The sequence below is a fragment of the Quercus suber genome, unplaced genomic scaffold (assembly GCF_002906115.3).
Source record: "Quercus suber isolate HL8 unplaced genomic scaffold, Cork oak 2.0 scaffold_441, whole genome shotgun sequence".
In the NCBI taxonomy this organism is placed as follows: Eukaryota; Viridiplantae; Streptophyta; class Magnoliopsida; order Fagales; family Fagaceae; genus Quercus; species Quercus suber.
The window spans coordinates 410018-482106 of NW_027069892.1; the positions used below are offsets into that span (position 1 = coordinate 410018).

Genomic DNA, 72089 nt, shown 5'->3' on the forward strand with positions numbered 1-72089 from the left:
TGTGAGCCAGGCAGGGCTGATCCATAACATCTTGTCTATGATGGACCTCAAGGGGCTTTAGTTATAACATGCAGGCTTTTGGTTTGTCTGGAATTGATAACCCAGAAAGGGTTGGTTTAGTTACCTAGTTCTACTTTTTATTATATCATAATTATCATTTGTAAAGAGTTAACAAGAATTTTCAACAAATTGTTAACCAAAAAAAAAAAAAAATTTCAACAAATATATATATATATATATGATTGGTAGAATACTTTAGATCATCTTGAAATATGTGAGTTTCAGTTAGCTTAATTGGTAAAGTCATTGTCATTAAATCTCCACCTATACTAAAAACCAATTTATATCTTGATTTGATTATAAAGAGTAATGATCGGGAGTGGATGTTATAGTTAGAAACTATCTCAAAAAAAAAAAAAAAAACTTTTTGAAATATACAAAAGTGCATTATAAGAAATTGATTAACCTGTCGTTGTACATATTACAATATACAATGAAATTCTTATTTCTTAACAAAGAACTAAGAAAAATCCAACTCCAAGAAGATTTTTGTGGAAAATATAATTCTCTCCGGTTGTTAAAAATAATGGCTATTTATTAGAGAAACTGTGTTGTGGGGGGGGGGGGGGGGTGGGGCGGGTGGAAGATACTTCTTTTAAAGTGGACTCTGGCTTTACACTTTCAATAAACAAAATTGTTTATCTTGTACTACTTACAATAAATAGGGCACTCAAGAATAAGATAGAAAGATTTTTAATACTTTGCTGAAATTCACCAATCTTTTTGTGTATCTGGGCAAAAGTTAGGTAGTTTTGCAGTGGTGTTTTGGGCTCTCACAAAGAGGGGTGGGACCCATCATGAAGCCCACTCTATTTATGAGAGCCCGAAACACAGCTTTGGTACTAACTACTTTTTTTTCTTATTTTTTTATTTATTTATTTATATATCTATTGCTCACTTATCATTAAAGTAATCCTATTTTGGTTATTTTTTGTTAACTTTAAAAAAATTTCTCATTAACTAAGATTTTCAACCACATCAAACAACAACTTTACTCCCACTTGGGCCATGCGAAAAACCCACTTGACCTCAAAAAATGGTAGGTTGGGCTGTTCTGTGGGTTGAATTATATTTATGTGTGTGTATATATATAGGGATGCAAAAAAAATATGGTTATTGAAAAAGCTTAGGCATCGATTTTATTTATTTATTTATTATGTATTTTTGTTATTTGTTTTCTTTCATTTGTTATTCGAGAGAAAACAAAAAACTATTTGAAAGAATGTCAAGGACACACTAAAAGTTATATTTTATGGCCCATTTATAGAAGGTTTAATTTAATCAAATATATATTGGTAACCCGGCCAATTTGCGTATTGAAACCACCTATATTTTCAATCGATCAACCAACTATAGAGGCTGGTGGGTCAGTGATGGTTTGGAATTTTCCTAACCCACCACCACCAAGAAGAAATTGATTAAGAATTTTAACCTCAATCCGACCGTGTAAAATCTTACTCATGAGTTGTGACACACGTGTAGGATCCAAATGCATGGCTCTCACATACATAAATGACATGAAATAAGTGATCTATACATGCTAGAACGATATATTGTTTTCTTTTAATTCACTTGAGATCGTGAATTAAAATTGGACACCTAATTCTTAATATACAAAGTTTGACTCTAAACATGTTTGAAGCCTTAATTAGGCTCCAACCACTAATAAAAAAAATGACATTAGTACTTGTCATGTGCAATACCCATGACTTATTTGGTTAGTTAGATTAAATGAGTTATGTGCATTATAAATGACAGGACACGCATCATTGTCCTATTTGTAATTGAAGCCAAACCTTTTCCGTTCCTAAAGAGCATTCTATACCCAAGTCTGAACAACTAATTTTCTGGGCCTTGGATAAATCCATTCATAGTTTGGTTGCACCGACTCAGGCCCCGCACAAAATGGCCCAACATGCTTGAGGGAAAATTTACTTTACTGCTAATTCTTTGTGTTGAAGTTGCACCTATATTATGAGCATTAAAAAATAATAATAGAAATAAAATAAAATAAAAACATTAATAACTTACATAAGAAGATGGGAAACAAACTCGAGGCACAAAAAAAGGTGCATTATATTACAATCCCAAAGCAATTTTCATCAAAAATCTTCTTTTTCTCACTTTGCTTGCTTAATTGGCTACTCTTTTCCCCCCTTTTTCCATGGCTTCTTTTCTTCTTTTCAGAGAAAACAGAAAGTAAAAATAAAATTAGATTCCACATGATGAAAACGCCAAACTCAATGCATGAAATGATTGCTCAATATCCTCTCCACTTACACCCTCTGGATATTCTCGAATTCATTATTTTTTGCCCACTTATGATCTGTTTGTTTCCCTAGAATTCTGGCTGAAAAGTAAAGAAAGCAATGTTTGCTTTATCACCTAGATTGCTGAGTGCCTAATTAGTTAGTTTGTTAGTAAAGAAAAATGATTAGCCGTAGTGGTTAGTGTTTAAATTGTTGTTGGAATTGAAAGTGAGGGACACAAAGAAACAAAAAAAGAAAAAGAAAAAAAGAAAAGCACATTGAGAAGTAATTAATTCTAATTAGCCCCAATAGGTGAAAAATGAGAAATTTAAACTATTTCATAAGATCTGGTCTCATCAGCACAATTTTTTATATGGGATACTAATAAAAATTAAGGGGGTGGAAAAATTAAACAAAGAAAGAAGAAGCTTACAAAGATTATGTATGGCTATGGTATTTTAAACACAATCTATATTACGAAATACGAATACTGCAAAGCTTCAGATTCCTACAGTAGAACATTTTGGTTAAAGAAAATCATGACTCCCTTTTCTGACCATCTGTTACAAATTAACGACTCTATTAATTTTTCCTTATGGATAATTTGGTATAATTAATGATTAATTAGAAATTCTATGTAAAGGGGGCCTTGGCTCCACCTTGCCTAGGAACACTTGGAAGCAGTTATGAAAACGATGCCATATTTTAAGTTTATAGATTTCATTCGCAGTCACCTCTTTGGTTTGTTTAATTGAATAGACAATATATCATAGTACTCTAGTATTTGGTTTTAGGTTTATGGCTACATGTATTTTCATTTTTATAAATCAAAATTATTAAGAGTCTTGTAATTTAAAGATATTATTTGGTCATTATAAGAGGAGAACCATGGTTTGAATCTCCCCTCCTTATTTATTATAATAATTGAATTATATATAAAAAAAATGAATTCAAATAATTTTTTTTAATTCAAAATAAAATTAAAAATAACATAAGAGGTTCTTAATGCCTCATTATTCAAACATAAATAGGACTACAATTTTTTTTAAAAAAAAATCATAAAATTTGTCCTTAAATTAAGCTACAGCTGCCTTAATAAATTTTGAAGCCTAAGACGATATATTTTATTGTATTATATATGTGTGTGGTTACAAAATCGTTCTTTGTGTTTTTTGATATGCAAATTATTAATTAAGTTTTTGTATTTAGATTTTGTTAATATATCTTTTACAAGTTAGTAAAATTGACTATCATTAATTATTTAATAAAGGCATAACCTTTTTTTTTTTTTTTTTTTTTTTAGAATTTCAAGACTATCATTAATTATTCGATAAAGGCATAACCTTATTATTTTTTTTTTTTAGAATTTCAATTGGGTTGGATCTCTATAACTCAATACTTTGGGCACTTTTGGAGATGGGAGAAAAAAAATGCAAAACCTATATATATATATATATGTATGTATGTATGTATGTATATGATTTTCTTAAAAAAAACAAAATCAATTATCTGCATAGACTTTTAGGACTATTTTGTACAATTTTGGCGCCCCTTTGTTTAAGTTATGGAGGGCTTTGAGTTTGTGACCTTTTATAAAATTTTCGGATAGGTGGAGCCTTAAACCTGGGTCTAGAACTGACATTGTTTTAAGCAAGATGAAATAAAAGTGTAGATTTTCGTGTAAGTCCAATGTACTTGTCTATATCACTTGAATTATTGTATTGCGGTATTTGTACTATACATTAAATTGTATTATACGGTTTAGTCTTTCTGGTTAAGCTTAGAGCTGATCTCTTTATATAACCCTCAATGAATTCATTATAATGTACAATTCAATATAGTAAAGATGGAACTATTTTACTGTGAATGATCTAATAAATATATCATATAGCAGACTACTATCGGTTACGTGTTTCTTTTTTTAACTTCTCTATCTCTCTTTATTTTCAGGATTACTTCTTTACAATAGTACCTAATCTGCTAACAATATAGATAACAGCTTATGCTCAGGGTAAAGAAAAAAAAATGAAAGATGGCATTGCATATTAGTAATTTTTGGTGAGGTTTCATAGTCTTTAATTTAATTTTTTCCTAGGAAAAAATGTAGAGGAAAAGCCAAACTTGCTCATTCCAAGAATTGCTACTGAATCATGAAGTAGCTTAATTAGCTCAGCTGAACTTGAGCTCTCAACTGTACATAACATTTCTGCTAATAAATCTCAGCCAAAACAACTGGAGCCTACCAACAGTTTAAACATTAGAGACCCCAAATTTCAATTCTTCAGAATGCAATCTCTTCTTGCCACTAAGAGGGACTCCAAACAGCTTGACAGTACTGTTTGTATCCTCAGTTGAAGTCACCAAAGACTTATTACCCAAGTTGCAGCCTTTAGCCCCATGAACACCCACAACATTTTGAGCCTCACATAAAGAATCCAACTCTATGAGCTTGGGAATAGCGTGACTGTTTCTTTGGTCTAAAGGTACAGGTTTTACATGGTTTTGAATGAAGTAGATAATGTCATTGTAGAGATTCTTCATGTGAGCTAGTTCTGACAATAGCATGAAGTTTTTTCTCCTCAGTCGCTGATTATCTTCTGTGAGAGCCGTAAGGATATCGGTATTGGGTTTTGGAGATGGCAATGGAGAGTCAAACCAAGCTGCATTATCATCTGGTTGGAAAAATTGGTGTGGTTGGTCATGGTAGTACTGTTGGTGATGGTGCTGAGGGGTTTTCCTCCTGTGGATCTCGGATAATAAGTGCTTTGCACCTTTTCTGAAGTACTCGTTTGCAAATTCCCATCGGTCTGAAACAATCTTTTTAAAACCCTGAAAGTATAGCCATTAACAAGAATGAGAAGAGAGGGAAAGTTTTGTCTATATTTATATATTAGAAGTATGTAGACACCCATTGAAAAATTATGATGGAATATTCATTGAGATGGAAATGGAATGAATAATCCTCTATTACATTCTTGATATTTCATTTTATGTTTCACCAATCATAACATATTTTATATCTAATTCTTTATTCATTTATTCTATTTTAAATTTTGTTTCTTCTATGATGTGATGTACTATTGCTAATGGAATATAAAGTACAACACTAAAAGGGGGATACAAAATTTTTATTTTGAGAGATGTTTTGCATTTTGCACACTAATTAAAATCTCCACTTGGGTGATCTCATGTCTTTCCCAAAAAAAAAAAACACACTTCAATTTTTCTCTAAGGTTTCTAAAGGGTAGAACAATGGTCATAGGACTACAGTTTATAAAGTAAAGCCATCAATGATTTGACTCTCTCACTCTTGAAATTGATACTACTAGTCTTTAAACTATCCAAAGGAATATATATTGTAAATGTACTTCTGACGTTCACTTGTCATCAAAGGCTAAAGCAAGTGAGAAACACACTAGAATGTATCCAAACTGATATAAACCAACTCATCAAACACAAACAGTTCACAGAAACTGATTACAGGTATAGTTTATAGAGACAAATATAATCGATAAATAAAACTGTATGTGTGTGTTTGGTGTATAGGTATTTATACCAATTGAACTGAAAAAAAAAGAAAGGGAAAAAAGCACCATCCAGCTTACTTATCTCAATTAACGTGATTTGAAAGTCACCCATTGAAAAAGACTTTTTCATGGTGTCAAAATCAAGTGACCAGGTTAACCAGAGACTTGTGTGTGTGTGTGTGTGTGAGAGAGAGAGAGAGAGATTAGTGTCGTATTCTCACATAGGTATTAAGCTGCCTAACAAAGCTTGAAAAGTTGTTGTGCTTGAAGTAGTTTGGTAGGAGATCTCTAGCAAACTCAGGAGGCCTCCACACAACAAAGGTGGTTTCATCTTCACCCCAAGACACAATGTGATCAGTGCGAGGGTCATCAACCAGTTGGTATGTCTTTGTCAGAAATGGCGCTGGCACTGTCTTTTGAGACTCCACTGAGAACACCATCTCTTCACACCTCTCCATTGTGAAAGCCATTACCACCAGACTACTATGCTTCTTCTTCTACCACATGTCTTTACAATGACTCTTTATTCATTCACTCCAATCCCGCAACATGTTTAAAGCTCTCTCTCTCTCTCTCTCTCTCTCTCTCTCTCACATAAATAATTTTCTAACTTTAGCAAACAAAAACATATGACCATGTCACTAAAATAAAAGTTAATCCCTGTGCTCTCTGGTTTTTTACCTTTAAAAAGCAGATGGGCATGTCAGTAAACTATTTCATTTTTTTATTTCTAGAATTACTATATGTAATAAGATCCTATGAGCTATTAATTAGCCATTGATTGTTCCCTTGACTGCATTTGACAGTAGAGATGTATGTGGATGTCTGTTAAGCTTTTACATTTGTTTATTCCCCCCGCCCTCCCCTCATTTTTTCTTCTTCTTTCTAATAGTTGATCTTATATGGGCACTCCACTTTTCTGACTATGTAGTGCCCTTTAATGTATTGACAATTTCACCCCAATTGAACTACCATGAATCCTTGATGCTTGAGTAGAAAATAGATATGCTTATCACTGTCTTTTTCCTCTTCCTTAAATTAAAAAAAAAAAAAAAAATTATTTCCTCTTCCTTAAATTTAAAAAAAAAAAAAAATTAATGTTTAGAATTCAGTCTTTCTGAAAAAATTAAAATGGTTTACCAACCACTTCTTTCAAATCTAATACAAATAAGAGTTTTATACAGTAAATATTACTTTCAAAACCCGTACAATAATCTTGATGTCTTATATTTTTGCCACTATCCTTGACCAAAAATCAAGAAGGCTCTTCCCTATGTTCAAGGGGAAAAGGATTAAAATAAACGGTAGAGACTCAAATTAAAGATTTATATATATTTTTTAAATGCTTATATTTTTGTTCCAAACATAAAGAAGCCAAGTCTTGCAATTTCCTAGGATAATAATGTGAAGACATTGTTAGATTTTTATTTCTTTCTAGGAGGGACATCATTCTTATCTAGAAATGGAACTTGAAAGCTCATGATGACATAAAATTAATTAATGTGATCCATATATTTTAACACTTGATGCATATAGGCCCGCGATTTCACCAATTACACCGTCCATTTCAATATGTTGGACGCACTGACTTTCCTGCCTTTTTTTTTTTCTTTTTTAAATTTAATTAATACATTAATTAATTGTAAGGGAAAAGTTTATGTCTTTGATTTATTGCAAGTACAACATACTATAGTTTGTAATTGATTAGAATCAATGTAGGAATAGAATGGTTGTACAAGAGCTTAAGTTCCATGCCAATTTTAGATTAAAGATCCAATTAAACAAACTAAATAGGACATTCACATGCCTATATTTTGCCTATGGTAAGGAAAGCTTAATTATTAGAAGCTACGTCAACAGAAATCAAATTTTGATCATTTACCTAATTAAATAATCAGAAAAGGAATCCTAAACATTATTTCTCTAGCAAGATTGAGTCAACATTGGGATATCTTACAATGAATGCACTTATTAATTTTGAGAAATCACATGAACAAAATATATATATATATGTTTGGTGTATGCAATTTAGAAAGGTTTCTTTCTATTTGAGAGAGAGAACAAAAGATCAACATGGATTGACCTTATATGTACAATAGAAATTACTAAATTACTAAATATTTAGTATTAAACTTTGCATATTACAACAAATCCATTAAATGGTATGCATATAGTAGACTAGTCCTATGGTTACAACATGTGTTATATAATCAAATTACTTGCCCTATAGGTAGGGTTACAATTCATAGAGCATGCAAGACATATGTTAGTGATAGTGAGTGACAACAGGGAAGGAAGAATAAGAAATGCAAGACATAGTGTGTGGCCTTTTCAAGCAGGAACTCGTAGAGTCATGTAACTTGACTTGCGAACAGATCGAATCATGTGACAAGGAACCCGAACTAAGATTATATAATATACTTGAAATTGACTGAGATAATCCAATGAGCTTGGGTTGTTTGTTATAATTAACACTGTTCAATCATCTTATTAAAAAATTTTTGATTCTCATCTATTCAAGTTAACTTTTTTTTTTTTTTTTTTTGATGGGTATTCAAGTTAACTTATAGAGTTTAATTTTTGACATAGTAAATGTGTTAGTCAATATAGTTGTGCTTCCCAAACCAGGGATTAATATTAGGTGTCATTTCAATTGTATTTAATTCAATCAAGGCAAAACCCTCTAGTTAATGTAACTATGAACTTCTAAACAATGATAAATCCTAGTTAAAATGTAATTTATACCCTCTAAGTTTAGGGTTGGTTTTAAATTGGTCCATCAACTTTCAAAATTTGCAATTCACATTAAAGGATGTAAACGGTATTATAATCTAAATCTTCACAGCTTATACCACAGTATATTGCCCTCACCAATTGATCCATAAGGTTGGTTAACAGTGAGACACAAAGGCAAGCACATGAGAATTCTCTCTTTATAACCTTTCCCTTATGTCTGCATATAGTCATATAGATATATTTTACTCCTATTAAAAAAAAAAAGATATATTTTACTCAAAAAGAGGAAAAGAATATAGATGTATTTTATGTATGTTAGTTGGAACATTCCTAGCCTTCCCTCATTTCTGAGCTCTGACCTCTTTATTCATTTATTTCATAGCATTGTACACATTCCAAGGCACTCCCGTGACTTAAAGGGTCTAGGAAAGTTTTTCCTTCCTGTCACAGGGCAAAAAAAATAGTATTTTATCCTCTGGTAAAAGACTACTTTTAAAATGAAAAATCATTTTCTAATTCTCATTGCTGTCACTCTTGGCCAAAGGAGTGCGGATTTCAATTCTCAAAGCTGCCTCCCTCTATGAGAGGAAAAAAAATTGGTCTCATGCACGACCCCATTAGATTCCCTTGTTGTGGGAATGTCGCAAATGGCCCCCATGACATTAACCTTAATTAATAGGATTTTATTAATGTGTACCCTAAGGGTACACAGTAGTAAACTAATTTTGAAAAAAAATTTATAGGAAATTGAAAAAGTTTTGACAAATTTTTTAATTCCTAATAAAAATTTTTCAAAAATGAATTTATTAATATGTGTCTTTAGAGCACACATTAATCGAACCCTAAGTAATATGAGGCTCTCTCTCTCTCTCTCTCTCTCTCTCTCAGTATATTGGATACTTAGGTGGTTGTGTGTGAATCACGAATGTTTTCATTAAAAATATTAGGAGATATCAGCTAAGTCCCTTCTCTTGATATCTCTTCTTTATATATGTGAAAGTTGTTGTACCTACTATTGATTTGGGCGACTTAGGCATAATAGGTTATACACACCCCTCATACTAAAGGAGAAAATTTGAGTTTGAAATGTCTTGAATGTATAGTTTGGTATGGTACCTATTCTGATTGACGTGGCAAGATCTTGTGTTGCTAACAATACATTGTTGACAAGGTTCACATTTATTTACCATAATAGAACTGCTGAGGCAAATAGAATCCTGTGTCAATACCTTGCATAAAATTGGTCACCTGTAACACCATGTGTTTGTTTGTATGGCATGTTAAGTTTAATTGTATTTTTAAACATAAAAATCAAACAAAACCAAAGTTTGGAAGATGTGATTGCAAGTTGTTTGAAAATATATGTTAATTTTTTTAGTATTTAACTCATTCAATGACATTGCTTATAAAAATTACGTTTATCGGTATAACTTATTCATTGTATAAGTTGGTTGAGTCTGGGTTATAAATTTTTTAAAGAAGATAAAGTTTTGATATGTTCAAGATGGGGAGTTGATACTCTTTTGCCCATATTTTTGCACCAAAATGAATTTATGAGGGAAAATTTTAATTTATTGGTGTAATATTTTCATTGTAAAAGTGGGTTAAGTCTTGGTAAAAAAATTACTTAAAGATGAGAATAGATTTTCTTTTGCCCACATCTTTTGTATCAAAATGAGTGAAACTTGTTTCATTAGAAAGCAAATATTCGAGCCTTCAAAATATAGACAACTTTGACTTAGTTTGAATTTTTTTAAATGAGTCAGAAATAACCGTTTAGAGTTGACACAAGAATGTTGAATCCAAGAAGCACTAAATTTCAACTAAAACTTGATTGATTATCAATCGATTGAGATTTATAGACCTTGTTTTACGTAAACTTGTTTTTTTATTAGATTTTGGTGTTTTATTGAAACCCTACTTATAACACTTAAAAAGAAAGCCTCATAAACATTACTTTAAGAGGTGAAGAGAGGTTGAAGCCCTGTGCTAAACGAAGAGCAAAATAAAGTCTCCATTACAATATGCTTGTAAATTCAAAAGGCTAAAATATTTATCAATTGGTGTGATCAAAACTTTTTTTTTAGATAAGTAGATAGTTTTGTTGGGGGGAGGAGGGGAAAGTTGGGGTTCAAAGCTTGAAACCACAGACCCAATCAACCAGCGCAACATTGCATTTAAGGGTGAGGGACATTTAAAGGTGATTTGGTGCCTCGGGACTCTATTTAGGCTTTTGAAAAACCAAATGCTAGTCCTCTTATGCCAAAAGCTTGCAACACCACTTTATGTTGTATTACTTTTTGCATATATGTATATTTGTTTGGTCAATAGAAAATTTTAAGAAGTTTTCATTTTTTTTTTTTGATAAACTAAGAAGTTTTCATATCATTACATTGTACAGGGTACAATTGAATTTAAACTATCAATACTTTTAAAAGTTATGAAAAAGTCGATTATAATAGGATCACTATGAAACCATAAGGCAAAATAAAAATTTAAACATTTGTTATAACATTGTAATTGGATTTTGGCTTGGAAAGGAAATTTATTATCCAAAATTTTGTAACCATTTTCTATTCCCAATCAGTAATTAAGTATCATTACATAGATTGAAAATTATAACTTCCACTCTATACATCTTCAAAGACTCAAATCACTCGGATGGTAAGACAGACTTAACTTTTAATAAGATAATATGTGCTCTTTTCCCCCTTTTTTCTCTTACATTTTAGGGAAAGTGCACCAAAATCATATGAAAGCCACATCTGATTTCACTTCTTTAATTACCATGGTGGATCCAAACACACCCTTTGCCTTTTGCATGTGTTACACAATGATTGACTGGTCCTCCCTATAGGAGACCTTTGTTTCAGCATACAATGCTTAGAATCCTAAGGTCCAAAGGAAGAGATTAAAATAATGAGGAAGATTCTATTCCAAATTAATATGACCGACTTCCTCAGAGTTCAGAATTTGCAGTGGACGTGTTATGCATTACATCACATGATATATCTCAAATTTCCATGTGACCCACTGCTTGCACTTTTGCATCAACAAGTGAAGAAAGAGAGACCCTTTGTCTTATATTGGCACAAATCTAAATGTATTGCATGTGGGTTATGAGCAAGAGGAACCATCAATAAACAAGAATATCATACGTTACATCAAGTAGAGATTTTGATCAGATTCTTGCAGAAAGGAAATAAAAATTGTCTTCAGCTTAATAAAGTTTATTCAAATGGTTTGCTGACTGAAGCTACATGAAAGTTCCTTGCTTTAAAATTTTAAAAATGATAAAGTTGCAGATCGAGCAGAGCTACATTCACTCAATTTTTAGCTTCAAGCGTTCCACGTTATGGGTGCAATAAATTATGGTTGCAGGTGAAGAATATTTTAGTACATATATAGAGGACAAAAACATATATGTCTGATTGAATTATATATTAATATATTGCTGAAAATTACAAAATAGATTTAGTTCTTGTTATTATGTGAATTCAAAATAAGTAGGGAGAAAGTGCTGCTTTTAAATTTTGAAAGTTTTACAAACACCACCTTTTTAACTTTGATGCAAGTGTCAATTTAGTTATTAGACTTTTTATTTGCATAATTAACTCTCTAATCTTTAGATTTGTGACAAATCAAATATGTTAATAATTTTTCATTAAAACTAACAGATTTAAGCATGTCAGTGTCAATTAGACTCAAGTGAGTGTCAACATAGTTATTATACTTTTGATTTGAATAATTAACTCTCTAATCTTTAGATTTGTGACAAATTAAATATGTTCATTTTTTTCATTAAAAAAAAAACATTTAAGCACATGATATAGTAATCATGTAATTTTTAAAATTATAAATGACGTGGTAGAACCATGTGTACATTGCACGATTAAATTTGTTAATCTTTAATTGAACATATTAATTGGAAGATTTAATTTATCACAAATAAAGTATAGGGATTAATTGCTCAAAGCTGATTAAAAATAGGAACTAAATTGACACTCATATGAAAACCTAATAGTGTTATAATAAGCTCTCCCTTCTTCTCCTGCTTATAAGCATAACAGTGACACCAAACACCAACTCCTCCTTTCCTTTTGTGTGTGTTAAGTACAAAACAGATTGAATAAGGGGCTGAATAAGACCCAAAATTTTAATCCTAAAACAGTAACACTGGCTAAAAGAAAGTACGTACATTTTTCACATGCAGATTGCAGACAACAAATAGTCACGCTAGAGTATCATTGTCATATACCTCGTTGTTTTCATGTTTGATCCTTGTCTGCTTTGAAGAGTAAGCATCTGCATTTTAATCTTCAATGTCTTGTCAAATAATTGATAGATGAAAATTGGTTATGGGGAAATGATATACCAGAGACTTGGTCTTAAAAGTCCTCGGTTTTAGTATCTTCAAGGCCTTCACTTATCATTGCAGACACACACAAACATCATGCTCATGGTTTTGCATATAAAACATCAACTTTCTCAAAGTATCTGACAACAGAACATACCACATACTATATGCCTAATTGGTATGGTGTACTTATCAATTATCATGGTGACTATTCCCTTTATAGTGATCCTATTCCCTTCATAATGTTGCTGCCACTTAATAATGCGAACTATAACTCACTTTTTTTTTTTTTTTTTTTTTTTTTTTTGTTTTTTTTCATAATTCTATAGTTAGGGAGAGAGAGAGTGAGAGGAGGATTTGACCCAGAAACTTCTTTTTTTGAAATAATTGGAGGTGCTAATTAATTATACTTTAAGGACAAAACTTAAGTACAGTATTTTAGGTGTTGTTCCTTAAATTCTTCTCTTAAATTCTGCTGTGTGGTTACTTAACTAAAAAATATACTTTCATCTCATGAGAAAAAATTCATATGGCAGAATCTTAAGAGGGAAACCTAAAAACAGCATCTAAGTACTGTATTTATATCTTACTCATACTTTAAAGATACTTTTTGAAATTGTTACAAGTTAACCATATAATTTTGTTAAGTTTCAAATAAAATCTGAAAATTTCAAATTGTATAAATTTAAACTCCCAACCAAACTAGAAAATCAAACCCCCTAAACTAAATTTGAAAAGTTCAGGGTTTAGATTAATACAATATTTTAAAAAAATTATTATAAAAAAACCTGCACCACCATATCTCAGCCAAATCATTAAATTTCACATGCAAAGGATCTAAGGACAACTTTAACTCATAATGGATTATGTTCCTTAAGAGAAATGGGTTTGCATCTTGGATTTTTGCATCATTACCTCTCATGCATTTGTCTCTGTACAGTATTCTAAAGAAGGATCATACTAGAATAATATGATTGAAATTCCAATGATAAAGAGCCATACTCCTCTCTTTCTCTCACTTTCTGTAGAAGTGGGTTCCAACCAAATAGTTGGTATATTCATGCATATCTAGTAATTTTTTTTTCCCTTTTTTGGTAAATTTTTTTCCCCTTTATGAAAGTGAGTTTAGAGATGCTTGAGAAGAAGCAATAATGTCATATTCATGAAGCTTTTTTTTTTTTTTTTTTTTTTTTTTTATTAATTTCATTGAAAAAAAAAGGTGGAAAGATACTCTTGGTGATGAGTGACTTGAAAGACAAAATATGCTTTAGAAAGGAACATCACCTTCTTTTCTCCAAAAGACAACAATATATGGGTCAAGCTCTGCAAAGCATTAGAAAATTCATTGATTGCTACGTACTTAAAAGAAGATGGAAAGAACAATTTCATATACTTTTCCACACTCTCTCTCAACCCCACTTCTATGTGTACAAAGGTTTGAATATTTATTATATAATGTTATGTTTCCTGTGTCCATGAGTGCTCAAACATGTGCTAGCTAGCAATTTTTTCTGTTTCTACGTGGAAAAGCATAGCCTAAAGATAAGATAAAAGGTATCTCCTCCCATCTTAGTTAGAGTGATAAAAGGAATCTCTCTTCTTAATGAAAATATTGAATTGGATTTTAGTCTTCTAGTGCTTTGAAGTCTATAACTATTTATCAATGTTTCCAATACTCTATCCATACATTCCTTTTTTTTATATTAGAATGGGTACATACTTCTATACCGTTCCAGGTTTATTTTACATAAAAAATAAATTTTAGACATATACAAATTTAAATTTATACCACAAAATATGGGAAGGGTACACATTTTTCAAAAGTATTTATTTATTTTCCACTTCAATGGAGCAGCTGTACATTGAAAAGTATAGATCAGAATCATGTTGTGGAAATTAAGCATGCACGTATAGCTGCTCTCTTTGCTGTTTCTTGTGCCTCTCATGCAGGCTTCTTCAAAATTGATTTGGAAAGGGAAATGGTTGAGCCTCCTTTGGATGTATTGAAGATTTGAATTAGTTTATATTTGTGATCAGATTTGAAAGATTTGTGAATTGTGGTTGTAATTCACCAATTACATAAATCAATAGTTCAACCCGAATTAATATTAAATCATTGATAGGTATCAAGTTTGTTGAACTATGTTAAATATTGTATTTTATGGTGATGGTTAATTTATCGTTTGACACCTTTAAAAAAAAATAACATGTTGGTATCAGAGCATGATAAAACAACATCAAATCATGCCAAAGAGAGAGAAAACATACAAGTATCAAGATGTATGAGTGTCACATTAATAATTTATGTCCCTTCTTAAAAGGGCTTTTGACTGTTTTACATTTAACAATATCCACATTTTTTTTACATCATGTGTAAAGTGTGGGCATTTTTGACAATAGCAGATACTTGGGTTTGAAAAATGTTGACACTGTGTGAAGTGTGAGGTATACCTTAAGTCTGTGAAACAGTAATTTGTCCTCCCTACCTACCTGCTGGACCACCACCCGGCTCGTTACTAGAGTTTAAGAAAAGTGGGCTTTTGACTACATGGATCCGGCTCGTTACTAGAGTTTAAGAAAAGTGGGCTTTTGACTACATGGATACGGCCTTTTGTTTGCTTGAATGATCAAATTCTGTAAGGGTCCAATGAGTACTTAAGCATTTGTGGCCTTAGTGGGCCATGTAGTGCAATCTCGTCCTTTTAAACCTTTTGGGTTTGGAGGTCCATTAAAAATATGATAAAACAAAATTAGTCATAAACACTTTTGTAAGTACACTGTACATCGATTGTAAAAATAAATAATAATAAAAAATACACTGTATATCAAAATGTTCAGGTAAAATGCACATATATTTCATTTGAGATAAGCTTTTAGAAATACATCATAATTTGCACATAAAAATTTAAGAATCGATGCATTTATGATATATTTGACATAATGTAATAGATTTTGTAATAGAATAGTTATTTATAAGCAATAACTATTTGGTTATTTGATTACATCTTTATTAGAGAAAAGAGTTATTCCCTAGTGATTGCTATTCTTAAAATTTAGAAATAGTTATTTCTCTTAAAAGGGACTATAATAATTATTTCTTAATAGTTGTAATAATTTTTACAATTAATATATTTCTAATAAATGCAAACTTTTATATGCATATAACAAAATTTTTTTTTGAGAAAAATGCATATAACAATTAATTATAATTTTACCTAACATATGAATAGTAATAGGTATATTATACATATAATAATGCTAAAGATACAAATTATTTTGAGTAATACTATAGTCACAAACTATTTTACAACATTTTTACAAACTACTAATGTGGCCAACTTTTTATTGGTTTTTATTTAGGTCCACTATTAATATCACTTTTTCATTTACTAGTAATCACTTACCACATCAGCAATTTGTAAAAAAAATTTAAAATAGTTTGTATTTTTAGCATTATTTAACTATTTTACAAAAAAAAAAACTTACAAACTACCGATGTGATGAATGATTATTGGTAAATGAAAAGTGATATTAATAGTGGGTCTAGATGAAAATCAATAAGAAGCTGGTCACATCAACATTTTGTAAAAATATTATAAAATAGTATAAAATAGTTTGTGACTATAGCATTACTCTTATATACAATTTTTATTTATTTATTATCAGTAATAAATTTTATTACCATTCCTACAGTAATCTACTAATTTTCATTCAGTATATTGGTGCTCTTATATTTTTAAGTCAAGCAAGAATGGTTGACCGTTTACCACATTTTACGATAAATGTCCTGGAAGAAATTTAAAGGATTTTTTTTTTTTTTTTTTTTGAGAAATTAAAGGTAGTTGTTGAAATGTTCTAGAAGAAACTTAATAGTAGTTTTTTTTTCTTAAAAAAAAAAATGTCCTGGAAGAAATTTAAAGGATTTTTTTTTTTTTTTTTTTTGAGAAATTAAAGGTAGTTGTTGAAATGTTCTAGAAGAAACTTAATAGTAGTTTTTTTTTCTTAAAAAAAAAAATAGAGAAGAAGATTCAACCTTTCTAGCTATAGAGTATAGACTGAGTGAAATCAAATATTCATTGATTGAACATCATCCCAGCAATCTGGTTTCCTAAACATATTCAGAAATTGTGAACGTTACCAATATAGTACACAACAATTGTACTTCCATATGATACTACAACGAAATTGGAGTAACAATCATTGAACGTACACAACAATATTACATGTACTGCTTGCATTTTGTGTAATACAACTTCAACATTTTTAGTAGTACAATGGAGTTTGCATAAAAGGGAGTACAAAGTTGTACTAACGGTTAAATACTATAAACAATCTATTTGCAAGTACTGAGGTGTAGTACATTTTAGCAAAGTACTAGAATTTTAAAGTGTGCTAGGCTATATATATATAACAATGGGATTATCTCCATTGACATCATCAAAATCAAAGGAAAAAAAATATAAGGAATCCAACAAAGGTGAAGGAGTTCTACAGGGGCAAACTGAGATCACGTGTGGGCATTTATATGGACACTAATTGTGCTTGTGTTCTTGTGTGTTAGATGTGTTCTCAGGTCGCCCCTGTGGGACTTCCTTTCACTGCGTATTCTTCTTGCCATCAATGTTTGATTAATTTTGACTTAAATGGTGTAGACACATGCTGATGTGCTTAGCACTGCAGATGATTGTGGCTCAACCGTTTTGATAAAAGTTATGTGGTCAAGGTAATAAGAAAAAATTCTACTGTTTATCGTCATATTTTATTTTTATTGCTTAACACCGCAGATGATCGTGGTTCACTTAAAATTTATCATGTAAGGTGTGAGACCATACAAGCACTAGATAAAACATACCGCTACTTGAACCCACAGACTCACAAGGTAATAAGCCATGAGGGCTTCCTACCATCAGGTCATTGGCCATTGACAATGTTGTTAGATTTTGTGTAGATATTGGGCTCTTTGAATGGGATGATATAGTTTGTGCTTCAAACTGGTCAGAATTCTACAGCTACTTGTGGTCATATTTTGGAGGCCATTCACAGGCAATCGCAAGGGATGCAATTTAGTGATTTTATTGTTTTCCTTTCTTTGTAAATCTTTTAATTAGTGTGGCTTATCAGTCAGCAGATAAGGCTGTGCAATCAGTTTGATTGGAGGATTTACCCCCTTGTTTTATTCCAGCTTTAGGTTGTATGGGACCTTTTGTAACTAGCAATCCTCTGAGATGGCTTTTGGACATACAATGATGTAATAATTTTTTGTTAATTAAATAAGACCCCCTTTTTCTACCAAAAATAAAAAAATAAAATGATAATTATATATATTAATAAATATTTATAACCTTATATAAAATTGAAAAATAAAATATTTCAATGTTAAATGCTAGGGCCAAACATTTATTTCACAGCGTTAACATAGCATGTTAGGATAAAAGCATCATATTTCACCTGGATCCATTATTCACTACTAATACAATTTTTATTATGTACTAATCACAACAGGTTAAGAAAAATGTTGTATTCCTAGACTTACTGATTTAGTCTTGAGTAAATTTTCACTCCTAAATTTTCTCCTCTTACCCCTTTTAAATATTAAGAAAACAATTTTGAACATCGATTAGGAAGCAATTAATTCATAGCACAACTCAGGAACAAAAATTCCTGCTGGGCAATTTTACCAATGGCAAAAATCAGATTTGATGTCCATATTTAACTGCAAGGATTAAATAAAATAGCGATCAAACTAAAATCCTTACATCAGACATTATGGCAAATAGCTCATCTTCTCTAACTTCCTTCCAAATCCCACCAATCATCAGATGGCCTTTAACACCTTCAAATGGAAGTGCATCTACCGTGTCTGACTCACAAACCTCCATTTTCTCCCTCCTCTTCTTAACACTTGAGTTGTCTATTTGCTGTATGTCACTACTAGCTTCTCTCTTGCCACTACACCGGTTCTCTTCTTTCTGTTCTGATACTTCTGGAACCTTTACGCGGTCATCCTTGCGTTCAAGAACAGGAAGAAGACCAGACATACCAAGAGTATGGGGCAACATACCAATTGGACAAGGGTTCCATGACCTTGACACAACCCATCTCTTTGAATTTCCCATATCACCGCCAGTTGCCTCCACAACTTTGCTCTTCATTCGGTGGAGTTTGACCAATTCTAGCTTCTCAGCTGCTTGACTGATGGATTGCTCTTGCCAGGTAAGAAGGTTTGTCATAGAAGGGATTTCTTCTTCAGTAAAATCCGTATTTGATAAATTAAGTGAGAGTTTGTTGAGTTTCTCCATCAGAGAGCGGTCTCCCATCAACTGGGCAAGACACACAGCTGAATCCATGAGATGCTTGTTGCCAGAAGCTGATACCAAAAGGCACTTATGCAGGACTTCTAACAGAATTGTTTTTGATATTTTTGCTTCTCTCGAAGAAGCTTTGATTTCAGCTGTTGAATCTTTGTGGCAACGAGGCTTTAGTTCCTTAAGCCTTTCAACAAGCCATGCAAACAAAGAAGACAGGTGTTCAATTTGGCAGATCGCTGACCTATAGTCTGATGATGTGAGATTCTTTCCTCCTACAAGAAGATTCACAAAGGGGTCAACAAATATACCTTGAAATAATACTGTTTGATAAGTAATAAATTCATTAAAGCGCAAAAAGAGGTGCAACCCAAGTTTATGGGGTGTAGACAAAGGACGAGCCGAAGAGAAAAGACAACTAGAATAAATACATATCTATAGGCTATATCTATCTGAGCTTTGGAGATTATTACATGTGAATAGCCTTTTTTCAATAGAAAAAGTAAGTTCCCTGTTTAGAGCTAGAACACATGGCATGTGCATGTATTGTATGGATCTACTAGAAAATTTTATATAATTCATGGTTGACCATGTTCCATGACACCTGCTTATGAATTTAAAAATAAAAATTATGATCTAAAGCAAGAAGATGGACCACAAGTTCCAAAAGGAAAGTTAAATATATGAATTTGTTTTTCTTTTCATTTGGCTATATAAATATAACCACGAGTAATAAATAAAATAATAAAATAAATAAATAAAAGTAAATAGAAAGTAGGTATGCACCTAAGCCCACATCAGGCCGATGACAGGTAGCTCAAATCAGTATGGTATGTGGAAAGGAGCTCATAATTTTTAGATTTTGTTTTAGGATTTGATGTGGAGACTTTAATTAATCAATGAGTAAAGTAATTTCTGTTAAAAATAACATACTAGACGATGGAATAAGTTGTTCATGATTACACTATAAATTTTATGACTTGAATCCAGTACAAAATACTTCCTCTTAACTGCAAGCAATTAAATGTAGTAATATAATGCGCAAAACCTCATCACCAATTTACCATCAGATATCTTAATATGGCCCACAGAGTAAATACAAGGAAAAGATGTAACATAAATGCAAAATTGGTGGTTACCTGTTTCATATTTCATGGCTTCCTGAGTTTCAATCCTATCGAGAACTGCTTTAAGAAGGGCCAGTAGTAATTCTGGTTCCTTATTTGAGAGTTTTGTTATTACAAGCTTCCAATCATCCAACATAGTGTGTATACTAGGGCCAAGTTGAGAATCTTCTGGAAGCTCCACCGTGTCTGAGGAGATTTTAGCTTTCAGCAAGAACTCCAGTAACATAGATGCAAATTCTGAGGAGAAAGAAGAATATAGCCGAACAAGAACTTTCAAGTTCTTGGTAACCTGTTTCTTAGAACCTAAACCAAAAATTATATCCATTAGCGAATATGAATATATGTTCAATTTTATACATGCAAGAAGTGGCATGAGCCACTAGCCGTGAGAAAGCACTTCAAATATTTCAGTAAGAATTCAGGACCCAATTCAATACCAAGTTAAAGCACCAGAAGTTAAAAAGGGACTGCAAAATCAAAAGTTTTGAACAGAACATTTAGTATTCTAAAAGTTCCCTAAGTAGTACATCGAAACTTGATGTTGCATGAACAATAACAATACCCAAGATCAACAAGAAAACCATGCCTAAGCTATGAACCCAATTTCCACAGAGGATGTATATATGTGCTTCAATTCAAATATATGTGTGTGTGTGTGTGTATAAAATTCAAGAGTCTTGAGAACTAAGTTCAAAGTGAATTATAGAATATGGCCAAATCCACGAATTAACCTCATTTCAACATGGCTTGAATAGTTGAATTTCCAAATACTTACAGGAATTTAAAATATTCAAGTTCAACTCAATAGAATCAACTTTTTATATGTATAACTTAATACAACCAACTTTTTCCTGATCCCCTAAATAAATTAATAACCACTATTTAGGATTAAAGCAACAGCTTCACTCTATCATTCAACTTAGATCATCTAACCTCAATGGGTAGCACAATCTACTGGAGGCCATGCCTCATAAAGTGGAGTTCTGGTTCAAATCTCCCTTTCTCCCTCCCCTTGGGGCCAAAGGGAAAAAAAAAAGGATTTTTAACTTAGATCTATATCAAGTTAAAACCAATGCATTATTATCATACATACAAAAACTCTTACGGAATTTAAACTTCTTTCTACCGTAATACTCCCTCAATTCCAAATGTTGGTCCTATTTAAAAAATCCAACTTTTTAAGGGAAATCATTTAGTGCATTGTATTTTACATAAGAAGGTATAAATTTCCAAAACTACCCTCCTTAATTTACACTCTAGAGAAAGAGTGTATTGGCTTTTTAAATAAAGCAAAGGGCAAGTTAGGAAATGTATTTATTAACTTTTCAAAGAAGACTATGTCCAAAATGGAATAGAGAACTAACAATTTGGGACACAAGGAGTATCTGTTGTTTAAAACAGTTAGCAATGCATATTTGCAAAGTTTGATTGCTGGATGGGCACATACTTATTCTTTAAATGTCATTGCATCCACGTTCATATGGACAGCTTGTAACTCTACTTATAATATTTGTAAATTTGAACATTTTGAAATGATTATATTTAGATTTGTATAGGTTTCCCTTTGTGGAACCATTTGTGCCCACTGAATAACCAAAAAAAAAAAAAAAAAACCAATACAACAATAGAATCAACTTTTTATATGTATAACTTAATACAACCAACTTTTTCCTGATCCCCTAAATAAATTAATAACCACTATTTAGGATTAAAGCAACAGCTTCACTCTATCATTCAACTTAGATCATCTAACCTCAATGGGTAGCACAATCTACTGGAGGCCATGCCTCATAAAGTGGAGTTCTGGTTCAAATCTCCCTTTCTCCCTCCCCTTGGGGCCAAAGGGAAAAAAAAAAGGATTTTTAACTTAGATCTATATCAAGTTAAAACCAATGCATTATTATCATACATACAAAAACTCTTACGGAATTTAAACTTCTTTCTACCGTAATACTCCCTCAATTCCAAATGTTGGTCCTATTTAAAAAAATCCAACTTTTTAAGGGAAATTATTTAGTGCATTGTATTTTACATAAGAAGGTACAAATTTCCAAAACTACCCTCCTTAATTTACACTCTAGAGAAAGAGTGTATTGGCTTTTTAAATAAAGCAAAGGGCAAGTTAGGAATTGTATTTATTAACTTTTCAAAGATGACTATGTCCAAAATGGAATAGAGAACTAACAATTTTCGACAGAAGGAGTATCTGTTGTTTGAAACAGTTAGCAATGCATATTTGCAAAGTTTGATTGCTGGATGGGCACATACTTATTCTTTAAATGTCATTGCATCCACGTTCATATGGACAGCTTGTAACTCTACTTATAATATTTGTAAATTTGAACATTTTGAAATGATTATATTTAGATTTGTATAGGTTTCCCTTTGTGGAACCATTTGTGCCCACTGAATAACCAAAAAAAAAAACCAATACATCTGAACTGACCCAAGAGGTTTCTGGTAGATCTTGTAATTAAAATTGGTTGGAATCAGACTTAAGATCTAATAACCTGACAGTATAGGTTTTTGGTGTCCGGTTATAATAACACCAATATTACCTGATCAGACGGATAATATCAGATGGCTTACTCTTAGTGGTGGTTGTCATGGTGGGTTTTACATGAACACACCCAAAACCAACTAATTGGCAAATCTCTCGAAAACACTCTCAGTCTCTTTGTCTCTCATTTTTCTCTCTCTTTCAATTCTCTCCCAAAACCAACCAGCCAACCCTCATTATCACCTACTCAAGCACTCATCTGATTTCCCATTTGCTCTCCTCTTCTCTGTGCCATCGCTAATCTCTCACATGCCTAGCCCTCATTGGCTCCCACAATCAAATTTCCTAAATCACCATTTTCTCTAACATCACATGTTCCATTCCTATCTATTAAGGACAAGAACTTACCGCCAAAACTAAATTTTAGACAATGCATTGCAAACAGAGTACAATGAAAATTTCCACCATATTCAACATTCCCGGAGTTAAAAACTATCATCTAATTGACCTTACCTCCAGATTTTGATGATTGGTGCTTGCCAGCCACAAACGAGAAAAACTTATTACGCCCACAGGGTAATTCAGAATGTCTGCTACCTATGAAAGAGTGAAAGCCAATGGAATCAACTTATTCTTGAGCAATAGTAAGTGTTGTAAGTTACATTAGCAAAATGTGTTCAATCTACATGTAATATCAATCCACAAGGCCATGGCCTCTTTAGCAATGGCTTAGCAATACATAATTGATATTTTAGCACCCCAAAAAAAGCACTGAATCCATGGTTTCCTCCTTAATTTAATGTTCAGAGATACTCCTCACTTTCCCATGCAATTATAAAACACTATAAAAAGGTTGTATCTAGTGCACAAAACTCCCACTTTTGTGAGGTTACTTATACTGTAATGACAATTTGGGTTACTTACATTTTGGGCATTTAGTTACTCTTTGATCAATTATTGGCATGTTAATATGACAACAAATTGTAAACATTGCTTATGGGAAGCTCCCACTTTTGTGAGGTTACTTATATTGTAATGACAGCTTAGGTTACTTATATTTTGGGCATTTAGTCACACTCTGATCAATTATTGGAATGTTAATATGACAAAAAATTGTAACCAGTGCTTATGGGATACTAACTCTCAACAATGGAATAGAGCATAACTAAATTTCCAAATCATAAATAACCAAAATTTTCATTCCAATATTTCAACATGAAGCATGCATTTGGATGACCTTTCATTGATTTGCTTATTTATTAAAAGTTGGTTAAGTATAGTTATACAAAAAATGAGGCTTTAAAAAAGTTGTACATAAACAAATAAGCTAAAAAACTTATTAAAAAAAAAAAAGAGTTGCATCCAAACACTTCAACATGTCATCGAACTTAAAAATATAAGNTATTTATAAGCAAGTGATGCCTTATCCATGCCCCATATATAAATAGCTTTAGCACTCTGTCTGTACACAACTATGTTCTTGCATAATGAAATCCCTTTGAAAATTTCGTGTGATGTTGTTTCTTACTGAGTGTTTGAGCTCATCAACTCCCTCCACCTTTTTAGATTACCATTTTGGACTTTCTTAAGGGATTTAGTTGGTGAATTTCAGAGTTATACAAGTGGAGACTAAATTGTGTTAGAGAAACTAAAATTGAATGTTCTATGTATACTTTAGGATTGTAAACTTGATAATTTTTGAGATTGATTTCACAATGTAGTTGGGAGGTTTATTTTATTATATATTTTTAAGTTCAATGAAATGTTGATGCGTTTGGATGCAACTTATATTTTAAGTTCGATGAAATGTTGAGTGTTTGGATGCAACTCTTTTTTTTTTTTTTAATAAGTTTTTTAGCTTATTTGTTTATGTACAACTTTTTTAAAGCCTCATTTTTTGTATAACTATACTTAACCAACTTTAATAAATAAGCAAATCAACGAAAGGTCATCCAAATGCATGCTTCATGTTGAAATATTGGAATGAAAATTTTGGTTATTTATGATTTGGAAATTTAGTTATGCTCTATTCCATTGTTGAGAGTTAGTATCCATAAGCACTGGTTACAATTTTTTGTCATTAACATTCCAATAATTGATCAGAGTGTGACTAAATGCCCAAAATATAAGAACCTAACTGTCATTACAATATAAGTACCTCACAAAAGTGGGAGCTTCCCATAAGCAATGTTTACAATTTGTTGTCATATTAACATGTTTTTTTTTTTTTTTGATAAGTCTGTTTAAAACAAGTTATATAAAGGCAAAATCAAATATTTTTCTACCATTAATCAACAGAACCTTCATAATCTTCTTTTTCATTATCTTCATTTCTTTCTTTCTTTTTGTTATTGGCATAAAGTCCACATCAAGGCTGGTTTGAGATTTCACTGATATCCCATTCTTCAGCTTCAAAGTGGACAACAACAAGAATTTTAAAGATGATCAATCTCAAATGAAAACTTAGTAGATACATGTATATATTTGTGTATGGGTGAATTAGCAAGCAGGTTTAACAAACAGAGGCTTCCCTTTCTTTATTGTACCTGAGCTTGTAAATAAAGAAGGCCTCTGTTTCTTTTCCTTGTTCAGTTTCTTTGGCGAATATTATCTCTGTTGCAGAACAGCCTCAATGACTTCATTTAATCAGATTGCAAATATCTTTGGGGATCTTTACCATAGAATTAGCAAAACCAGTCATGCTTCGGTTTTGGTATGACCATTGGTGGGGAGACAAGGCTTTCAAGAATTGAAACGGGGAACTTTTCCCAATTGCAAGGAACTAAAGGAACACAGAGGTAAAGGTGGCTGATTATTTGGATGTGTCAACTGGGTGTATTCACTGGAACTGGAAGCCCCAATTCATTCAGGTGATTGAGGGCTAGAAATTAGAATCCATGGACACTTTCTTGAAGGATTTGTATACTTTTAAGGTACATCAATTTCAGGAGGATATGATGATTTGGACTCTTTCCAAGGCTCAGGGCTTCAAAGTCAGTAACTATTATAAAGCTTTGAGATTTTCTTTTAGAGTGGGGAATTGGCATTTCCCTTGAAGAACTGTTTGGCACATCAAAACTCCTCGTGTCAGTTTTTTAATGTGGACTATAGTGAAGGGAAAAATCTTAACAACAGACAATTTGAGAAAAAGAAATATTATTATTCCAGATTGAAGTCACATGTGCAAGTCTGATTGGAAAATATAGACCACCTATTCCAACATTGTAGTGTAGCTAGAGAGTTGTGGGATTTTATATTGCGCCTTGTAGGAATGAGTTGGGTGATGCCTAGGAGAGTGTTAGATCTACTATCCAGCTGGGCAGGTTTATGAGTTAAAAAGGCACAGTTGAAAATCTGAGGAGCTATTCCCTCTTGTTTGATGTCAAAGACAAAGAAAGTTCGGCGGTCCATCTTAAGTCGCAGATGGTGGGAACAAGCTATTTCAACGTTTTTTGCCTTTAATTTGGATCTTCTCTCTTTTGGACAGTTTGTATCTTGGTTGAATTTGCTGGATTCTTTTTCTTTATTTTTCCTTTAGGTTGCGTTTGGATACTTGAATTTGAATTTGGATTTGATTTTTAAAGTGATGGATTGGAAATGCTTAAATTCCAAATTCATAAATATTGAAGTATGTCATATGAATTTCTAAAATTCTATGGTTTTAGAAGTTATTTCAAATTCAAGGATTTTAAGGTTTAAAATCCTTGGCAGATTTGTCAAATCCAAATCCTTGACCCATTGTAAACTATCCAAACAAGGTATTTGGATTTTAATCACCCAAATCCAAATCCATGTGCCCAAATCCAGCCATCCAAACACACCATTAGAGTGTCCCATAGTATACTTCCTGTGCACTTGGGACTTGCCCCATTTTGGCATTTTCTTTATTGATAAAATCTTTCTTTTACAAATTTTAAATAAATAAAAAATCATATAGCATGATTTTCTATTCTAACCAATTTCAGACTTTAATCTGGCATGAAGTAAATGAAGTTCCAGTTGCAAGTCTCAAAATGTTATGTAAAACTGGCAGCTTCCAAAACCAGTATAGGTTTTCACTAACCTTGTTACAATAGGAGATAGAACCAGTAATATTTTCATGTTGTTACTTGTTAGCAATGAAAACTTTCATGATATTAGTATCAGTAGAAAGTTACATAATGGGATACTTGCACAACAGAAATTTAGTAATGTTTTGCCTCACATCCATTTTTTAGAACAAGCCTTCCTAATAATGCAAATAGAAGCCACTTTTAAAATTTTATTGGGATGTGGACATCTAAACTAAAATACCTTTTCCTGCACAAAAACCATACAGTCATTGTGTTACCTACATTTAAAGTTATAGTCCTGTCAAAAACCAAGCAAATCCTGGGAAGACGGTAGCTCTCTCACGTACAAATGCTAATTACTAGAGTAATAATAAGAAGATTCAGAAGAAAGAGATGGCTCAGACAAATGAACAGAAATATCAAGAATGAACACACCTTAAGTGAGGCACTACGTACTATCTGAAGAGCAGGAAGTTCACGGTGAGATCCCTCTACAATTATGTCAATTAAAAAAAATTCTCAATACAATTCAAACCAAGAATTATTAGAAAAAAATTGACATGGAAATTTATAGCCTTATAGGCCTCACAGTCCAGTGCATCACATTGTGTCCCTAGCTTTGAGTGTTCTGTCCCATATAATTAGGGTGGAGATGGGTAGGTAGCATACACTGTGGACTAATCCGAGGGCTTAACCATACAAAAAATTAGAAAAGGAAAATTTTTAAATAGTTGAAGTTGCTTACCATGACGAATATCAATCAGCATACGTGGAATACCAATTGCATCAGCAGCCACAGCAAGAGAAACCTCAGTTTTCTTACGTGTCTTCTCCACAACACCATTCACAAGCCTTCAAAAACAAGTCTAATATGTGAACATATTGTTCATTTATGTAGCACTTAGATTGTCCCCACACAAAACAAGCATGTAAGCTTCCACTCAAACAAATAATTCAATCAATCAATGAAAAGTAGAAATTAAAATCTTAACTTGTACTACATAGAGTATAGGGCAGATGTAGCCAAGTGGATTGAGACAATGAATTGTGAACAAAGTTATAAAAATTGTACTGTACCGTACCAGTCGGTACAGCTGGAAAATTTCATACTGGTTACCAAACTGGTATACTTTAGCCTTTTGAAACATACCAGTTTAAATACTGTAATGTTTCAGCCTATACCGGCCATTTCGATCGATTTCACTTGTTTCACTCAAGGTATGTACTTTTGGACTGGTACAAGTTTCTATTTGTAATGTTTTAAAACAGCTAAAACTTAGGTATAGTACATTAGGTTTCACAATTGTATTCAAACACCTAGTTGCATTGACCATTAAAACACAAATAGTATGTTCTTTTCCAAGGACAATTGAATTAAATGCAAAAGGTATATTCCTACTGGCTACAATGTATATAGAATATCAAAATTTTTTGAAACATACCAGTTTAAATACTGTAATGTTTCAGCCTATACTGGCCATTTCGATCGATTTCACTTGTTTCACCCAAGGTATGTACTTTTGGACTGGTACAAGTTTCTATTTGTAATGTTTTAAAACAGGTAAAACTTAGGTACAATATATTAGGTTTTACAATTGTATTCAAACACCTGGTTGCATTGACCATTAAAATACAAATAGTATGTTCTTTTCCAAGGACAATTGAATTCAATGCAAAAGGTATATTCCTACTGGCTACAACTTATATAGAATATCACAATTTTTTACTAAGTAATAAAAAATTGTTAAAAAGTTCAAAAGGCGTGCAAAGAATAGCATAGCACAAATAGCATTTTTTTTTATAAGTTAAGAATAGCACAAATAACATTAAATTAAAGATAGATACCAGTGGCTATCATCAATTGTCACCCCACAAATAATCATCTTCTATCCCATCACCCAGAAAAGGAAAGAAGGAATACATGAAATAATAAAAGGAATGTTACCTTATGATTGCCATGCAATACAACATGGCCAACATGTCCTCTGAAAGTTGCACATAACTAGTTTGGTCCACTCTAAAGTTATCAGAAGCACCATTTGATTGGTTCTCTCTACAATCAACCAAAAACATAGAAAAGATATATCATATTAACTAATTTGTGGCCATAACATATTGACATATGAAACATAATATCTTAGAAAAGCAAAACTGTGAAAAAGAAGCACAAAGACATTTAATGTACAACCAAAACAGCACCGGTTTGCTCGCTCACTTATCGACTATTCTGCATTGAAGTGTTCCTATTTTCTATCTACAAACTTCTCTAACTTTACTTTCAATTTCTGGCCCATTAAAATTTTCATCAAGTGTTGAAAAGCTAAGATTCCATAGCATTTGAGTTTCCTTTGAAATAAGTAAATAAATAAAAAAGGAACACTTCCAAATGAAGCACAACAGATATTAAAGTAAAATTCAGACAAGACCTAAGATTTTAAAACTGTGTTGTAAAAAGGTTACCTAAAGTGAGGGTCCTTTTGCTGAATTTCAATAATTGAAGCTGTGACTTCAATTGCCACTGGAAGACATCCTCTACTACGCCATGCCGATATCTGAAACCCCCAAAAATAAAAAAGAATTCAAACATATAAACACAGATCCTTTCTTTGGTTTGCAAGAAAATTAAAATTAAAAAAACCATGGAAATCCCACCAAATTAAATCATTCAAATCTTAGCTCCAATGCTATGAAGTGTTTTTATTTCTCAAAACAGGATGTCAGCTAGTTCATAGATCTTTGTGCTTAAATTACTAAGGAATAGAGACTTCATGAATCTCTTTATCATTATGAGTATTTCCAATGAACATAGGGAACCTTTCTAAAGAAGATCCTTTTGGACTTGCCTCTAGCGAGTTAAACCTACGGGCAACTATCCCCACCCCTGACGGGCTAAGCAGACATGAAACTAATTCATTTCATTTTTTAATACATCAAACTCATGCGTTTGCAATTTCGAACTGTTTCTTTGTTTGGTGACAGTTGAAACAAACAAAGTAGCAAACCTCTAAAATCATTTCAGTATAGGACCAACCTCGACACCAGGAATGACTCCATTGATAACAGCTCTTACCTCCAACTTTTGTTGTTTAACTAAATACCAAAATACACACACACTACCATATAAATAAATAGCTCAAAAACACCCTTTGCTCTAAAACAATGATAACAAAATCATAGCATTGAGAACTATCCTCTCCATTAAATTACCTACATTCATTCTTACTTTCCCTATATATTCCTCAAATTCTATTATTTTCCATGGGAAATATATTCCCTGAGAAACTGTGAATTCCGCTGGAAATTCAAATTAACTAGAGACGGAATTAGAAGGTTCATACTCTTCGGAAAGCGGTGGCTACGGAGTCTGGGGAATTTGAGAAGAGACAGTCCTTGACGAAGAGCCATTCGTCCCAGCTCAACCAGGGCACCAATTTGTGACTGTAAGATGAAGATGATGATGCCGATGGTGATGATGGTGCCTCTTGATGAAAATCATTGAATATCGGTTTTCCTTCTTCTTCTTCTTCTCCGAACCCTGACGAGGTTTCCATTGCAACAATATCTGAGAGCTTCAAAGTTTCGTTGAGCTATTCAGGGTTTAACGTTATTAAACCCTAGGGATTGTTTGGTTTACTTATCTTTCAAAACAAGAGCAATTTTAAAAGTGCTTTTTTTTTTTTTTCTCTTTTTTTTTTTTATATGAAAATTGAAAATCTTTTTGAAAAGTTAAATTTTGCCTTTAAATTTGGGTTAATTATAATTTTCGTGATTAAATTTTAAAAATTTTGTTAATTTCATCTTCAAAATTTGCGTTTATTGTCAATGTGGTCCTTTTATTTGTGAATAAAATGTTATTCTTAATATGAGTAAGTAACTATTATAAAAATAATTTTATTTTAGGAAAAGTATTATAAGTTTTAAATAAGAAATATATATATATATTTTTTAAATAATAAATAACAACAACAACGAATCATTTAATAGCCACAAGCTTCAGCCAAAGATTGGCACGAATTATAACATTACATTCAATCTTTCTACAAGAGCATTTGCATTGGACAATATAAAATAGAAAAAGTGCTCAATTTTACATATTTAAGTCTCAAAATTACCTACATTAGTCAAGTTAAAAATGTATAAATTTGCAAAGTTGTCACGTATCTGTATAAATTTACACTAACACTTTATTTTACATATACTTTTTTATTCATTTTTTACATATTCCAATAATGAAAGAAAATAGTAAATGATGGTTGTTATATGTAAAGAAAGATAAATAATNCTCACTACACCACAAACCATTTGATATTATGTTTCCCTTTCTTGTGTTATGACCTCCATTTGTGCAATCAACTTTGAAAAGTTTTTTTTGGTAATCTTCCGAATCTCCATTTTCTGTGTTACTTTTGTCATTAGAAATTTCATGAAAAATTCTTTCTAATGATGCTAAAATTGAGTGATTTAGAAATATATGCATAAAGTTATGACTTCTGAAGTTAAAACTCTTGATATGCTTGTATCCTCTAGACATATAATCATTGCATACTTGAACTTCGTTTTGTAGGTTCTTGGTGTCATTAGAAAGTTCATGAAGTATAATTTCCAATGACACAAAACCTCATGCATGAAGTTGATGGCTTATGGAAATTGTCACCCCATGTTAGCTTGTCTCATGAGATATACAGCCTCTTTGGTAAAGTAGTTCAAATAACAATTTTTAGTATTTAAATACTGAAAATTGTGAGCCTAAAAACAACACGTTTAGTAAGAAATTTCATTTAGGAGTGTTTAAGTTATATTTTTCATTTTAGAGTATTTAAACATTGAATATAAAAAACTCCTTATACCAGTTTTTAGTTTTCAAATAACATTACTCAATGACACTTTTGTAAATATTTAGAAAACTATGGAACCCACTTGATAAGACCTAACATAATTACAACTCTCTCTCTCTCTCTCTCTCTCTCTCTCTCTCTCTCTCTCTCATGCACGCCTCATTTTTTTTCTTTCTTTCTTTCTTTTCCTTCATTCTCTTTCACGTTCCTTCTCTTCTCTAATAAATATTAAAAAAATAATTATACATGTCATTAAGTTGCCACTTTTTTAAAAATATATATATAAACACATACAAAACAACATTTTAAAATATGTTGTTTAAAATATGGTACCAAACACATTTTTGGTAATGTGAGTACTTTAAATATGTATTTTCACAATACTTTTTAAATCACAATTTTCGCATCATTTTAAACAATAATACTTAAAAGTTACTATTAAATAGGCCATCTGTCTAGTTTTGGCCTTTTGATTCTCCGTTTCCTTTTTTTTTTTTTTTTTTTCCTGCTCAAATCATGTATCATTGGAAAGCTTATGATACCAATTTTGATTATTATTACTGAGTTTGTAGCTTACAGATTCTTATCCTATAAGTCACCATAGTATGAAAGTCATGATACATTTAAATGCTTTTTGAATGAAAATCTCACTTTCCTTATTTTTGTGAGTTCAAACAAATCTTTTGGAAATTTGGTCCTTGGGTTGGATCCCCTCAAATTGAAAATTGTTATGTTATTTTTCAAGAGTAATTCTACAATCCCCCTTAAAAAAGGGAGGTACGGTACCCACTAGTAGGTAATCTGCTACACCAAGTTACTTTTTTCTCACATTTAATAGTTTCATCCTCACATTGTGCAGTTCCAACATCACATGTGATAGTTTTTTTTTCACATTTGGTGGTTTCTTTACTCTTTTCTCACATTTAATAGTTTCATACTCACATTGTGCAGTTCCAACATCACATGTGATAGTTCTTTTCTCACATTTGGTGGTTTTCTTACTTTTTTCTCACATTTAACGATTTTATCCTCACATTGTGCAGTTCCAACATCACATGTGACAATTCTTTTCTCACATTTGATGGTTCCCTTACTTTTTTCTCACATTTGACAATTCCATTATCACATTTTGCAGTTTTAACATCACATGTAACTGTTTTTTTTCTCACATTTGGTAGTTCCCTTACTTTTTTTCCTCACATTTGACAGTTCCATCCTCACATTGTGTCATTCTAACATCACATAAGACAATTCTTTCCTCACATTTGGTGGTTCCCTTACTCTTTTTTTTTTCTTACATTTGATGGTTTCATTTTCACATTGTGCAGTTTCAACATCACATGTGTAGTTTTTTTCTCACATTTAGTGATTCCCTTAATTTTTTTTTCACATTGGATGGTTCCATCCCTACATTGTGTGGTTTCAATATCACATATGACAGTTTTTTTGTCACATTGGGTGGTTTCTTTACTTTTTTCTCACACTTGACAGTTCCATCCTAACATTGTGCAGTTCCAACGTCACATGTGACAGTTCTTTTCTCACATTTGGTGGTTCCCTTATTTTATTCTCACATTTGACGATTTCATCCTCACATTGTGCAGTTCTAATATCACATGTGACAGTTTTTTTCTCACATTTAGTGGTTCTCTTACTTTTTTTTTTTTTTTTTCACATTTGACAGTTCCATTCTCACGTTGTGTGGTTCCAACATTACATATGACAGTTCTTTTGTCACATTGAGTGGTTCTCTTATTTTTTTTCTCACATTTGATGGTTTTATCCTCACATTGTACAGTTTCAAGATCACATGTGATAGTTCTTTTCTCACATTTGGTGGTTCCCTTATTTTTTTCTCACATTTGATGGTTCTATCCTCACATTGTGCAGTTCTAACATCACATGTGACAGTTCTTTTGTCATATTTGTTGGTTCCCTTACTTTCTTTTTTTCACATTTAACAGTTTCATCCTTACATTGTGGAATTCCAACATCACATGTGACAATTTTTTTGTCACATTGGGTGGTTCTTTTACTTTTTTTCTCACATTTGACGGTTCTATGCTTACATTGTGCAGTTCCAACATCACATGTGACAGTTCTTTTTTAACATTTGGTAGTTTCCTTACTTTTTTTCTCACATTTGACGATTTCATCCTCACATTGTACAGTTTCAACATCAAATATGTTAATTCTTTTATCACATTCGGTGGTTCCCTTATTTTTTTCTCACATTTAACGATTTCATCCTCACGTTATGCAATTTCAACATTATATGTGACAGTTCTTTTCTCACATTAGGTGGTTCCCTTATTTTTTTCTCATACTTGACAGTTCCATTCTCATATTATATAGTTCTAATATCACATATGACAGTTCTTTTCTCACATTTGATGGTTCCCTTACTTTTTTCTCACATTTGACGATTTCATCCTCACATTGTGCAATTCCAATATCATATGTGACAGTTCTTTTGTCACATTTGGTGGTTCCCTTACCTTTTTTTTCTTCACATTTGATGATTTCATCCTCATATTATGCAATTCCAACATCACATGTAACAGTTCTTTTGTCACATTAAGAGGTTCCCTTACTTTTTTCTCACACTTGACAATTCCATCTTCACATTTTGCAATTCCAACATTAATGTGACAGTTCTTTCCTCACATTTGGTGGTTCCCTTATTTTTTTTCTAACATTTGATAATTTCATCCTCACATTGTGCAGTTTCAACATTACATGTGACAATTCTTTTGTCACATTTGATAGTTCTCTTATTTTTTTTCTCACATTTGACGGTTTCATCCTCACATTATGAAATTTCAACATCACATTTGACAGTTTTTTTCTCACATTTGTTGGTTCCCTTATTTTTTTTGTCACATTTGACGGTTTCGTTATTACATTGTATAGTTCCAATATCATATTTGACAATTCTTTTGTCACATATAATGGTTCCTTTTTTTTTTTTTTTCTCAAATTTGATAGTTCCATTGTTATATTAAACAGTACCAATATCACATTTTTTCTATTTTTGTCACATGTGACAGTTCTTTTGTCACATGTGACAATTCTTTTGTCAGATGTAACAGTTCTTTTGTCACATGTGACATTTATTTTCTCACATTTAGTGGTTCCCTTACTTTTTTCTCACATTTGATGGTTTCATCCTCACATTGTTCAGTTTCAATATCACATGTGACAGTTCTCACATTTGGTGATTCCCTTACATTTTTTCTCACATTTGACGGTTTCATCCTCACATTATGCAATTTCAACATCACGTGTGTCAATTCTTTTGACACATTTGGTGGCTCCCTTATTTTTTTTCTCACATTTAACGGTTTCATCCTCACATTTTGCAGTTTCAGCATCACATATGACAGTTCTTTTGTCACATTGGGTAGTTCTCTTACTTTTTTCTCACATTTGATGGTTCCATTGTCACATTAAGCAATACCAACATCGCATCTGACTCTATTTTTGTCACATTCAGTAGTACCCTATTTTTTATTCTCATATTTGATAGTTCCATTATTACATTGGGAAGTACCAATATTACTTCTGACCGCACTTTTGTCATATTTGATGGTACCATATTTTTTTCCTTACAATTGACAGTTCAATCGTCACAGTAAGCACTACCAATATCACATCTGACCATAATTTTACATTTGGGCTTATCACTAAGGTCACTTTTTTACTTACTAATAATAACTCATCACAATAGTAATTTTTTTTAAAGTTATTAAAAAATTTAGATCTAAAATCGAAAACCAAAAAAGAAAAACATCCCATGAAATTAGCCCAACCATAATAATTACTCTTGTTCACAAAAAAAATTAGCTGGAATTATCTTGGTTTCTTCCACAAATATTTGAATACACCAATTAACTTCCTACGTATCTCCTCTGGTAGCTTCCATCACATTCAGGGGCATACCTCCCTATAAAATAACATAGTTAAGGTCACTCTCTTGATGTTTATATTTTTATTATTTATATATGATGGTGAACCAAAAATTAGACTACCTCCAATTCATCCATAGTGTCGTCCAAGACCAGAAAAGTCATCCAAGTACAAGAAGGTCATCTAGCATGGAGTCACTTGGACGACTGCCAAACACCTAGAAATTTTCGAAGTAAATCTATATCCAAAAGCTTATGATTCAGATCACATTCTACTATTCTGAAGTAAGAGCAAAATCCTTATTCATCGCTCTAACTTCTCACTAAGTTCTTAACTTCTGATGGCTAACTTTCATCCACGTTGAGGTAGTTACAAAACAAATAACCACTCTAGAGCTCACTATAGAAGGACTCAGCCATATGAAATCAAAGTAAGTTTTTCACCACTTATAGAGTTGGAATTCCTGAGTTCAAGAGAGAAAACTAACTTAAGCAACAGAGGGTTCTTGGTCAGTTCACCTCAGTCACCTTTGATCTTGTGCTTCTTTCTTTTCAGGCCTTCTAAGCAATCTCAAGCTCATTGAAGCCCGGAGCATTCAGCCTACTGATTTTCTGTTCATCATCAATATATACTATAAAATCAAAGATGTATAACCTTATGTGCTCTCCAATTGTTTTTATGCAACATTTGCAACTTAATCACAGTTGTGTGTTTATTGTGGTGTCTAAGGTTGGAAATAGAGTGCCTATACAATTAGCAAGTTATGCAAAAAATCCAATACAAAGATTGTTGACAATTTTAAAATTTTTAGTAAACACTTGAATTGAAACTATAGATCCAGTATGAAATATTCATCAATCAAGGCTACTACACTAGATTTTATATTTTTTAGGCATTTTCATTAGATCCACGTGTGCGAAAGTGTCAAATGACTGTGTCCGACATGGGTATAACCACCCCAACTAAAGTGTCTATGCAATTTTGTTTCATAAAATTATTATTACATTTAGACCCATCTAAAACAAAATAAACATCCCAAAAAATTTCCACAATAACAAAAATTATCAATAGAAAAACTAAAAACAATTAAGCACAATTGATCGATTTTATCAAAAAGAACAACCCAGTCCTTTTATAAAAAAAAATCAAAATAATTTTGTTATTGAGAGTTTAGCATATCGACCACAATGATAAGTGTGAGCCTTATTTGAGTCAACAAAGCCTCCACTAGCTAAGTTTGAGAGAGCCCTAATAGCAATGAAATTTTTTCGTTGTTGAAAGCTTATCGGTGCCACAAAGCACTTATCTCTCTCTCTCTCTCTCTCTCTCTCTCTCTCTCTCTCTCTCTCTCTCTCTCTCTCTCTCTCTCTCTCTCTAGCTCATCATCAGTTTGGCGTACTGTGTGTTTGCTTGAACATGGGATGCAAATTCAGCTTTTGTAAAGCAACTTGCAGGACATCATTTTGCAGAAACTTCTTGAGCTTTATGTACCCTTTGTTTTGGCTTGTTACAAAGATATGGAGTGAGAAAAAAGTTCATTTCTACTGTTTATTCTTTCTTCCTGTCCCCTTACTCTACCTTCAAAACATTTGTCAGTCTTCTTTTTTTTTTTTTTTTTTTTTTTTCAATTTAAATTTATTTGGAATTTTTGAAAAATTTCCCCTAAAGTTACTAAAAGGAAAGGAAATTTTCAAATGATAAAAACATCACTATGCAGATTTTGTCTGTGCTTATAAGAAAATGTATTCCATGATAAACTTTGGAAATTAGTTTTTCCTTTTATCAATCAATTAGGTGGAAGGAATTAATTTTTTTTTTTCATCTAACCAAAACAAACCAACATTGTAATTAACACTATTACCTTTATTTATTGGTTTCAATTAGCTTAATTAGTAAAATTTATTGTCAATAGAGTACAGGTGTTGATCACTTAATTAGAGCTCAGGGCAATTGCCCCTCCTGACTCCTTTAAAAAATGCATTGATACCTACTCTGTGACGTGCATTTAACTAGTTTGCCCCCTGTAAGTGGAATAAATAGAAAAAGCACTCCCATTGTTAAGAAACAGCCCTGACACCGGAAAGAAAGAATGGAAAAAAAAAGCTTCTCAATTCCCTCACACAATCACACTTTCACCTATTTTACTATTCTTAAATAGTATTTATTTCAAGTAGTTTTGATCTTGTCCCATCTATTACACTGCTTACAGTACTTTTCTTCCCTATTCTAATTTTTCTTTTCTTTTCTTATTATAATTCTAATATTATAAACATAACATTTTTCACAATAAATTTTATAATTGTGAAAATAGTTAACTATGAAAGATGAACAACTTACATTGATGGAGCCACCACTTTATTTCCTTCACAACTCACAACCCACTATTTTAACAATTGTAAAATTTATTGTGAAAAAATTGTGTTTGTATGACAATTCAATTTGTAGGTTCTATAGTTAACTTTTGTAGATTGATTTATTTATTTTAAGCAATCAAATTATGTCTAAATTTTATTTATTTAAATTAATTTCTCACTTTGATTGTTAGTAACTATGATTGATTATTTTTGTTTCTTTGTTTTAATAATATGAGATATACTTGTAGTTACAATTGTCTATTTATTTTGTTATTATTATCGATCAATTAATATTTTTAGATTAATTTTGTTTTTAGTATTGTTTTTCAATCTTGCCCCTCCTAAACTGAAATCCTGGCTCTGCCACTAGCTAAAGACAATCTTATAATCATGGCCCCATATGTATATGATTAAAATAACTGATACCCAAAAGTATATGGACCCCTTGGTTTTATTGTTTAAATAGATTGGATTTGCTAATCTCATCCAATCTTTCTTCATCATTCATCGAAACAAGTTGCACCAATACAATTACAAATGTGACAAAGGATATAACAAAATAAAATAAAATAAATGCAACAAAGGATATATTACTACCCGCTGCAATAATAAGTGCATTTTAAAAGAAAAGAAAAGGTGAGACATTGCTAGAAGATATCTCATCATTGCGGACAAGCTTAGATTCTCGAACTAGAATCTTGGAAGGTCTTCAAACTCGTTTGGAGATGTGCAACCAAGTATCTGAATTCAAGTCAAGTTTTGATGATGTCTTCACCCAGTGTGAAGAAGAGAAGTCAAAGATCCAGAGCCTGACTGTTCAGAGGGATGAAGAGATTGCATTGCTAATAAATTCATTTGAAAGAAAAGAAATACTCGCAAAAGAAATTGAGTTTAGAATTGTTCACCTAGAGCAAGAGAATCAGGTCCTCGGAGAATCTCTCAAAGAACTTCAGGAAGCTCAAATGAAGAATGCTGGAGCCACATCTTCACTAACAAAGCTGCTCAACAAGCTCATAGGCTTGGAGCAGCTACATGGCAACTTTTCCAATAATTTGAAAGCAAAAGAATCAGAATGGAGTTTTCTGATGGAAAACGTGAGAACATATACAGACAGTTGTAAATTTGAACTGAAAGATAATGAGAAACAAATACAGGAGCTTCAGATGGAACTTAAAAATTGCCATTCTACAATTAAGGTTTTGAGCAAAGAGATTTCTATGCTATGCACAACCTTAAAATCAGAAATTTCGGAGGCTTACTCCAAAATGCTTTATGCAAAATCTGAAATGGAGCTGCGTGACAAAGAGAAGGAAGATAAATTTTCCTTTCTTATAGAGCAGTTAACTTTGAATAAATCTTATCTTGATCTTGGGCCAGAAAACAAGGAATTGGCATCCTTAAGGAAGAGGGTTGATTCCTTGGAATGTATGCAGGTTTCCAAGAACAACGAGGTTCAAAGGTATAAGAAAATGCTTGAGGAATCATCTGAATGCCAACTTCAGTTGAAAGAGCAAGTTCTGCAAATGGAAAGTGCACTAGAAAATGAGAAAAGAGGTGCCTTTGAGGCTTTAGAGAAGGCGAATCTTGAATTGGCTGAAAAAATTCATGAAGCCAATCTATTAGAAAATGAATTACAGAATTGGAAGTCTGATGCTGAAAGCCCGAAAGTCTGCCTTGATGAAAATCAGGAAACCTATAAACAACTGGAGACTTCCCTCATTGCACAGGCCAAGCCTGAGCAAATGCTTAAGAATGAGAAAGAAAGCCTACTCTGCATTGCCAAAGAGCAAGAGAAAAGAATTGAAGGTCTTCAACAACAGATTTTTTCGCTAGAAGCTAAAATTGCAGCCAAAACGGAGGAAGTGGAAGCCTCCATAAAGGACAAAGACAGCATTCTCCTAGTTGCTGAAGAGAAGGAAATTTGCATAGAAAATCTTCAGAAAGATATTACTTTCCTGAAGCAAGAGTCCAAGAGAAGAGAAGCGGAAGCCGCAGTTCTTGGAAGGCAGGCTGCAGAGAAAGCCGTCAAGGAAGAGAAAAGAGGCATTTGCAGATTATGAATGAGAAAGACCAGATCATAAAAGATCTTCAAGTACTGGCTATTTCATTGGAACAAGATCTTGAAAGTGCAGTGATCTCCTGTTTTCCAGAGCTTATAGAAAAGCATGTCCAAATATTACTGTAGTAGTCAATACTCTTGTATCAAGGAACATAATAAGAACAATGGAAACATAAAAACAAAACCGAGGGCAGATATTAATAGGAAAAGGGTGAGCTTCACAAAGCACAGCACCCATCTGCTCTTTTTTTTTTTTCTTTTTTTTTTTTGAGAAAATTTCAAATTATGATGTTCGCTCTTGATAATAGATTTTTATCATCAGACCAAGATCTTAGATTTCTTATACAACCATCAGATCTCTATTTCAAAGTTTACCCATAAATCTATTAATTCATAATAATATAAGAGGTATCCATGTTAGCAAACGCTATACCAATTCACACGCCACATAAGAAAACAAAGAGTACTGTACAAATTAATAAACACAAAAATAAATAACACCAGACTTGTCTCTGTCTCTTGCGAATATTCCAGCTCCATCATCTCATAAATGTATAATTTGTAATCCCCCAGACATTGCTAGCTTCATTCCCACTTCTATATAGAATTTAGAAACTCATCACCCACAATGACTGTTTTCCTTGGCATGGCATAATTTGCAATACATGAGTTGTAATCAACTAAAGCACAAACTTGCTACTTACCACGCTACCCCCCAACTCACTGGTAATAGTAAAAATCTTTCATTGACCAAAGGAAGCCATCCATTACCTAACACCAAACAAAGATTAATTTCCCTCTCTCAAAAAGAAAGTCTAATACAAGGTAATTTATATGTACATAAGAAAATTGTATTGGCAGATCAATACTCACCCAACAAATCAATAACAGGTTTCAAGTCCACAGGTTCTTCCTATAACATCATTCACTTCACACGTTAGCAACGCAAGGACAAACTTTTCTAAAAAAATAAAATGATGATTTTTTTTTTTTTAAATGTCAAAATGGAAGGATGAACTTACTCCAGACATTATGATCCCACCTGGGGATATATAAGGCGAAACAGAAGCTTTGAAATCCTTAATATCCTTCACAAACTTGTCAAACATTGCCACTTGAGGTTCCTAATATACAAAGACTTCTAAACGTCAAAACCCTCAAAAAGTTGTACAAGTCCACAAATCTTAATCTAATAATCAAAACTGACATAATTGCCCCCAATTTGCCAATTTTAAGACACAAAGTAGCCAAAAAATACAACGGAAGGAAGGAAAACTATGTACAAAAAGAACATCAAATCCTGAAAGTATTTTATTGAAATTTAATAATTTATAACCATACAAGGCGAAGTGCTAGGATTATATGGATATAGAACCATAGGACAGATTGAAACCACAACAAATAGTGCTTATTAGATAAGAACCTTTATAATTGTGCCTTGTAAAACAATATAAATATATTAAAATGAAAACTCTGCCAGTTCAAGAAGAACCCGAACAAAATTACCATTTAGAGATACTTACTTCTCATATAATTTGATAAGTGATCTTGGCCTCTCATAACCATCTTCCTTCCGTTGAGGCTTCGGTTTCCCAGCCTGCCTTGATTCTGGTTTCCAATTGGCTTTGGTTAGAGACTGACCTAACAAGTCAGCAATGTCCGTTGCCATTGCCTCAGCCTTCTTCACATATGGAAAAGTTTCCTCCCTGAAGTGGTTTGATAACCACATATACATAGACAACACTTGATGCTTAGTCTCAAGATCCAAGAGCTCTGAATCATTTCGAGCAGAACCCTTTGGCATGCCCATTGCAATATTGACAGGTACATTCTGACTGTATGCTGAAGCAAACCTAAGGAGATGGTACATTGCTTTTGGGTCTCTTATATTAACTGGGGCAAAACAAAAGTTAAAACGATCTTCAAGAGATAATCCCTGTACCTTCTCCAACATATTAGCAACCTTCTTTATGTGATCATGTCGACACAGAAAGTATGACCCATCTAGACGGCAATTTTCACCAAATTTTTCAAGTAGATGGCAGAATGTAACATTAGGCAGTTGCCCAGCAAATAGTTCAACCTGTTCAAAGAATGGAAAGAGACCGACTTTCCTTACTTCTACAAAAGGTTGCTTCAAACACTCAATCAAGTAGTCTAAAGCTTCTAAATGCAAGGTTGTTGTGAGTCCGTCTGGATAGCGGCTTCCTCTTCGGCCAGCTCTTCCAGCAATTTGTTTCACTTGTGATGCTGGAACTGGAACAATCTTGTCTCCATTGTATTTCGAAAGGCTATAAAAAATAACCCTTCTAATATTAAGATTCAAACCCATTCCAACAGCATCACTAGCAACAAGCACATCAAATTCATTATCTTGATCATTGAATAAGGTAGCTTGCTGTCTACGAGTTTCTGGTGGCAAAGCACCATAAATTACACAACAGCGGTGATTGGTGTGTTTCTCAATTGCCATTTTAACCTCAAATATCTCTCTCCTCGAAAAAGCAACCACGCAGTCCCCAGAACGAATTTTTTAACATCTCCCAACAGGGTCTTGGCTTCAACCACCAATGGCTTAAACCTGTCATAATGTTGTTCATGCAGCTGATCCCCAGTTTCTGCACAGATCTTTCGAACAACACTCAAAACACTCGGATCCCCACATAAATGTATCTCATCAGCCTTCAATCCAAGCAATGCCCGCGTCCAAGCATAACCCCTACACGGGTCTGCCATCACCTGAATTTCATCAATAACAGCCACATCATACAATTCATCCGTCGACACCATTTCCACAGTACAGGCAATATGGTTTGAAAAAGGGACATATTTCTTTTCTTGACCTGTAAGCAGAGAACAGTAAACCCCATGTGCATTCACCTTGTCAAAGACTTCCATAGCCAATAATCTGAGAGGACTACAATAGATACCCTTCTTGGCCTCCATAAACCGTTGCAGAAAGTTTTACCACTATTGGTTGGGCCACAATGATATATTATCTTCCGTTTCATAGCCCGTGCAAATGGAAACCAAGTGTGGGGCTTGGTAAGGTCTGCCGACTCAATCATACCCCGAAACCGCTTAATCTCGTCAGGAAACTCCTCTAAACAATACTCCACGAATATAGGAAACAAGAACTTGACAGCATCATCGGATGGACCAAGCGACACCACGTACTTAAAAACATCAGCAGAACATTTGTTGAAGAAAAAGTTCCGGAACTTTTGCACTGCAGTAGGAAAGAATGACATCCCAATGTAGATTGCAAGAGCCTGATTAGACGCCCAACCCGATTTCCCAAAATAACTAAACACTTGTTGCATTCTCCCAATCACACCGTGTCTGCTTCGCACCCTTCTCGGCATTTCTTAACTCACGATACACTTCAACAGGATCCCGCGAGGCAACATTCAAATGCTCCAAACCCACATCATCATTATTATTATTATCACTAGCCACCATAGAATCAACAACAATACCCTCTTCATTGACACCATTTCCCAATTCAACCATGACAGTGCTACAACCCTCATCATCTAGACTGTGCAATAATCCAACAGTTGCTTTCCCAACATCGGCATCGAAATCACATTCAGATTCAGATTCGACCATTGTCAAACTAGACACGCCATGATCATCATCCGACGAAGAAGAAAAGGGTTTTGCATAGAGGGTGGCAGAGGCCTTAAATTTGAGAGGTTGTGAGGGAAATTTACAAGGAGCTAATAAGTAGTGAAACAAAGTGAAAGCAGAAGTGGAAAATGGACGGTTTGGGACATCTGAAGCAGTAGGACAAAACCGGTAATGCTGGGAAATCAAAGGGTCATATAATAGTAGAACCCTTAGCCTATTATTAGAAGAAGAAGAAGAAGGGTATGCCTTAAGTTTATAAATTCGAAACAGGGACATGGCTGTTGTTGAATCGATAAACGGTGGAAACTTCAAACAAAAGGGCAGAGAGACGGAAGAAGCGCCGCCGAGTTGGATTGGTATAGAAGAAGCTAGAGGGTGGCGCCGCCGAGTTGGATTGAGATTCGATGGTGCGCCGTTGTCTGGTTCTTCTATTGTGACGTGATATTGTTATGAGACGAGATAGAGGAAAACGAGACAGATAATTAGTGCAAACGATTCAAAACCAATTTTGACATATAATTAGTGCAAACGAAAGGAATTTCATTCCCTTCAGTATATCATTTACTCTTATCAAATGGTCAAATGGGATCAAAGTTGACATTTCCATACTTTTCATGAAATATTGTCATTTTGCATTTGACAGATGTAAGCAGTGTGATATCCTCATTTCCTAACCAAACTATATGTTTAAATTATGTAGTCTTCAACTCCACTTTAGCACTTGCATACTTCAACTTACTAACTCAACCTAAATATTCATATGTTTCAGTTAGCTTAATTAATAAAGTTTCTAATGGTTGAATAAGAGATATAGAGTTCAATCCTTGCCTACATCAAAAATTGATTAATGTCTTGGTCTGATGATAAAGAACTCTTATTAAAAGTGAACGTCATAGGTTAAAATGCATGTAATTAACCAACAATCTAAGGTCCTACACCTATTAATTTAAAATTAAACACTAGGAAAAATCATTAAACATCTTGTTTGTAAAATAAGTTTGCATTTGTTCTTTAAAAATATTTTTTTAAAAACCATTTTCTAAACCCATATTGTTTTTCCTTTTTAAAACACAGAGGTGTGAAACTTTCCCCCCTTTTTTTTTTTTTATAAATTTTCTTTTTCTTTTGTCTATGTTAAAAAATTCACATTTTTTCCTATTCGGAAATTTGATTTTTTATAAAAAATTTATTTGATGAATATATTGATTAAAATTTGATTCATTTTATGACAAATCCAAATGAATCAATATTATCATAATTAGTAAAAATATAAATGAATAAATGAAATAAATATCAAATACTGGAATTGCAAAATGCACAAACAAAATACACACATCAAAGAGGAAAACAAGCAATCAATGACTGCTCATTCCCATTCAGTCAAGAGCATTAATCAAGTATCTCAAGGATTATTTTAGATAGTCAAACCCCATGTCCCAGCATGGTAAAAGCTTTCTCAATCTCCAATGAACAATTTACTACACCATTTCTTCCCACTTCTTTTTAATCAATAAGAAGTCAACTTTACAAGTTAGAGTTAACTTTCCTTACTATACTTCTTAAAGAGGAACTGAGAAGAGACACCTTTCAAGGCTTATAAATATGTACTGAAAGAAGCAGCTATCTCTTGAAGTAGTCAAGGCTAATTTACTTCCTTAGGAGACCATCTATCTATCTCCTTTCTAATCCAATTCCTTCTTCTTCTTATTCTTCTTCATTTTTTTTTTTTTTTGGTAATTTCCTGTTGTCTTTTATTTTCTTCGAAAAAGGATCGCAACCCCTTTTCATTTTGAGTCAGGGGTAGCCCATTCGAAATAAGAACATCGGGCTCCTCTAGTGGTAGTCCAATTACCACACACAAAGAAGCAGCTTCCATGCTTTGGCTCTGGTTTTTGAATCATTTGTTTGCTACTTTTCACCCCACAATGGCAGAACACGCCTCGCTCTTTGCTGGGATCAACCTGGGAAGGGTGGCCTTGGATAAAAGGCAGTGATGGGTGCTTAATTCTGAAGGATTGCTGAGGAACACCAGATTGATGATCCAGCTGCATTGGGAACTGGAAATTTGCGGATTGCCACATCAATGAATCAGTTATGGCAAACCTAAGTCCACGGTGCATTAGATTGGCAAGCAGACGGGCGGTGTTCTTAGCATCATCTAGGCCACAGTGAGCACGGCCTTCCCATACCAGGCCAGCCAGCTGAACAGCCTCTTTTAGGTTACATTTAACTGCGCCAAATACCTCGTGAAATGGGACCCTCAGGTTGATCCATCTAGCAATAATGCAAACAAGGAAAAAATAAACTCATTCAACTGTCAATGTTCTATATATATCTAAGAATTTGATTCTCCAAATAAAACCACAGCTTGAGAAAAAAACAAGAATGAACATCAATATTGGCATAATCCAAAGAAAAGGCCGTACAGAAATGGCAGTGCATGTTAGTATGCCTTATAGGTGTTTTTACACTCTATTGTCACTATTTCACTGCAATGCCCATCTTTTAATGGTCAAAACAAAAAGAAAACAGGATCCCTGGGGAGGGAAAACATAAATCTCACTTCCTTCATACTTCTATCCTATATTGATTGTCTTTTGTTTTCTTTTGTGAGAAGTCACAATATGATTGTCACCATTCAAAGAAGTCAAAACACTTATGCATTCAGAGAATCAACCAAGACACTCAATAAAAGTGGTGCGCCCACGGGCAGTTACGTAAAATGATATTCTTTTTTCTTCATTATACATTGTGCCATTTCACAATAAGACACTGCAGTTGGGCACAGGAGAGTAATAGTACTAAAAGTACACCATAAAGAATATATTTATAACTATATTAGCAGAGAGAATTTTTTGTTGCTGTAAAGATTAAAGTTGTGAGAAATATTTCTATTATACTTTATTGATGGGAGAAATATTTTTTTTTACTTATCAAAAAAATATTTCTCTCATCAATAAAGTATAAGAGTAACAAGCTGTGGTCTTGCTTGCTATCAGTTTTCTTGTCTACAGAAGTATTGAAGAAATTATATACTATCCCTACAATAAAGCCGAAGACATTTCGTGGAGAGCATCTGAACATCTATGAAACCGAACCATAAAATTTTATTTCCCACACAATTAAATTAGCCCACTTGGTTTTTAAAATATTTAAGTCACTACATCTTTTGGAATGCTTAAGAAAGACAAGAAGGATTCTGGATATCAACAAATCAAATTATTTCTAGCATGTCATCACTTAATTATTATGAGAAATTTCATCTCACCACCAATTTTTTTTAAAAAAAATAATGCATTATATGCACAGACAGAAAAAGCTAATCTCAAAAGAAGCCCAAACAATCTGATAGAAAAGGAAGCAGTTAAATTTTGTTTCAATTTTTAAATTTTATAGAACTTTTAAATCAGCTACCTGTTGAAATATGGTGGTTTGCGGATCCTCTTTAATCTGCACTCAGATTCCAACATTACCTGACAATCCCAATTTGACCATGTAACTACAGCAAAGTTGGTATGTTTAATCCCTTTCCCCTCAAGCCACTTGTCATGCAAAAGTAGAGCTTCACTCAGAAGAACACCTTTGTCTACCTGGAACCACCAGATAAGTGTGAATATTGACAAGCTTCATGTCTATGCTTCAGAAAAATTGAATAATTGATTCAGCAAAGCAATGATGGATTTCGTTGACAATATCCAATGAACAAATAAATAGAAAAATTAAATAATTGATTCAGCGAAGCAATGATGGATTACGTTGACAATATCCAATGAACAATAAATAAACAAATATATCTAGATTAACTGTTAATTTTAAAATATAATACTGAAAAAAAAAAAAAAAAAAAAAAACAAAGAAATGAACTTTTGGTACGCGATAATAATTTTATTTAAAAAAAACACATATTAAACGAGCACCAAATGAATACTTATTTTTCATCATAATTTTTTTTTCCTTCAAGAGAGAGGAATTGAAAAATAGCACCATGTAAATCCTACTGGTTCTCTTCCAAGCCCAAAAAAACTCCTTTGAATTCTATCAAAATTATTATAAAACTTGGTTCACTTTGTTAGTGATTTGAGCATGAAATGCCACTTGATCAATAAGCCCTACCTAAGTTCAGTTCATTATATATATATATATATATATTAATGAACACCAGAATGCACCGTTTGTTATATAATCTAAAACACATTTCTACAAGTAGGAATTATTGCTCAAAAATGATTTTCATTATTTTGAGTATATAGAAATTATTAAGAAGCTATACTTACATGTGCACTAAAATTGCCATTAACCTTGCCCTTGCTCGACTGGACCTAAAGTGGTGAAGGATCGCCACATGCATATACTGCTAATATTGTATATCGATTGCGAATCAAAGCCAGCTAGAAATACTAATATGTCAGTTCCACATTGACCCTCATGACCACCAATACATCATCATAATCTGAAAAGTAACCACCGAAATCCTAATCCCAAAGGTGGTCCTAGGCCACAACCCTAAGCCCTCTGCTATAAACTCAACAGCTCTGCACCGTTATCTTCATCATACCATTCACCTTAACAAGGTGCACAGTGATAATAACACCATCACCAGCTGTACTGCATGGACATTAACATAAAACATGAATATACTCCCTCAGTTCCTCTAATCAAATTCATCTTTCCCTAGTCCATGTTTCTTACGATACTGATACAAATATCTCACTCTTTATCTGCACCATTTTTATATTGTACCACAAAACCAGAAAGGTAAGCTTCAAATCAAGTTGAAGGCACCAAAAGGGATGAATACCGGAAAAACACACGCACAGGTAGAGGCAATGAGAAAGGATGTAGTAGCCAAGAATAACACAAAGCATATGGCCCTTGATGGAACTGAATGGTTGAAAACAACTCAACTAACCAAAAGAAGTATTAGTTAAGGCTTTGGTCTTTTCCTATCACATTTTCCTCAATATTTTGTAATCCTGTTCTTTTCTCCTTTTTTACTGATGTCCTTGTCTTAACCTAGTAAGAGAATGCATCTAATAAATCTTCCAGATGTAACCATTGAGGCCCTAGTTCTAACAATCATTACAATAATTAGTATGTGTGTGTGTATATCAACAAAGAACAAAATGATACAACATGCTGCGAGATCATTCTCCCCATGGAAAAAGGAAACTTGACCTTAAGTTTCACATGAATTGCATCTCCCCATTCCCTTAGCAAGACATTTTGGAGAATTTTAAAACAGTTTAATCTTTTTCACATATGTTTTCTTTCTTTTTGCTTTTCAAGGTGATCAAGTGAAACAATGCGTCTCCAACTTCGATTGAGTAATAAAATAGATATGCACTATCAATCACATGCGATTATTCAATTAAACTAAGTTGAGATTCTAAAGCAGCTTTTTCAAATTTGGAATTTGAAACTTCTTCAATAAAATTTTCAAACTTTTCAACTACTTGTGGTTGAAACTTGCCACCTCATATCCTATGCATTGTACTAACTTGCTTCTCAATAAGAATTGAAGTAACCTAGATGAACAAGTAACAGTTTTTTTTAAGTATTGGCCCCAAAGGGTGGAGGATTCAAACTAATGATGGACTAGTAACATGGGAAATAAAAGTAGAAGATTCAGAAATTTATGAAGAGGAAGGAGTTGTAAGAAGAGAAGAAAGAAAGAAAAAGGAAGAGGGTAGGGGGAGATGTTGCAATGTGATCTTCCAAGCTTCTCAATATTTAAAAGAAGCGGGTTTGCAAACAAAATGAAGTAGGAGAGAGAGAGAGAGAGAGAGAGAGAGAGAGCTCTTCAATATGTTCCTAATTTTCCAAAATTCGACTTCATCATAGACATAATTTTAACCTTCAAAGTCATGTCCAACTGAAGACTATAAAGCAATCTTTTTTCCCTTTATGATTGGCAAGTTACATATGCATTTAATGGGTTTTGAATTCATGACCTCACCCTCCATCAACTTTTTATTTTTATTTTTTGAGGAAGTGTCATTTGAGTCACAGCTCATTGGCAAAACTTATAAAGCAGTCATATTAGTAAGATCCAAATGACATGCAAAATAAAATACTATATAAAATTGGACTTTAGCAAGCATGGAAATTGCAGTTTTTCTCACAATTTCCACTATAAAGACAAAATATCTAACAATGTAAGACATAGTAAAATCATTATACTCCTTGAAAAATGGTAATTTAATTCTATAACTGTAGTACACTTGTTATATTTTCATCTCAATAATGCAACAAGAATTATAACCATAGAACACATCTAAATCAGACATTGTTATATATGTATGGCCTGTTTGGTTTATATTTTTCAGGTAGATTAAATCTTAAAATGATTAATCCATTTTCATATCTCAAAATAATGTTAGCCTAATTCAAATAAAATTAAAATTAAAATTTTTTAACCAGCTAATCAATAAAATCACAATCAGATCAGATAAACAATTATTCTTAAAAAATTCCAAACCAAACAAGCCCATATTGCATGCAATATGTAAAATAGCGCACCAAAGCTTTACCTAACTAGAATAGTGATTTTTCAGGAATGAGGCAGTAAAGTATGTACTGGGTCAGTAACAAAATCAGATTGCTAATTCTATCAACTAGTCAGAAAGGTGAAGGCAGAGAGCTTGCAGCAAGAATGGCCAGTGAAAGATATGGTGCAGGGTTTGCAGGTTAGGCTGGTGACCATCAGGTATTCCTCCACCCTTCTTTACAAATTACAAATCTTTTTAGAATATGTTACAGGCTGTCCTTTGATTTAGACAAAAAGCTGGAAGAAAGATCATGGGATTAAATTTAAACATACTTGTGCTTGCTGAATGCCAGTAAGCTCCTTGCAGAAATCACTTAAAAGTTGATTGCATGTAGGCCGCACATAAATTTGAAAACAATCTTGCAGTTGGCCAGTCATACTGTTTACTATTACAGATGGGAACTCAATAATCTCCTGGGGGTGTGGGTATTTCTCTTTGTCACAGGTTGCCTCAAAATCTATGACCACAAAATATTGGAACTCTTGGAATTGAAAACCTGGTTGGTAACCTTGTGATGACATCCTGAAGGGCACAGGTTCAAATTGATCATACACAGGAAAATTGTGCTTGTGATTCGTGGGATAAAAATGGCTTTCAAGCGCATAAAACGGGTTCTTTTGTGCCATTTGAGCATTGGCATGAAAAGCAGACCAAACATAAAAGTCTTGTAGGTGAATTGGTCTATAATAACCTTCATTAGGAGGCACAAAGAGCGGGTTGCGGAATGACCTGTCAGGTTCTCTGAAACCAACTCCTGAGTGGCTACTGATTTCATCATTAGCCTGAGGGGAACCTTCCACAAAATTCCTATTATATTGCAGCTTGTATGGTAATGTCTTGCTCCAGAGGCAACTCATGTATGCCTCAGAGTAATTTTGCATTGTTTCTGTCACGAAAAGGTACAACTAATCAAATAACTCCTCAACGAGACATTGTTTAAATGAAACAGTGCCAAGAATATTCATATTAAGATAATAAAGGAGCAAGCATAGAAAAGTAGTAAATTTTATTTTTCACAAGCAAACTCCAATTTTAATATACTTCAATGTTGGAAAAGAAGGACATAGTTGGTAGGGAGTTTCACAAGACATTAGGCATTGGTATAGGAACAATGAAGATAGGTGAGTAATAAAAGAGGCTGTGGTAATATCTGTATTTCTTGTTTAAGGTTGACCCCAGTTAAGTGATATCAAATACAATTGAACATTGTATTCATTATAATCACAAGATACACCTCTCCTCTTAATACTAAATTAGCAATCATATATTTCAGACAATAAATGACTACAATCTTCCTTCTTATTATTTATTTAAACCATGATGCAAGACTGCAGTATTTCCATTTTTATACTTAGCTACAGAGGACCCTAATCAATTAAGGAGACTCAAATGCAAAGTTAAGATCCTGTTAAAATCCAGAGCAACAATAAATATTCAAAACAAACCATTGCCTATATTCCTCTTCTCTGTCTCTCTCTCTCATCAGGATCTGGCCAGGGGTAGGACCAAATACTGATGTCAACTAGATCTTCGTATCTGATTACTGCAAGTTGAATTCCAATTACCACAACTTTTGGTTCAGCATACTTGAGCAAAAAGATTGATCTTGTGGCATTAGGTTGTAACAAGTGTCACTTCATTGTCATACCACTGAAATATATGTATGTGGCCCTCATTTCACTAAAATAAAATCCAGTTGATCCACAGGGAGCTTCACACGAATACTAAATGAAAACCATTCCAGCTCCTATAAAATTAAGCTCTACCAACTTCAAGATCCTATTAAAACCTCTGTTATTACTTTCCCTTCACTAGAAGCTTCAGTTATTCATAGAGCACCTACAACCAACCCTACAATTTTTATTTTTTTATTTTTATTGAGATATCAAAATGCAGGCTTTCAAAGAATCTTCTGCTAGTGATGGACCTCAACATAATAATTTGCATATAAGGGGAGGGATGCCCAAGAATGTACATTTGTTAAAATTGGCTCTTAGCTCCTCACATTCTATATTTTGTTTGAGATAGCTAAGCAGTCAAAGAAATGGATGCCCTTTATTCATCTCTCTGCTATCAATCGTATACATGAGAAAACACATCAACAGTGAAAATACACATAATGACAGTTGATAAAGACTCATGCCACAATGACCAATGGAATTAGGGAATCTCTAACCCTTCCCCAAGCCATGGTCTGACTAAAGTCCAATTCCATAAATCATTCTTTTTCTATAATTATTCACAGTCCTAGGAGGCTAAGATTCAAAAGAATTATCCAAACAATAACCTGTTTTGTGTTTCCAAAAAATAATGACCTGTTTTAATTACAAACTTTCACTCCATATATAGTTTCAAGTCCATGGACTCATCAACAGACTAGTCAAAATCATCATCCATCTGAAATCTTGATTTTAAAAAATAATAATAGATAGATAGAATACTCCTAAACTCTAATATAACATCAACATCTACCTAGAAAAAGGTGCATATTCTTGTGCTATACAATCCTACCCAGAAAATCAAGTCCATAGTGTCATCGTAGAAATATCAAACAACAAAGAATATGATGAATTAACATGGATGTACCCAAGGCACAAGGACACCGTTTCTGCAGAGTTTGGAAGAGGTGATTGCTAGACGGCACTACACTACTCCCAGTAATTAACATGGCAGCTGCAAAACCAAATCATTGTGTGTTTCTTCTCTAATGCTCAAACTTTTTAGTGATTTCAGCATTATAGCACAAATTGAACACAACCCAGGAATTCTCACACCAAACAAAACAAAACAAAACAAAAAAACTCCACTTGGGTCCGCAATGCCCTGAACAGACTGGCCATATAAATCAACTGGGTAGAAAAATATAACTATAAAATCCAAAACCCATTTTTTCTATCACATCATAGAATCTAAATACCAATGTACCACATGAAAGTCTCAACCTTTAGGATCCCATCAACAGTGTACCACAAGGCATGACCCAACAGCGAGAGAAAGAGTAAATACAAACAAATACTTCATGAAATATTAAAAAAGCACATACCTTTGTGTTCAAGGGCCATCATGATCATGTACATTAGCCGTAATCACATCAATCAGATCACCCTCCAAAACTTCCCACCTAATTTAAACCAACCCATCAAAAAAAAAAAAAAAAAGCAAGCAAATTTAGAATGATTCATAACAATGAATTGTTTGTGTAGTTTTTGTGAATTGTGATTTGCTTACATGCTGAGGAGAGCGAGGTTTTGTTGTGGCAAAATATTAATGTTTATTAAGGCAGTAGAGAGGCAGAGACCAAATTCAAAGAAAGGTATAATACTGAGGAGGAAAGAGTATACCCCAAGGCACTGGACTTCATGGATACTTGTATTTAACACGATGTTTTGTTTTTGAAGTAACCGGAGAAGATTGAGTGGTTGGATAAAGGGCGTTGATGCTAATCTTAACAATATAAAATTAGGATAATCAAATCATGATGTTGTCGAGTAATAATTAATATTTAACAAGATATTACAGTAAAATATATAAATTGGTATTACCAAAAAAAAATTAGGTCAGATGATTAAACTATATAGTATTAAATTTTATTTTAAATTTCTTGAAATTTGTGGCAATAAAATTTTAGTTTGGAGTAGAATTATAAATTTCTTAAAATTTACTTTTACTTAAATTAAATTCCTATCATTTAAGTTCTTTTGAGAAAGTTAGTTAACCCATTAACAAATAATTTTTCCCCTAGATTCCAAACATCTTATGCGTGGGAAGGTGTCAATTAAGTTATAAGACAGTGCGGTGGTCACTTCACAATAATAAATACTTGTGAAGGTGTGGAGGGAAAGAGTCGGGGTTTAATTCTCTAGGGGAGAGTTTCACTCTCATATACACTTAGATTACGCTAAAGTAGAAATTCTATCTTGTATTAAAGGAAAAAGTTACAAGACTCTTGACAACTATTAAGATAGATAGAATTTCAGTATAAGTATAATTTTTTAAATTGTTGAAACTTAAGTAGTAGAGTTTTAGTTGAGCTAAACTATCCAAAAATTTAATAAGACAAATTAGTTTAGATCTTTTAAAAAAAAATCTTAATTTCTTGAAATTTGTGGTTCTAGAATTTTAGTTGGAATAGAATTATAATTTTTTTTGAATTTTGTTGATAATTCGTTAATGACAGAAGGGGGAATTTGAATCATGTGTAGTCTCCGTTTGAAACACTAGGAGGTGGTAACAATTACATAAATTTAACTATAATAACAATTAATAAGATAAATAGAATTTTAGTCACTATGGTTTTTAAACTCTTGAAACTTTTTTTTTTTAAACTATCCTAACCATTAATAAGATAAATTAATTTAATAATTACTAAGAGTGTATCATCCCCATAGGCATATACAAGCGATGGGGTCATTGGTTTAGGGTGTAACATCTCATTTTATACCCTTTTACAACTTAAGTCCCCAGCCCTTGAGAGAAAGCTTGACAAATGCCAATTATGGGTAATTACGGTATTATCGATAATTTGAAAGTAGCCACAACTTATAATACTCAAAATCAATCCAATGAAGTAATGTGGGTGATATAGAGAAAAGTTTGGATAGGAAAAACAAAATGAAAGTGGGGGGAAAGAATGCTAAATTTTAGGAGCTCTTTTAGTTTTTTATTTTTTAAAATTGGGGTGTTTTACTTTTATTCGGATGAAAAAGGAATACAAAAAGCTAAATTTTAGGGAATAAAAAGATGAATGTGAAAGAAAAAAAAAATCCTAAATTTTAGAAGTTCTCTTTTTGAATTCTAAATAAAATTTGTTATTTAACATTTATGACCCTATTTCTAAGAGAAGTTACCCTTCATTAATGAAGGTATTTTTGAACCACATAAAAGTCTAGTTCAAATAAGAGATTTTTCTTATAAATAGTATAGAAGTATAGATTAAAAAAAAAAAAAAAAAACTCTACACTTTTACTTATCAATTTTTATGTTAGAATATGTTCATGAACTGTGAAGTTTTGAGGTTTGTAAGATTTGTTGTTGAAGTTTTTATTTATTTATTTATTTAAGAAACAAATTTGTTGTTGAAGTTTGTGAAAAGTATTTGGTTCTTATTTTTTTTTTTTATTACTATGCATATATGTAGATTTAATTTTTGATTTAAATTATGAAATTTGCTATTAGTAATTCCTCTCTTTTTGTTAAATATGGTCATGGAACAAGTTATAATTAATTGATTGATGGTCAATGTGATTGACCAAGAATTTAATATTATTTTATAGTCAATTCATTAATATCAGAGGTTCTTTCTCTCCAAAAAACAGTGGTTAATTTAGTTTGATTTTTAGACAATTTCCTAGTGATATAGATTGTGTTTAAGTAGGATATATAACAATGTATAAAGAAATACAAGCAACAAAACTCAAAGCTGAATCTCGAATGTTGGACACAAAGTGGGAGATGGACCAGGTGGGACAAGGACCATTATCAAGGACAGCTTCATAGCAGACCTTTGAATCCTCTTTGAACTAGACATGGCTCCATCTCTCGTGGGTTGCTAGTTGTACTACCCAGTGGAGAGCCATGGCTTCTACTTAGAGGGGCAAAAGCTTAGGGTTTAATCTGGTCTAGACCTTGAGAACAATACCATGAGGGGTCCTTGGCAATGACTACTAGGGAGGAACGAGAACTTGAAAGTGCAGTATCAATATTAACCTTGATAAAACCCAGTTTAGGGGGGGGGGGGGTGACCACTTGGGAGCATTGAGCACGGGTTTAGGGGACTCAGGCTGAGAGATGATGAGAGCAAATTCGTGGGACTTGGACAGGATGTTTTGGATGGATTGGTGAAGGTCCATCATGGAAGCTTGTTGGAGCATAGCCTTGCGGACATGCCAAATTTCTTCAATTGTGAGTGCCCTATTGAAAGAAACAATCCACTAATCTTAGGTATGGCGCAGAGAAGCTGGGGGGCAAAAAAATCAGATTAACTATGTCAAGGTGGGAGTTTAAAGGTACTTGATCTGCCTTGAAACCCCAACAGGTGGCGAACCACAGAGCTTTGGCAGCGGGACATTTGAAGAAAAGGTGGAGGGGGGATTCGAGTTCATGATTGCAAAGTAAGCTGCATGAGTTATTTATGTCCATTTTAATCATGAGATTACCTCTTGTAGGTAGGGCATTAAAGCCTACTCTCCAGAGCAGCATCTTGATCCTTTCAGGGACATAGAGCTTTTAGAGCATTTTTCAGTCTATATCGATGCTTGGTGGAGGGTTGTCTTAGGAGACAATCTGTTTGTATGCTGCTTTAATAGAGAAACAACCTTTCGAATCTGGCGTCCATACAAGCCTGTTGGGTTTTGTCTGATGGGAATGGGAGGAAAGAATTGCATGGGCATCTGATGTGGTGAAAAGGTCATGAATTAAAGGTGCTTTCCAGCAATGCAGCTCTGGATTTATGAGATGAGACACAGTCAGACGTGATAAGGTTGATGAGGCAAACCTAGGGGATGTGATAAAGCCTCGGATCCGCGGCACCTAGGGGTCGAGCCATATGTCCATGGATTTACCATTACCAATCATGTAGCAGGCACCTTTAGTGATGATACTCTTAGTTCTTTTAATAGCCTTCCAAATAGGGGATGCCTTTTTCAAAGCGTGAGACCGAAGCCAATCATCCTTGACTTTATATTTTGATTGTAGGATCTTCATACACAAACTGTCTCTTTTAAAGGCAACCATCTAGGCTAACTTTGCTAAAAGAGCATTGTTGATGTTTTTGGACTTTTTAAAGCCGAGACCACCTTCTTTTATAGGATGGTAGAGATGATCCCGGGCTTTCCAAGCTATAAATTTATCGTCTTGTTGCTTTGGTTTCCACCAAAACCTTCTAGTGAAGGAGTCGAGTTTATCATAAATATTGTTGGGGATATTGAAGGTAGACATGGTGTAGTTTGGTATGGTTTGAGCCACTGAATTAATTAGAGTCCTTCTACCAGCCCAAGACAAACATTTACTTCTCCACCCCTTGAGCTTGGCTTTAAGCTTGTCCTAGAGGAAGGTGAAATCTTTGGAAGGTGCTTTTGAAAGGAACATCGAGGCACCAAGATAGATTACGTCTTTTTTTAGATTTTTCACTCTTAGTATGCTTTTGACAAGCCTGCGATTATGGCTTTGAGTGTGTTTGGAGAAGAACACTTCGGACTTGTTCTTGTTGATGGCTTGCCCTGGCCAGCTACAGTATTTGTCAAAGACCTTAACTAGATGTGTTGCGTCTCTCCTGGTTGCTTTGGTGAACAGTACAACGTCATCCACGTACATGATGTGGGTGATGGTTGGGCCAGAGATGCTAGTTTTGATGCCACTAATATTTTTCAATTTGAGCTCATAATCTAGCAATCTGGATAAGACTTCTTGCCCCATAATAAAAAGATAGGAAGATAAAAGGTCACCTTGCCTGAGGCTTTGGCTAGGCTTGAAACACTTTGTTTTACCTCCATGGATGAGGAAGGTGTAATTGAAGCCAAACTGGAGGACAACAACTTTGATGAACTTCCAATTAACTCTGTCATATGCTTTCAAGAGATCCAACTTGATGGCATAAGTCCCGGGCTTATTTTACGGGACTTGAAGCTATGCACAACTTCTTGGACAATGATTTGGTTCTCAGCTATCCATCTATTGGGAATAAAGGCTAATTGACCAGGAGAGATGAGCTTGTCAAGGAGGGGTCTAAGCTTGGTAACGAGAAGCTTGGAAATAATCTTGTACACAATGTTACACAAACTAATGAGCTTGAAATGGTTAACGGATGTAGGGTTAGTAATCTTTGGAATGAGCACAATCAAAGAACTGTGCACCTCTTTAGGCATAAAGCCTTTTAGGAAGTAGGAGGTCACTGCCTTAACTACATCATTTCCCATGGTAGGCCATAGTTTCTTGTAAAATAAGGTTGAGAATCTGTCGAGACTAGGGGCTTTCAAGTCCTACATCTAAAATAATGTGTATTTAATTTCATTAGGGGATGTGATTTGCTTTAGGATGTCATTTAAATCTTCTTTGATGCAAGGAAGGACCAAATGCTCTAGATGGTCTGGAAAGCTTATGTCTTCTTCTTTGAAGAGATTGATGAAATCCAGAAAAGGTCATGAATTTGCTTTGGGTCATGAATCCAGGATCCATCTTCCTCTTTGATGCCATCGATGTCATTACTACGTCTGCAGATTATTGTGGACAGGTGGAAAATTTTGGAATTTTTATCTCTAAGCTTAAGCCAAAACTCCCTGGATTTTTTACGCCAAAGGACTTTGCTTCTAAAGAGCCATATGTGAGTTCAAATTGAAGGGCTTGTTCTGCAAGTTCATTGGCTTGAGATGGACGCAAGTCCTGGGTCTGCTTGATTTTTTGGATAAGATTGTTGATTCTGTCCTGATAGCAGCTGAAGACTTCTTTGTTCCATTTTTTGAGAGCATCTCTAGTTGAGGCTTGTCTTTTATAAAGCTTTGCAAAATTTAAACCCAACACTTCTATATTCCACGCCTTGTTAATTAAAGAATGGCAACTCTCATCTCTTAGCCAAACTACTTCAAACCGAAAAGGTTTGTGGGCAAAGCTATCATAAGGATTTGTGTCAAGGGAATGGGGGTGTGGTTAGACTTGATGGCACTATGATGGGTTATAGAGGCTTTTGGATAGGCTAGTCTCCATGAGATATTGGCAACTCCTCTATCTAGCCTCCTTTTGATTACGGAGCTACCCCATTTTCCTTTGGCCCAAGTGAATTTGTTCCCTGTAACCTAGGTCCACTACATTAAATTTGAATAGAAGTTCTTTGAGATAATTTGTGGCTAAAGTGCTACCTTTTTTGCCTCCTGATTGTTCATCGTCATTGATGATGAAATTGAAATCGCCGATACAAGCTCAAGGTCCATGGTGAGCCTCTAAGAGAGCAAATAAATTCCCCCAAGCTTTCTTTTTCGTGGAATGATAAGGAGGCTGATAGAAACAAACTAGCAACCCGTCAAGAACAGAGTCAGAGATTTTGACGGCTATAAGATTCTTGTCAAATTCTACCTTCTTTGTAGACATACCATTTTTCCACAAAATGCATAAGCCCCTTATATTGCCTTTAGACTTAACCATCTAACTTTTTAAGAGAATATCATTTACTACTAAATTAGGTTCTTTTATTAACATGGTTTTAAAAAGCGTTATTATTAAACCATGTTATGCTATTAACGTGATTAAGTTTTTTTTTTTTTTTTTTAATAGAATGGTTCCTAAAGTCCTTTTTGATTAAAAAAAAAAAAACATTGTTGTTCTCTCTAACCTATCTATTATCAGCAGAACAATAACAGCAGCAACTGTAGGGAATTCAACCGAAATTCCCAACCTGTGAGAAACAAAAAAAAATAGAGAAAACACAAGCCAAAGAAAACAATTACATGCACAAGACAATATTTACGTGGTTCGGCAATTTGCCTACATCCACAAAGTTGCAGGGATTTCACTATTATTAGGGAAAAATACAAAGTGCGGCTACAGTGTTTCACACTTTCACAAGACGACAACAATACAATAAACCCTAATCACCAAAATACAATTTTTACATCCTGCGCACAGGATGCCCAAGCCTCCGCTCCATGGACTAAGTCTCAGAAAATCTCTTATTAAAAACCATGCAACATTATTCAGGTTGGGTTGGGTCGTCAACCAGATCAAATACAACTAGGCTCCACAAAGTTCAGCAGCAACAATAACGCAAGGCAAGCAGGTAAATGGATGAGTATTTAACTGACGGACTTCTCATTGAGATCCTACTCTGGTTGCCACTGCTGCCTTTGTATGATTTTAAAAGGGTTTCAAAAAGGTGGTATGAGATTATTTCTAGTTCTTATTTTAAGGAACTTTATAGAAAGAGAAATAACAGGATAGAAGAAAATGACTTATCATCATTGCTAAGCTTCTACATAACTGGTGGGATAGAACAAGCATTTTTCCCTACTACATCATCTCGGTTAGAGACATATTTTCCTATATCATCTTCATCTTGTGTACCAGATTCAGATTCGTTCAAAATTATTTATATTGATCGTTCTTCGTTTATTGCCCTTTCAAATGGCTGCATGATATTTGGCAATCATTACTGGAGTGATTACTACTTGAGCAATTACACACAACGAAAGCTTCACCTCTTCCCCAAGCCACGAAATACCCACAAAAAAGTTGCAATGGGATTTCATTTTGATTATGCGGCTAAAACGTTTGTGCAGTACGCATTGGCTTGTCGGATTTTCCTAGTTATAGTTCCACTCGTCATATGGAGATAATTACTTGTGTGGAGATCGAGCATGGAAAAAACGCATTCCCTCACATTTACATATTACTTTTCAAATAAGACCGTTTGAGTGTGCAGTGCATGTTAATGGTGTTTTCTACTGGTTGGAACTCAATAATCATTTAGTGGCATATGAATATGGTTCATAGTTGTCGTCGTTGTCATTGTATTCCTTTGCCTGAAACTGATCACTATGTAGTAGAGCGATCCGCAATGTTAGGGGAGTCTAAGGATGGGCAACTACAATATGGGAGGAGATATTGCTTTGGAATCAGGGTATGGGTTCTTGAAGATTGTGTGACTATAATTGGAATAATATCTCCACGATGGGTTATGAGGCACAACTTCAGTTTTATGTTACTGCACCATTTGTATCCAGACTTATTGAGCTCTTGTGACCTCATTTTAAACAAGAGCATTCTTCAGAATGAAAGGTTTGCTAACGTTCCCTTGCTCCTGGCTTTCCACGTACCGGAATTTGTTTTCCTAAGGCTAGGCAACAGTGTCCTTGTCTACTGTCTAGTTCAACAGAAGCTGGAGCAGGTTTCGATACAATCTAATGGTGGTATTGTACCACTGCAGGATAATTGCAGAAAAGTTTTTCCTTTCTTTTGGCCAACTTGGTTTACTAATCGTCTCAGAGGCAGACCCACGTTAGGGCAGAGGGGGGCCATGCCCCCCCCCCCCCCCCCCCCCCCAAAAAAAAAAAAAAAAAAAAAAAAAAANCATCTTTGGGATTTAAAGCTGAACTAAGAATGACAAGTTTTCGTTGTTAACTCACCAAATCTACTTTTCAATTCTTACGCAATTGAAAGTCTATTGCAACTGTAAATTCAAATTCTAAAATGATGTTCCATTGTTAAATCTTCATCTTGACGACGATTCTACCTCGACCTTTAGTGTAACGAGCATTCATATCAGGAATATCAATTTTCATGTTGCTCACAAAATGCTATAACCTAGCAAGTAAAGGCTCCATCCATCATCTCTCAACTTTTGAATAAGTGATTTTGTAGTTGAAACTAAATGCATGGCATTTAAAAGGTCTTGAGAACGTTGTTGCAAAGCTTGACAAAGAACATTAGTAATTCCCATTATCTCTTTCATCAAATGCAATAGTTAAAATAAATTCAAATGATGTAATACTGATAAGCTCCATCGGCATCACCGCGTTGTTTATAGTTAGCCCTTCTCAGAGATAGTGTTGATAACTTTGCAAGTAGCATCAAACATGTTAATCAAACTACAAATAGATTGAAAATGAGATCCCACCTAGTTCTCCAGCTCGTTGCAAAGTACCAATTGGTTTGCCCCTCTTCCAGTCTCAATTTCATTAGAGCAATCATATTCTCAACTTGTTCTGATTGAGCATGTTGTAATTCATCATTACGCTTACTAGAACAACAACAATATTGATAATATTAACCAAATGATCAAAGAACTGATGAACATCTTTTACTTCTCTAGATGCTGTAACTAGAGCTAATTGCAACCTATGAGCCATACAGTGTACATAATAAGCATATGGGCAATCTTTAAGAAAAAGACTGTAATCCATTCCATTCACCACGCATGTTACTAGCCCCATCATATCCTTGACCTCGAATATTTTCAATGTGGAGGTTGTAATGAGAATAGGACAGCACATATCTCATTCTTTAAAGTCAATGCAGTAGTGTCTCTAACATGCACAACATGAAAGAAACGCTCTTTAATAAAACCTTCTTTATCAACAAACCTCAAAATGATGGCCATTTGCTCTCTCTTCGACTCATCCCGAGCTTCATCAACAAGAATGCAAAATTTTGCATCCCAATTTCTTCACAATAGCATTTCGCACATTACTAGCAAGAATATGCAAAATCTCTTTTTGATTGTGGGTGATGTATATTTGGCATTTCCTGGTGCATTTTCCAAGACAACACTAGCTATTTTGTCATTGAAAATTGATGTGAATTTTATCAATTCAATAAAATTACCTCTATTTTTTGAATCAAGACTTTCATCATGACCTCTAAAAGCACAAGCTTGGAATGCTAGCCATCGAGCACACTCTACTGAGGTTTTGAGCCGCAATCGATTATTTTCTAATTCTTTTGACGTTTGTTTCTTAATCAGCTTGTCAATATGCCGTGGATAATTCTTTAAATCATCGCAACATTTCATAGCAATCTTATGTGGGGAGTTTGGTTCTTTCCTTCATGACGAATTAAAGCACAATTCATTCCATCTTTCATCTTTTTCCAATTATTAAAACCTCTTGAAATGAATACATCTGATTAGGGACGACCTATTGGTTTCTTACTAAAAGGTAGCAAGGTACAATATATCGCATCCATTGAAGGTGAGTATTCAACCAATCTTATGTGAATCATACCATGAAGGTTGAAATCAACGACGATGAGTATCATCACTGTATGGATATTCTATATTTACAGGTTGATATGGACCTTCTATGAGATAAGCTCGTCGGATTTCATCTTGTTTGTTGATAGGAAATTCACATATTTGTTTACGTGATCCTGGATCACGATCTATCTCTTTAAATTGAAGTTTTGGACATTTGGAGGGATGTTCATCAGGCATTGAAGTATTAACATTTGTTTCTACAGCCACAGGTGTCCTAATTTCTGAATTGCTAACATCTTTTTTCTTAAAGAATGCATCAATTGTTTTTCGTTTGCTCAAAATTCTTTTAGCTTTAAGAATATGACTCAAAAATTAACCTGAAAAGAATTTAAAAAAAAAATTAATTAGAAATTTTTATTTAGTTATATGAATGTTATTCATACTAAAAAAAACAAAAATTTTCACTATAATTTAAACAGTCAGCCCATTTTTAATACAACTTTAATTAATAATAACCCTCAAACAAAACAAAAATAATTTAATTAATTTGTCTTTTATAATGTATTGGTTAATTTAATTATATAGCTTAATTATTATTGTTTAGTTTAACAATAAACTATATTGCTTTAATTTATTTGCTATTAATTATACTGCTTTAATTTGTTATATTGTTTTAATTAAAGCAATGTAATGTGCTACACATTATATTGCTTTAATATATTGGTTAATTTAATTATATTGTTTTAATTTGTTTTAATTTATTTGTTATAATTAAAGCAATGTAATGTGCTGCACATTACATTGCTTTAATTATTATGTTACACCGGCCCCATGTGCCCATAGCCCATCTACCCCCTCCCTACCCCACTCAACAGCCAACAACAAGCAAAAATGCGCCCCAATCACAATAGCTAGCTGCAATCAGAAAATTTCACAATGCCAATCACAAATTATAACACACGTTATACTAAATGACAATTAATATTTTAACAAACACTAATGAGTCACTGACCAACAACAAAAGTGACAAGATAAAGCGAAATTAAAAAAAATGAGTCACTGACTGACCAACAACAAAAAGTGATAACATAAAGCCAAATTAAAAAAAAAAAAAAAAAAAAAAGAAGACAAAAACATTAAAACAGAAAAGGCAAATTCGGCCAATCAGATAGGCACAATTCAAAAGAGAGAGACACGAGAATCTGAGATCAGAATTTAAAGATAAGAATAAAGAGGAGACTTCATTTATATTCTTTCATTTTTTTCCTTCAGTGAGATAAAGAGAGAGAGAGAGACTGAGAGAGAGTTAGAGAGAAAAACCGGAGTAGAGGCAGAGGCGATGAAGATCTCTGTGATCTCCGATGACGATGAGGCAGAGAAAATGATCTGAGATCTCTGCGGACTGTGATCTCCGATGGCGATGAGGCGATGAGGCGATCTCTGCGATCTCCGATAGCTGGTCCGCTACGATCTGCAAAAAAAAAAAGATTTCAAATGTTCAGTGAGATAAAGAGAGAGAGAGACTGAGGGAGTTAGAGAGAAAAAGTGAGAAATACCTTGAGGGAGGGCCGGAGGGAGCACCGTCTGAGGGAGGCCGAGCACCGGAGCAGAGGCAGAGAACTCTGCGATCTCCGATCTGCGATCTGCAGACTGCGATGAGCGGCGACCGAGCTGCGGCGACGACGACGGCGACGTCAACGTGACCGTGGTTACTGGGTTAGTGGGTTTGGTTTGCTGGGGACCTGGGGTTTGGTTTTCGTTTGTGTATTGGGGTTTTTTTTTTTGATAAACACTCTGTTTTAGTTTTCTGAGTTTGATGAGCTTAGTATTGGGGAATTGGGGTTTGATGAGCTTTAGTATTGGGGATTTGGGGTTTGATTTCTCTGCTACTGCCACCGATGTGATGGATTTCAACTCTGCCAGCGACGACGCGACGTGCTCTGTACTGGTTTTTTTTTTTTTTTTTTTTGGTTGAGAATCTGTGGGCTGGCCGTGAGCGAGCTTGGGCTCGCCGTGGGCTTGGTTTGCCATAGGCTCTGTTACATTTTTTTTTTTTTTTTTTTTTTTTCAGATTTTAGTTCAAATTTGTTTTGGGCTTTTTTTTTTTTTTTTTTGCTTGAAAGTAGAACAGATATATATATATATTATATATATTTTTTTTTTTTTTAATTTGAGGTGTTCCTAATTTTTGATTGGGGGCTGGGAAAATGGGTGAGAATTGGGTAGGGGGGCCGGCTGTGTAATGTTGGGGGGGCTCAATTATTTTTTCTCCCTACTCTAATGGGAAATTTTTTTTTTTTGCAGGGGTCTCGGCCCCCTCAAGCCACTATGTGGCTCCGCCCCTGCTGACATCTCCCATCTATTGAATATTGATAGTGCTATCATGCATTTTATAACAAATATCTTCTCACCATCTTATGTAGAAAACTTGCTAGATTATAAATTTTTTCTTCAATTATTTCTGTGTGGGGTATGATACTATCCAAGTTTGTATTAATAAATGTGTAGTTCATGGATCGTGGGCTAGTACAAATTAAAGAATAGAAGACTAAAGTTGTTTTTCTTTTTGGTGGGGATTAAAAAGGTGCACTAAATTATAGCTGAAGTTTAAGAAAAATTTATGACTAAAGTTAATATTTCGAGTAAACTACATATCTAGTATTACTTGATAATTGACATACAATGGAATGGAAGGAGTAGATTTAGAACATAACAAAATACACCTAATATTCAACCCTTTTCAGCTAGTAAATCAACGCAATGATTCCCTTGTGCATGTGGAAGAAGATATATCTGTGAAAATTATTTATATTTTTGGAGTCCTTTCTGTTAAGCTACAACTCAATTTAATATATTTTTTTATTGGATGTTAATTTTGACAAATTTACTATTAAATTACCTTTTTTATTTTTTTATTTTATTTTTTATATCTTGCAAATTTTCAAAAGATCAAAAGTTAATAGCTATGTCATCAATTAAATTTTTAAATTTTAAAATTTTGTAGTCTAAAATTATATATATATATATATATATATAAATCAAATAGTAAATAACATCCAATTGGCACAAAATTAAAAATTTTCATGTGTGTTAATTGTAGGAACTCGATTTGCAGCCCAAGTCCAAGAGGTATGGATCTTGGTTCAGTAAGCCCAGTACAATGAATTTGTAAAAAGTGGATTAAAGAACTAGGTTTTAGTGAATTTAACAATGGCTAGTATGGATGCAAAAGGCGATCAAGTAAGAGCAAAGCACATAAGACTGAATAAATTCTCTGTCTGGAGACAAATCTTAGTATAAATTGATAAAACCGATTACCAGTGCAACTAGGGATGTTCGTGATGCGGTGCAGTTTTGGGCCATTTTTAGTACCGCAATTTGCGGTGCAGTGTAGCTAAAATTATAACTGCATCATACCTTATTTTTGTGGTCACATGTGCAGTGCGGTGCGGTGTGGTGCGGTTTAGAATTTAGCCAAAACCAAAACCGCACCGCACTTCATTTTGCGGTCACATGTGCAATTCTATGTATAAAATGCAGTTTGAAGTTGGTATATTTTTCAAATTTTTGTCTTTTCCTACTCGGCCCAAAACTAATTTTTCCCTTTTTTTGGGTCAAGTTTTAAATTATTGAGTTAGTTTTTCTTTATTTTGGGTTGGCTTTTCAGTCAACACTTGCTAGGGTTATTAAACTAAAAAAAAAAGAAAGAAAAAAAACTAGGGTTATTAAACTATTAATAATATATTTAATATTAAAAATAAATAAATATATTAATATATAGAGAGGGTGCGGTGCGGTGCTGTTTTCTTATTATAAAACCACAAACCGCACTGCACCATGCGGTGCGGTGCACTATTACTTGCGGTGCAGTGCAGTTATGCCATTTTGTGGGCGGTTTTTGTGCGGTTTTTGCAGTTTTGTCGGTTTATACAGTTTGGTGAACACCCTTAAGTGCAACTGTGATTGCTATAGTGTTCTTTTCCTATTTTTTCTAATCGCCCTTCCTTCTGGGGTCTCTTACATTATATATTTTCTTCCCGGTGATCTTGGCCCTCCACTTGTAAATCGTCTGAGCCACTACTTGAGTGTCCGTCCCATAAGACACCCCAACTGGCTCTCTGAGAGTTGCGGTAGCCAAGGAAACACTATTCAGGGGTCTTCTCTACATAAATGCGGTCGGAAAAGTAGCTGTAATGCATTTAATGTGGTGGTGGTAGCAGCTTTTCCTTAGATATTTCTAAGTTCTCATCATCCTTATACATGCACGACGCACGTTCTTATCGCTGGATCATCTTGGAAGGCTATCTTGATCGTTGAAATACAGATTTAAACTGCACTCATCATATCTGAGGAGGAATTCCTCCTCGAACCACCCCCCCTTCGTTCATTATTTATGAGACTTTAAAAATAGGAACCTCTCATAATTATCTGTACCCCCTCGAACATTCCCCTGTCTTCAAATAAGGCCCATGGCCCAATATATGATTTTTGGGCCTTTTATCCCTACAATAATATAATGAACATACAATTTAATAGTTAAAATTTTAAAATATATAGTCATTAATTTTTTAGTGATAAAAAATCACTAAATTTATTATAAACAGATGCAAGGTTACTAAATTAGATTTTTGTTTTTTAAAAGAAAAGATACACACCCATGGTTTGTAATATGTTTAATTATATAACTAAGGCACTGAACTGTTCAATGAAATGCCTGAAAGAGATACTGTATCGTAGAATTTAATGATTAATTGTAGGTATATATCATGATGATCAATGGGTATGCACAGAATGGGAGGATGGCTTTTGATTGCTATACCTGAGTAGAATTCATTTGGACCAGTGTGTATGGTAGTCTTGTGAATTGGGCTAATAATATTTATTGGTTATTGTTAGGTTCTAAGGTCTTAGGATTTTATGTATTTAGAACTCTAATTTGTAATGTTGGCAAACCATGATCAAAACAATGTATTTAGTCTTATTTAGACTTGCTCAAAGTTGGTTTAATATTGTACAGTTGGAATCGAGTGGCTGCAGAAGTACTTAGGACTCTCGGCCTGGCTCGATCGATCGAAGAATAGACTCGATCGATCGAAATTCGCACAGGTTGAATTTTCTGCAGAATTTCCAACTCAGCCCTACTTCATTAAACGTTTAGGGTTTTATGTTTTTACCCTAGGTATATAAATAAAACCCTAGCCACGTTTTTGAAGGTTGTCCATATTGTATTGTTGCTCATACATTGCTGTTTTGTGTGAATCTCGTGTGAGATCGTTTGAGGAGCTTTCCTTTACACAAACTTAGGGTTTTCATGGTGGAGTATTTCAACATCTTGAAGATCATTATGTTGCAACCATTGGAATTTAAAAGAAAGCAGCAGGGGAGCTTGTAGCTGATTGAGGAATTCAGAAAGAAGTAGTCCGTGGATTCGGAGCCTGCGCGTGGTCGTGTCAGGAAGTTCTACTGGTGGGTAGCATTAGGAAAGTCGAGCGGGGAGCTTGTAGTCCTTTTGTACGAACTCAAATTCTTTCATAGTGAATTCAGGTTAGCTCTTGAGGATCGGTGGGTCAAATCCTCCCCAGGTTTTTACCGTGTGGGTTTCCTGGAGTGATCATATCTTGTGTTATTTATTTTCCGCTGCTTTATATCTTGATATGATTGTTTAGATTGTTTTTAACCTAGAATTGCTTAATTTGACTAAGTAACAACTTGGCTAATTAATCTAGGCTACGCAAAAATGTGGTTTAAGGGGTCTAAATTTCCATCANCATCCACAGCAAGTGGAGCAATATTATAGTTATTTGGCACCACAAAAATCATTTTATCTATTTTAACTAGACACGTGCTGCAGCAGTGGATCTATTTTAGCTTTCAATACAATAAAAATAATAATAACCAAATAAATAATATATATCCATAATCAGCTATTTATTATTTTTTTCACTGTTCATCTTCTCTCTATCTTCTCCCTCACTTCCCTCTCTTCAACCCACAGCCCTTCACGGCACCACCACCATCACTGCCGCCACCGCCACCACCACCACTAGCACTAGCAGTCCATAGCAAGAAAAAAAAACCACAGAAAAACTCATTAAAATAATAATAAAAACATCCACACAAAAAAAAAAAAAAAAAAAAAAAAAAAAAAAAAACCAGCACAGTGGAACAGATCGGCAATGAAGCTAGCACCCCAGACCACCATCAAACCCACCATCTGAGCTTGATCGAGAGAGAAGAAACAAGACCAAGAGGCACAACACCCACCGACCCATGCCATCGCTGAATCTAACCCAAACCACCGTCAAACCAGACCAGCCATCGCTGATCACTCCATTGTCGACCCACACCATCGCCGGAGTTGAGAGAGATGGGCGGCTGGGACGGCGTCGGTTTGAGAGAAATGGCCGGCTGGGATGGCGTTGGTCCGAGAGAGACGAGCTTCAGAGGCAAATGACGATGGTCTGGTCAACAGGGACGTTGATGAGATGACAGTGAGCTTGAGATGAGAGTGAACGAGAGAGAGAGTGAATGAGAGTGCTAAATAAAAAATTGTACCAGCTATGATGATAAAATGAATAAAAAAAAGGAAGAAAGTTGTACCGGTGAATAAAAAATTGGTTTTTATTTTTTGCTCCAAGCTACAGTGCACATCTATAGATAGATGTGCACTATAGCAATTAAGCTAAAAATTTTAGCTATTGCTCCACTGCTATGGGACGTTTTTTGTGTTTGTGGAGCTAAAATTTAGCAATATAGCAATATGCCTCCACTGCTACAAGTGCTCTAAGTGATTACTGTCACATTATGAGTGTATTTTGATTTGAGTAATTTTCTTTTGTGTTCACAAATGGTTTGTTTTTTGCTAATTCCTTTTACATGAATATTTTTTGCAAATTTTCACTTGGAACATTTGGATTTTATTATATTTTCTCTCTTTTGTAGCTCAAAATTATTATTGAGCTATTGAGGTTTAGTTTTGGTTCACATTTTGTTTGAATTACTTGTCTATGTAATCGGTTCATAATATGTACAATCAATAGAAATTAACTGGTTTGGCTTTAATACTGGCTTCAGCAAATGAAGGTTGAATAACATTAACATGTACCTTAGTCTGGATATTTTGAAAATTTCACCAAAATGATTCCTATCAGGTCCAGTCAAGTACCAACGAATTATACTGTATATCATTTCCCTTCCAACCAATCCATCGGATTTTTTTTACCTTTAAACAAGTTAAATATACATAAACACACACACATGTATAATGCAGACAGTATGTAAGCTGGTTATTAATTTGCTTTATTTTTAAAATAGTAGTTCTTTCTGTTTCAGTGAAGTGGTACTGATAATTTGATCTTATGAGCTTATGTCATTGACTATGTGTGTGTCTACCTATGTGTTCCAGTTGTATTCTTTTCTATTTTCCAGCTCCATGTCTTGCCTTTAACCATCCGTGATGGCTTCATGCTATGTCATAAGTTTTTGTGTTGTGTACTGATTGAACATGTCCTAATTTTTTCCGGCCAATCTTTCAAAGGTATCCACGGCCTGAGAAGGAATCAATGTCAGTCATTTTCTCTCCTATATAATGAAAGATCACTAGATCTGGTAAGAATTTCCTTTATAATAATAGTCATTCCCTTCCATTTCTATTATTTTTGGTTCCATTTGATTGATTCCATTGTCCTCTTAATACATCTTCTCTCCTTTATCCATGTCTATGAGGTTTAAGACTGTGTTTGTTGAAGTGGTTTCTAATCTGGTTTTGATTCTCCTGGACCAGATTTGAAAGGATAAAGATGAAGCTGATTAATCATGGTTTAGTGGTTTAAAAGCCTTAATTTCACGTAGTCATCACCGGAAATGGAGAACAGAATCAAGGAGTGATGAGATTCCTTCCGTAGCAAATTGTCCTAGAACATACACACGAAGAAGTTCTCCTTTGAATTCTCCCTTTGATTGTAATGAAAGCCTGTAGAAGGTAAAGTTATATTGATTAATAAGTGCGTCCGTTTTGAGTTGAAAATGTAGACTGAAAAAAAATCTTATTGTGCTCAATTCAGGATAGTGGAGATCACCTTTCGTCTTCATAGTCCATATGAAAGCCCCCCAAGAATGGTCTGGATAAGGCATTGCCTGATCATGTGATATTGTATGATGTTCCTCCTAGAGGTTTCTTCCCTTCAGAATCTGCTAGTGTTGTAAATAGCGGAAGCTCTATCACCAAATTGACGTAGGAATGGGAATGAAGAAAACTTGACAAGAAAATAGACAGAGACACACACGAGAGAAAATCAAGAATTTTCGTGGTTTGGCTTTTAGGGACCGCAAGAGAACAAATTTCACTAACAAATATGGAGATACAAAGGTGTACAGCTACTCTCACAATGCCCAAACCCGAATACACCCAAATTATTCTCTCACACAAATACAAAGTTATCTCAATACAAAAGTTTGGGACTCAATACGAAGTTTGGGGTTGCACCTAATACAAATAGAAGTTTTCTCTTCTCTGCACAACCCCCAACAAGCCCCTTCATTTTGCTACACCACTGGCTCACATTTTTTTGCTGCTCGAGCCACACCACTTATGAATAACAACCTCCATATATATATATATGAGCAAAACAATACCAAAGTGTCGGCAAGCAAGCAAGAAAGCCATGCAACAAAGAAGTCAACAACTTCGGCAAAGACCATGAAGCAAATCTAACCGTGATTCACTTGCTTTACCATGCAACAAATTCACATACTTAAGGAGACAAGCTGATCTTAGCCTATGAAGCTCACGTGCGTTTCCGAATTCAGGCGCGGGTCACTGGGCCCCAAAATTTAAGAAAAGAAGGGATAGTAGGGGCGGAAAAAAAAATTAAGATGAATTACAAATCTGGCACATTCTTTAATAAAAAAAAAAAAAAATTGGTAAATCCGGTTAAACATTGGTTCTAAACAAAATCATTGCCCAAAATTAACATTATTATCCTCTAGACAAATCAAAAATCAACCGGATAAACTATAAATCCAGTCTAAGAGATTAACCACAGAACAATCACAAATCAAAACAAATAAAACAACTCAAATCATCCCAAAATTTTACCATTCTCTCTGCTCTCCGCCTCTCTCTGTCTCTCATTCTCTCTGATTCTCCTCACTGTTCTCTTC

The 72089-nt window shown here is 33.7% G+C and overlaps 3 protein-coding genes and 2 pseudogenes across 5 annotated transcripts; 1 reads left to right on the plus strand and 4 right to left on the minus strand.

Annotated features, from left to right (window-relative positions):
- Positions 1–4413: 4413 nt before the first annotated feature.
- On the minus strand, positions 4414–6491 carry LOC112012980 (heat stress transcription factor B-4b). Its single transcript, XM_024045354.2, has 2 exons — positions 6058–6491; positions 4414–5138 (listed from the first exon to the last, which is right to left on the minus strand). The coding sequence occupies exons 1-2, from the start codon at positions 6304–6306 to the stop codon at positions 4560–4562; spliced, it is 828 nt and encodes a 275-aa protein (XP_023901122.1). The 5' UTR covers positions 6307–6491; the 3' UTR covers positions 4414–4559.
- A 12030-nt stretch (positions 6492–18521) lies between these two features.
- LOC112012981 (uncharacterized) lies at positions 18522–30538 on the minus strand. The gene is made up of 10 exons (XM_065762070.1): positions 30252–30538; positions 29374–29465; positions 28859–28966; positions 27659–27765; positions 27349–27404; positions 25127–25270; positions 24995–24998; positions 23375–23488; positions 20374–20664; positions 18522–19509 (listed from the first exon to the last, which is right to left on the minus strand). The coding sequence occupies exons 1-10, from the start codon at positions 30462–30464 to the stop codon at positions 18668–18670; spliced, it is 1971 nt and encodes a 656-aa protein (XP_065618142.1). The 5' UTR covers positions 30465–30538; the 3' UTR covers positions 18522–18667.
- A 7863-nt stretch (positions 30539–38401) lies between these two features.
- On the plus strand, positions 38402–40224 carry LOC136062687 (uncharacterized protein At4g38062-like; annotated as a pseudogene).
- Positions 40225–40346: 122 nt separating this feature from the next.
- LOC112028773 (DExH-box ATP-dependent RNA helicase DExH18, mitochondrial-like) lies at positions 40347–44131 on the minus strand (annotated as a pseudogene).
- Positions 44132–45043: 912 nt separating this feature from the next.
- Positions 45044–53696, minus strand: LOC112012979 (uncharacterized). 3 transcript variants are annotated; one of them, XM_065762075.1, is made up of 6 exons: positions 53480–53696; positions 53295–53372; positions 50981–51137; positions 50524–50773; positions 47118–47293; positions 45044–45977 (listed from the first exon to the last, which is right to left on the minus strand). In XM_065762075.1, exons 2-6 carry the CDS (start codon positions 53326–53328, stop codon positions 45488–45490), a joined length of 1107 nt encoding a protein of 368 aa, XP_065618147.1. In that variant the 5' UTR covers positions 53329–53372; positions 53480–53696; the 3' UTR covers positions 45044–45487. The 3 variants fall into 3 exon arrangements, with proteins under 3 accessions (XP_065618147.1, XP_023901121.2, XP_065618146.1); XM_024045353.2 differs by having other exon boundaries at positions 50524–51137; XM_065762074.1 differs by lacking the exons at positions 53295–53372; positions 53480–53696 and adding an exon at positions 53194–53280 and having other exon boundaries at positions 50524–51137.
- Positions 53697–72089: the final 18393 nt, after the last annotated feature.

What these genes read in the sequence shown, in the direction of transcription:
- LOC112012981 (XM_065762070.1), bottom strand. Translation starts at nt 30,464, where the DNA reads ATGGAAACCTCGTCAGGGTTCGGAGAAGAAGAAGAAGAAGGAAAACCG. An exon ending in TAGCCACCGCTTTCCGAAGA is followed by an intron (nt 29,466 to 30,251) that starts GTATGAACCTTC and finishes TGGGGGTTTCAG; the next exon opens with ATATCGGCATGGCGTAGTAG. An exon ending in CAAAAGGACCCTCACTTTAG is followed by an intron (nt 28,967 to 29,373) that starts GTAACCTTTTTA and finishes GGTTGATTGTAG; the next exon opens with AGAGAACCAATCAAATGGTG.
- LOC112012979 (XM_024045353.2), bottom strand. Translation starts at nt 53,328, where the DNA reads ATGTACATGATCATGATGGCCCTTGAACACAAAG. An exon ending in CTGGCATTCAGCAAGCACAA is followed by an intron (nt 47,294 to 50,523) that starts GTATGTTTAAAT and finishes TGGTGGTTCCAG; the next exon opens with GTAGACAAAGGTGTTCTTCT. An exon ending in AAACCACCATATTTCAACAG is followed by an intron (nt 45,978 to 47,117) that starts GTAGCTGATTTA and finishes CATTATTGCTAG; the next exon opens with ATGGATCAACCTGAGGGTCC.
- LOC112012980 (XM_024045354.2), bottom strand. Translation starts at nt 6,306, where the DNA reads ATGGCTTTCACAATGGAGAGGTGTGAAGAGATGGTGTTCTCAGTGGAG. An exon ending in TTAGGCAGCTTAATACCTAT is followed by an intron (nt 5,139 to 6,057) that starts GTGAGAATACGA and finishes CTATACTTTCAG; the next exon opens with GGTTTTAAAAAGATTGTTTC.